This window comes from Triticum aestivum, chromosome 3A, assembly GCF_018294505.1.
Source record: "Triticum aestivum cultivar Chinese Spring chromosome 3A, IWGSC CS RefSeq v2.1, whole genome shotgun sequence".
NCBI lineage: Eukaryota > Viridiplantae > Streptophyta > Magnoliopsida > Poales > Poaceae > Triticum > Triticum aestivum.
The window spans coordinates 147,930,206-148,002,294 of record NC_057800.1 but is presented as its reverse complement, the minus strand read 5'-3'; the positions used below and the strand labels follow the sequence as shown (position 1 = coordinate 148,002,294).

Below are 72,089 nucleotides of genomic sequence, written 5' to 3'. Positions count from 1 at the left end.
CACAGCGACGACGAGGAGCCCAAGCCGCCGAACAACAACGGACAGAAGGGCTTTCCCCCATAAGTGCAGACGGTGAACATGATATACGCAACCCACATTCCCAAGCGGGAGCAGAAGCGTGTGCTACGGGACGTATACGCCATGGAGCCAGTCGCCCCAAAGTTCAACCCATGGTCCTCCTGCCCGATCACTTTTGATCGAAGGGACCATCCCACTAGCATCCATCATGGTGGCTTCACCGCATTGGTTCTCGACCCAATCATCGACAGATTTCATCTCACAAGAGTCCTCATGGACGGCGGCAGTAGCCTGAACCTGCTTTATCAGGATACAGTGTGGAAAATGGGCATAGATCCCTCAAGGATTAAGCCCACAAGAACGACCTTTAAAGGCGTTATACTAGGTGTAGAAGCCAACTGTACAGGCTCAGTAACACTTGACGTGGTCTTCGGATCCCCGGACAATTTCCGAAGCGAAGAGTTAATCTTCGATATAGTCCCGTTTCGCAGTGGCTATCACGCCCTGCTCGGACGAACCGCATTCGCAAAGTTCAATGCGGTGCCGCACTATGCATATCTCAAGCTCAAGATGCCAGGCCCTCGAGGAGTAATTACGGTCAACGGAAACACCGAACGCTCCCTCCGTACGGAGGAGCATACGACGGCTCTCGCAGCGGAGGTACAAAGTAGCCTTCTCAGGCAATTCTCCAGTCCGGCCATTAAAAAGCCAGACACTGCCAAGCGCGCCCGGAGTAACCTACAGCAGGACCGCCTGGCACACTCTAAGCAAGCGTAGCAATGTGGCCCCAACCCCAGCTTTCGCGACATAGCGAAACCAGTACCTCGCGTACATAACTACGCCCTTGAAATACCATGGGCACAGGGGAAGGGGCACAATAACAACACGCCCAAAATACGGCTTAAAACGTACTAGGGGCTGCCGGATTCTTTTTTTAATTTTTTCTTATTTTCAGGACTCCATACTTCGGACGACCTGTTCGGCAAGTCGACTGCCGCACAAACGATGCAAGATCCAGGGAGGCAGACAAGCCATGCCGCATTATGGAACTCCCAGGTGGTCTCTGTTACGAGCGGTATACCCGTTTTAAATACAATTCCGTGGCCTGCCCCTGGTCAGGACATGTTAAATAGTCCAATATCTTTTTGCTTATCGCACTACTTGTATCGTTCGGCTTTGATAAATAGCCTCTCTATAAACAATGCATAGCTTTTTGTCTATTTTTTTGCATTATCCTCTTTTCATATATATGTTTATTAAATGACATGATCGCACCCGTACACCATGGTACGGCAAACACGCCAGGGGCTTCAGTACCCCTCATTATGGTGTGAGAAGTCCGTACACTTTCACAAGTGCGGCACCCCGAACGTATATCACTATATGCATCGGCTCTGAATCATGATTTGGGTCAATAGTTGGGTTTGCCCGGCTCCTATGTTTTGGTGCCTTACGTTCCGCTCTATCGGCTAAGGTAGCACTAGGAGAACCACTGCGATTGTGCCCCGGTTCAGCTGGGTTAAGCACCTCAGTGGAGAAAGCTAAAACTGACTGTCATGATGTGGCGAGAGACCGGTCGCTGTTCGAGAGGTTTTTCGAGTCCCTAAAGGCTTATGCCGCTTCGAGCGAGGAGCTGGCTTTGTCCGGCCAAGGCGTGGATAGCGCCCCGAACTCGGTCTTCCGAACTAGGGGCTTCGCCGAAATTTAAAATTATAGAGTTCTATGGCTAAGTGAGAGTGTTCAAGCATTATAGTCCGATTGTCTGGTTCGTTGTGCTGAGCGCCTCCCTCGAAGGACCCAACTATGGGAAAAAGAGTGCTCATGTTTATCCCAAACACCCAAGCACTAGTGGCATGGGGGCAGAAGCCGACGACTGGCCATCTCTCAATTTTTTGATAAACGGCCGCACAGAAAGTAATATTTTAAATTCAACAAGCATTGCTTAGCGCATATGAACAAGTTTTCGGCGCACAGGATAAACACGAGCGAGTTCATTCAAAAATTACATCCTTGGTACATTCATCCGCCACAAGGCGGGCACCCGCAAGAACATCCTTATAGTAGTTCTCGGGCTTGCGATGCTCCTTCCTCGACGGCGGCACGTCCCTCACAAGCTTTTCACCGTCTAGCTTACCCCAGTGCACCTTTGCACGGGCAAGGGCCCTACGGGCACCTTCGATGCAGACGGAGCGCTTGATGACCTCGAGCCTTGGACATGCCTCCACCAGCCGCCACACCAGCCCGAAGTAGCTCCCACGTAGGGCCTCTCCGAGCCACAACCGAACTATGAAGCCCTTCATGGCATGTTCGGCCGCCTTGTGGAGCTCGACCAGCTGTTTCAGCTGGTCGCTCAAGGGCACAGGGTGTCCGGCCTCAGCATACTGAGACCAGAACACCTTCTCCGTCCAGCTGCCCTCTTCAGCTCGGTAGAATGCGGCGGCGGCGGATACGCTGCGGGGAAGATCTGCGAATGCCCCTGGAGAGCTCCGGATTCGGGTAAGTAACAAGTAGTTTACTTTTATATTTCTGCTTTGCATAAAGAATGCCTTACCCGCTGCAATCTTCTTCATCTCCTCCAACTCTTGGAGGGCCTTTTGGGCTTCAGCCTTGGTAGACTTGGCAGTCTCCAGGGCCGCCGCGAGCTCGGATGCTTGAGTCTTTGACTCAAGCTCCAAACTCTCATGTTTTTTCATGAGAGCCTGAAGCTCTTGCTGCACCTCGCTGACCTGAGCCCCAAGTCTCTCTCGCTCGGTGCGCCCCGCGGCCTTTTTATTTTCGGCCTCAGATAGCGCCTGCTTGAGGGTCGCCACCTCAGTCGTGGCCCCTACAATAAGCAGTACACTCCTGTTATTTTTTGCAATCACGTCTTTTTATAGGCACCTTTTTCTATAAGGTATTTCTTACCTTCTTTCTCCTCGAGCTGCCGCTTGGCAAGGCCGAGCTCTTGCTCGGTCCGCCCGAGGTCCTGTTTCAGGACACCCACCTCCGCAGTCAGTGCGGCGATGGATAGCAGCGAAGCCTGCATACGCATATTGACTCTTTATTGTTAGACTCCTGCGAAATTTAATAAATCCTCTATTCGGCTTTTCTTTCTGAACGCCAAACAGAGCATCAGGGGCTACTGTCTATGCGGTTATATTTTTACATATTTTTTACTTACCTCGAAGCCTGTTAGGAGGCTAGTGTAAGCTTCACTCAGTCCGCTCTTGGCGGACTGAACCTTCTGGATCACCATACTCATAATAGTACGGTGCTCCTCGTCGATGGAGGCGCCGTCAAGCACCTCCAGCAGATTGTCCGGTACCTCCGGTTGGACGGAGGCCGCCGGCTCAGAAGGCTAGCTCCTCTTGGAAGGAGTTCGCCTACCGCGGTCCGGAACTGTTGAAGATTCCGGCGCGGTGTTCGGCACAAAGCCGGACTTGGAGCCCTCGAGGGTCTTGTCCCCTTTACTCCTGGGGTCCGGGAGGTCGCCTTGCAGCTCCTCCAGGACCACCTCCTCCTGCCCCGGAGCTCGTTGCGACGCCACTTCGGCGTCGTCCGCAGTGCGGGGGGAGACAGCGGGCGGAACTGAGTTCATGTCCGAAGAATCCAGGGAGCTGCACGATGACTCATTGAGTTCGGCCCGGGGCGGGCTGCATAATTATGTTCGACATTAGGGAAAGTTGTGCGACAAAGGAACGTCATGAGTTACTCTGATATCCGAATACTTACGATTTCGCCGGACGCTTGGCCCTATCTGGCCACTCCTCTTCGTCCTCTTCGGCGTTGGGGGAGTAGTTCGGAGGAGGGGTCTTCCTCTTCCTTGACCCTTCGACCTCCCCCGTTGGGGCGACCTTCCTTTTCTTTCCTCCCCCCGCTGGAGGGGGAGAGTTTTCTTCTTCCTCCTCCTTGTTCTCACGGGAGGAGAGCGTCTCGGACTCGTTGGATGACGAGTCCGACACCACCACATTACGGGCACTCTTTTGAGTCCCCGTGGCCTTCTTCTTCTTGGCCTTCTTCTCCGGCACCACATAAGGCGCCGGAACCAGCAGCTTCACTAGGAGAGTAGGGGCTGGGTCTTCGGGCAGGGGAGCCGGACAGTTAATCGATACGGGCTGCGCCCGCCAAGCCTGTCAAAGGTGAGGGAGTTTAGATCCCGCATAGAGTCAAACTATGAAAAAACTTAACATCCTGTAAAAGGTGAAAATAGCTTACCTCGCTAGAGCGACGCTGCGAGCTGTATCCGCGGTCCTCAGAAGCGGATGTGGGAGCCTCGGCGCCTTTGGTTAGCACCTTCCAGACGTCTTCATACGTCGTGTCGAAGAGCCTGTTAAGGGTTTGGTGCTACGCCGGGTCGAACTCCCACAGATTAAAGTCCCGTTGTTGACACGGGAGGATCCAGCGGACGAGCATAACCTGGACTACATTGACGAGCTTGACCGACTTGCTCACCAGGGACTGGATGCATGTCTGCAGTCCGGTCACCTCTTTTTTGTCGCCCCACGACAGGCCCGTCTCTTTCCAGGACATAAGCCGCGTGGGGGGTCCGGATCGGAACTCGGGGGCTGCGATCCATTTCGGATCGCGCGGCTTGGTGATGTAAAACCACCATGATTGCCACCCCTTCAGGGTCTCCACGAAGGAGCCCTCGAGCCATAGGACGTTGGCCATCTTTCCCGCCATGGCGCCTCCGCACTCCACCTGGCTGCCACGCACCACCTTGGGCTTGACGTTGAAGGTCTTGAGCCAGAGGCCGAAATGGGGGCGGGTGCGGAGGAAGGCCTCGCACACGACGATAAACGCCGAGATGTTGAGGATGAAGTTCGGGGCCAGATCGTGGAAATACAGGCCGTAGTAGAACATGAGCCCCCGGACAAATGGGTGGAGTGGAAAACCCAGTCCGCGGAGGAAGTGGGGAAGAAATACTACCCTCTCATGGGGCCTTGGGGTGGGGAGAAGCTGCCCCTCTTCAGGAAGCCGGTGCGCGATGTCCTTGGACAGGTATCCGGCCTTCCTTAGCTTCTTGATTTTTCCCTCCGTGACGGAGGAGACCATCCACTTGCCTCCCGCTCCAGACATTGCTGGAGAAGGTTGAGATGGGAAGTGCGGGCTTGGGCGCTAGAGCTCGGGTGCGCAGGAGGTGGATAGACAAAGGAGGAAGAAGGCATAGGTAAAAAGGTGGATCATTGTCCCCTTATATGGGCGGATGCGATTGTGCGTCCCCACCTGCCTGGTAAAACTCGCTTGCCTCCCAAGCACCGTGATAAGTGGCGCGGTTGGGTTACCCACGTCCGTATTGATGAGAATCCTGTAAAAGGGGGTACACGATCTCTGCTTTGACAAGACGTGCCAAGGAAACCGCCTCGCCAAACATGCTGAGGTGGAAAAGTGAAAACGATTCGAGTGAAGGACTTGACTATAGTGTGATGATGCACTGCGGAATACATCAGCAGATTTGATTTGTGTTAATATTATTCTATCTATGGCAATATGTGGAAGCTTATTTTGCAGAGCCAGACACCACTCTTGTTGTTTACAATCTTCTATGAAGGACTTGGAGGAGGAACCCGCCTTGCAATGCCGAAGACAATTTGCATGCCGGACTCGTCGTCATTGAAGCCTGGTTCAGGGGCTACTGAGGGAGTCCTGGATTAGGGGGTGTTCGGGTAGCCGGACTATACCTTCAGCCGGACTCCTGGACTATGAAGATACAAGATTGAAGACTTCGTCCCGTGTCCGGATGGGACTTTCCTTGGCGTGGAAGGCAAGCTTGGCGATGCGGATATTCAAGATCTCCTACCATTGTAACCGACTTTATGTAACCCTAACCCTATCCGGTGTCTATATAAACCGGAGGGTTGTAGTCCGTAGGCAATCAACTCCATACACAACAATCATACCATAGGCTAGCTTCTAGGGTTTAGCCTCCTTGATCTCGTGGTAGATCTACTCTTGTACTACCCATATCATCAATATTAATCAAGCAGGAGTAGGGTATTACCTCCATCGAGAGGGCCTGAACCTGGGTAAAAAACATCGTGTCCCTTGTCTCCTGTTACCATCCAACCTTGACGCACAGTTCGGGACCCCCTACCCGAGATCCGCCGGTTTTGACACCGACAGTGTTAGACACACGGTTACTATGGTTACTATGACTTTACCCTGAGCCATGTTACTAAAGACGGGTCGGCCCTAAGGGGTACCCACGCGAGCTTAATAGCGAGTGATGTGGAGTCGGGTTGACCTAGAAGGTGCCCGCGAGATACTTACGAGGCGTGGTCGGGCATTCTTAGCCCTTGCCGCAAGTACTCGAGACGGGGCGACGGGGTCACATCGATCGTGAGTCTCTTCTCGTTACCGTGTGCTCCCAATCCACTATGATTTGGATATTTGATCCAAGGGGCCTCTGGCCTGATAGCACTAACCATCACGTGGGCATTGTATGGGCGTTCTGAGTCGTATACATCAGCTGAAGCTTAATAGACGTTAGCGACTGAGCGGCGCGCGCCGGGTTGGCTGCGTAAGCTCCTGCCTTATTGAAGGAGGTAGCTAGGTCTGCTCATCGGCCGCGTTCACAACGTGCAGGAGTTCCCGGGGAGATGGCCCATGACCCCTGGGGGCATAGGTTTAGTCCGGTGTGCTGACCTCTCTATTAAGCCTAGGTCGGGTTACGGCGTATTGTTTGGCCGAGGCCGGGCATGACCTAGGAAAGTGTGTTCGGCCGGAGTTAATCGAGCGTGGTGGGTAAGTTGGTGCACCCCTGCAGGGAAGAAAACATCTATCGATAGCCTGTCCTATGGTAATGGACACTTGGAGTTGTATCCCGATCGATACAAATAGAACTGGATACTTGTGATGAGAAATGGATGGATATGAGACTTGGATATGAGATGATAACTGGATAGTATGGCTCTGGGATTTCTTTCTCGCAGGGAGTCGAGAAAGGATCTCTGGCCGAGGTTGATAACATTACTGTTACTTCACTTTATGCTACTCTACTCCCTACTGTTGCTGCAAGATGGTGGTTTCCAGAAGATGCTAGTCTTCGATAGGCTAGGCTTTCCCCCTTCTCTTCTGGCATTCTACAGTTTAGTCCACAGATACAACCCATTCCTTTGATACAGATGCATACTTAGTTTAGATCTGATGTAAGTCTTGCGAGTACTTTGGATGAGTACTCACGGTTGCTTTGCTACTTCTTTTCCCCCCATACCCGATTGTTGCGACCAGATGACGGATCCCAGGAGCCAGACGACGCCACTGATGACTACTACTACCCCGAGGGTGCCTACTACTACGTGACGGCCGCTGACGACTTGGAGTAGTTAGGAGGCTCCCAGGTAGGAGGCCTTGCCTTTTCGATCAATGTTGCTTTTGTGCTAGCCTTCTTAAGGAAAAACTTGTTTAACTTATGTCTGTACTCAGATATTGTTGCTTCAGCTGACTCTTGTGTATTCGAGCTTATGTATTTGAGCCCTCGAGGCCCCTGGCTTGTAATATAAAGTTTGTATTATTTTAATTTGTGTCTAGAGTTGTGTTGTGATATCTTGCTGTGAGTCCTTGATCTTGATCGTACACATTTGCGTGTATGATTAGTGTACGATTGAATCGAGGGCATCACAACACGTTCAGCTTGGTGACGTCCCACGAACTCACAATCCAGTAGGGCTCGGGGAAGAGTTTCATCAGCACGACGGCGTGGTGATGATGTTGATGAAGCTACCGCAGCAGGGCTTCGCCTAAACACCGCTACAGTATGACCGAGGTGGATTATGGTGTAGGGGGGCACGTGTGTGTCTAGAGGTGCCCCCCTGCCCCTATATATAAAGGAGCAAGGGGGAGGCTGGCCGGCCCTTGTTGGTGCACCAGGAGGAGGAATCCTCCTCCTAGTAGGAGTAGGATTCTACTCCTACTAGGAGGGGGAAAGGAAGGGGAAGAAACAGAAGGAAAGGGGGGCGCCGCCCCCTCTCCTAGTCCAATTCGGACCAGAGTTAGGGGGCGCACTGCCTGCCCTAGGATGGCCCCTCTCTCTTTCCCTTATGGCCCAACAAGGCCCATTAGCCCCCGGGGGGTTCCGGTAACCCCTCCGGTACTCCGGTAAAATCCCGATTTAACCCGGAACTCTTCCGATGTCCAAATGTAGGCTTTCAATATATCAATCTTTATGTCTTGATCATTTCGAGACTCTTCATCATGTCCGTGATCATATCCGGGACTCCGAACTACCTTCGGTACATCGAAACATATAAACTCATAAAACCGATCGTCACAGAACTTTAAGCGTGCGGACCCTACGGGTTCGAGAACTATGTAGACATGACCGAGACATGTCTCCGGTCAATAACCAACAGCGGAACCTGGATGCTCATATTGGTTCCTACATATTCTACGAAGATCTTTATCGGTCAAACCGCATAGCACTATGCGTTGTTCTCTTTGTCATCGGTATGTTACTTGCCCGAGATGCAATCATCGGTATCCCAATACCTAGTTCAATCTCGTTACCGGCAAGTCTCTTTACCCGTTCCTTAATGCACTATCCTGCAACTAACTCATTAGTTGTATTGCTTGCAAGGCTAATAGTGATGTGTATTACCGAGAGGGCCCAGAGATACCTCTCCGACAATCGGAGTGACAAATCCTAATCTTGATCTATGCCAAGTCAACAAGTACCATCGGAGACACTTGTAGAGCACCTTTATAATCACCCAGTTACGTTTTGACGTTTGATAGCACACACAGTGTTCCTCTGGTATTCAGGAGTTGCATAATCTCATAGTCATAATAACATGTATAAGTCATGAAGAAAGCAATAGTAGTAAACAAAAATGATCAAGTGCTAAGCTAACGGAATGGGTCAAGTCAATCACATCATTCTCCTAATGATGTGATCCCATTGATCAAATGACAGCTCATGTCTATGGTTTAGGAAACTTAACCATCTTTGATCAATGGGCTAGTCAAGTAGAGGCACACTAGTGACACTATGTTTGTCTATGTATTCACACATGTATTATGTTTCCGGTTAATACAATTCTAGCATGAATAATAAACGTTTATCATGAAATAAGGAAATAAATAATAACTTTATTATTGCCTCTAGGGAATATTTCCTTCAGTCTCCCACTTGCACTAGAGTTAATAATCTAGATTACATAGTAATGATTCTAACACCCATGGAGCCTTGGTGTTGATCATGTTTTGCTCGTGGAAGAGGCTTAGTCAACGGGTCTGCAACATTTAGATCCATATGTATCTTGCAAATCTCTATGTATCCCACCTGGACTTGATCCCGGATGGAGTTGAAGCGTCTCTTGATGTGCTTGGTTCTCTTGTGAAATCTGGATTCCTTTGCCAAGACAATTGCACCAGTATTGTCACAAAAGATTTTTATTAGACCTGATGCACTAGGTATGACACCTAGATCGGATATGAACTCCTTCATCCAGACTCCTTCATTCGCTGCTTCCGAAGCAGCAATGTACTCTGCTTCACATGTAGATCCCGCCACGACGCTCTGTTTAGAACTGCTCCAACTAACAGCTCCGCCGTTTAATATAAACACGTATCCAGTTTGCGATTTAGAACCATTTACGATGAGCTCTTTGTCACCTCCATAAACGAGAAACATATCCTTGGTCCTTTTCAGATACTTCAGGATGTTCTTGACTGCTGTCCAGTGATCCACTCCTGGATTACTTTGGTACCTCCTTGCTAGACTAATGGCAAGGCACACATCAGGTCTGGTACACAGCATTGCATACATGATAGAGCCTATGGCTGAAGCATAGGGAACACTTTTCATTTTCTCTCTATCTTCTGCAGTGGTCGGGCATTGAGTCTTACTCAACTTCACACCTTGTAATACATGCAAGAACCCTTTCTTAGCTTGATCCATTTTAAACTTCTCAAAAACTTTATCAAGGTATGTGCTTTGTGAAAGTCCAATTAAGCATCTTGATCTATCGCTATAGATCTTGATGCCCAATATATAAGCAGCTTCACCGAGGTCTTTCATTGAAAAACTCTTATTCAAGTATCCTTTTATGCTAACCAGAAATTCTATATCATTTCCAATCAACAATATGTCATCCACACATAATATTAGAAATGCTACAGAGCTCCCACTCACTTTCTTGTAAATACAGGCTTCTCCAAAAGTCTGTATAAAACCATATGCTTTGATCACACTATCAAAACATTTATTCCAACTCCGAGAGGCTTGCACCAGTCCATAAATGGATCGCTGGAGCTTGCACACTTTGTTAGCTCCCTTTGGATCGATAAAACCTTCAGGTTGCATCATATACAACTCTTCTTCCAGAAATCCATTCAAGAATGCAGTATTTACATCCATTTGCCAAATTTCATAATCATAAAACGCGACAATTGCTAACATGATTCAGACAGACTTAAGCATCGCTACGGGTGAGAAGGTCTCATCCCAGTCAACTCCTTGAACTTGTCGAAAACCTTTCGCAACAAGTCGAGCTTTGTAGACAGTAACATTACCATTAGCGTATGTCTTCTTCTTGAAGATCCATTTATTCTCGATGGCTTGCCAATCATCGGGCAAGTCAACCAAAGTCCACACTTTGTTCTCATCCATGGATCCCATCTCAGATATCACGGCCTCAAGCCATTTTGCGGAATCTGAGCTCATTATCGCTTCCTCATAGTTCGTAGGTTCGTCATGGTCAAGTAACATGACCTCCAGAACAGGATTACCGTACCACTCTGCTGCGGATCTTATTCTGGTTGACCTACGAGGTTCGGTAGTAACTTGATCTGAAGTTTCATGATCATCATCATTAGCTTCCTCACTAATTGGTGTAGATGTCACAAGAACCGGTTTCTGTGATGAACTACTTTCCAATAAGGGAGCAGGTACAATTACCTCATCAAGTTCTACTTTCCTCCCACTCACTTCTTTCGAGGGAAACTCCTTCTCTAGAAAGGATCCATTCTTAGCAACGAATGTCTTGCCTTCGGATCTGTGATAGAAGGTGTACCCAACAGTTTCCTTTGGGTATCCTATGAAGACACATTTCTCCGATTTGGGTTCGAGCTTATCAGGTTGAAGCTTTTTCACATAAGCATCACAGCCCCAAACTTTAAGAAACGACAACTTTGGTTTCTTGCCAAACCATAGTTCATAAGGCGTCATCTCAACGGATTTTGATGGTGCCCTATTTAACGTGAATGCAGCCGTCTCTAAAGCATAACCCCAAAACGATAGCGGTAAATTAGTAAGAGACATCATAGATCGCACCATATCTAGTAAAGTACGATTACGACGTTCGGACACACCATTACGCTGTGGTGTTCCGGGTGGCGTGAGTTGCGAAACTATTCCACATTGTTTCAAATGTAGGCCAAACTCGTAACTCAAATATTCTCCTCCATGATCAGATCGTAGAAACTTTATTTTCTTGTTACGATGATTTTCCACTTCACTCTGAAATTCTTTGAACTTTTCAAATGTTTCAGACTTATGTTTCATTAAGTAGATATACCCATATCTGCTTAAGTCATCTGTGAAGGTGAGAAAATAACGATATCCGCCACGAGCCTCAACATTCATCGGACCACATACATCTGTATGTATGATTTCCAACAAATCTGTTGCTCTCTCCATAGTACCGGAGAGCGGTGTTTTGGTCATCTTGCCCATAAGGCACGGTTCGCAAGTACCAAGTGATTCATAATCAAGTGGTTCCAAAAGTCCATCAGTATGGAGTTTCTTCATGCGCTTTACACCGATATGACCTAAACGGCAGTGCCACAAATAAGTTGCACTTTCATTATCAACTCTGCATCTTTTGGCTTCAACATTATGAATATGTGTATCACTACTATCGAGATTTAACAAAAATAGATCACTCTTCAAGGGTGCATGACCATAAAAGATATTGCTCATATAAATAGAACAACCATTATTCTCAGATTTAAATGAATAACTGTCTCGCATCAAACAAGATCCAGATATAATGTACATGCTTAATGCTGGCACCAAATAACAATTATTTAGGTCTAAAACTAATCCCAAAGGTAGATGTAGAGGTAGCGTGCCGACGGTGATCACATCGATTTTGGAACCATTTCCCACGCGCATCGTCACCTCGTCCTTAGCCAGTCTTTGCTTAATCCGTAGTCCCTGTTTCGAGTTACAAATATTAGCAACAGAACTAGTATCAAAATACTCCCTCCGTCCGAAAATACTTGTCATCAAAATAGATAAAAAGGGATGTATCTAGAACTAATATACGTCTAGATACATCCCCTTTTATTCATTTTGGTGACAAGTATTTCCGGACGGAGGGAGTACCTAGGTGCTACCGCGAGCTCTGGTAAGGTACACATCAATAACATGTATATCACATATACCTTTGTTCACCTTACCATCCTTCTTATCCGCCAAATACTTGGGGCAGTTCCGCTTCCAGTGACCAGTCTGTTTGCAATAGAAGCACTCAGTCTCAGGCTGAGGTCCAGACTTGGGTTTCTTCTCCTGAGAAGTAACTTGTTTGCCGTTCTTCTTGAAGTTCCCCTTCTTCTTCCCTTTACCCTTTTTCTTAAAATTGGTGTTTTTGTTAACCATCAACACTTGATGCTCCTTTTTGATTTCTAAGTCCGCAGCCTTTAGCATCGCGAAGAGCTCGGGAATTTTCTTATTCATCCCTTGCATATTATAGTTCATCATGAAGCTTTTGTAGCTTGGTGGCAGTGATTGAAGAACTCTATCAATGACACTATCAACTGGAAGATTAACTCCCAGTTGAGTCAAGTGATTATGATACCTAGACATTTTGAGTATATGCTCACTGATAGAACTATTCTCCTCCATCTTGCAGCTATAGAACTTATTGGAGATTTCATATCTCTCAATCCAGGCATTTTCTTGAAATATTAACTTCAACTCCTGGAACATCTCATATGCTCCATGATGTTCAAAACGTCGTTGAAGTCCCGGTTCTAAGCCGTAAAGCATGGCACACTGAACTATCGAGTAGTCATCAGCTTTGCTCTGCCAGACATTCATAACATTTGGTGTTGCTCCTGCAGCAGGTTTGGCACTTAGCGGTGCTTCCAGGACGTAATTCTTCTGTGCAGCAATGAGGATAATCCTCAAGTTACGGACCCAGTCCGTGTAATTGCTACCATCATATTTCAACTTTGCTTTCTCAAGGAACACATTAAAATTCAACGGAACAATAGCACGGGCCATCTATCTACAACAACATAGATAAGCAAAATACTATCAGGTACTAAGTTCATGATAAATTTAAGTTCAATTAATCATATTACTTAATAACTCCCACTTAGATAGACATCCCTCTAATCATCTAAGTGATCACGTGATCCATATCAACTAAACCATAACCGATCATCACGTGAAATGGAGTAGTTTTCAATGGTGAACATCACTATGTTGATCATATCTAGTATATGATTCATGTTCGACCTTTCGGTCTCAGTGTTCCGAGGCCATCTCTGCATATGCTAGGCTCGTCAAGTTTAACCCGAGTATTCTGCATGTGCAAAACTGGCTTGCATCCGTTGTAGATGGACCTAGAGCTTATCACACCCGATCATCACATGGTGTCTCGGCACGATGAACTTTGGCAATGGTGCATACTCAGGGAGAACACTTTTATCTTGAAATTTAGTGAGAGGTCATCTTATAATGCTATCGTCAAACAAAGCAGAATAAGATGCATAAAGGATAAACATCACATGCAATCAATATAAGTGATATGATATGGCCATCATCATCTTGTGCTTGTGATCTCCATCTCCGAAGCACCGTCATGATCACCATCGTCACCGGCACGACACCTTGATCTCCATCGTAGCATCGTTGTTGTATCACCAACTATTGCTTCTACGACTATCGCTACCGCTTAGTGATAAAGTAAAGCAATTATAGGGCAATTGCATTGCATACAATAAAGCGACAACCATATGGCTCCTGCCAGTTGCCGATAACTCCGTTACAAAACATGATCATCTCATACAATAAATATAGCATCATGTCTTGACCATATCCCATCACAACATGCCTTGCAAAAACAAGTTAGACGTCCTCTACTTTGTTGTTGCAAGTTTTACGTGGCTGCTACGGGCTTAAGCAAGAACCGTTCTTACCTACGCATTAAAACCACAATGATAGTTTGTCAAGTTGGTGCTGTTTTAACCTTCGCAAGGACCGGGCGTAGCCACACTTGGTTCAACTAAAGTTGGAGAAACTGACACCCGCCAACCACCTATGTGCAAAGCACGTCGGTAGAACCGTTCTTACCTACTGATACGTCTCCAACGTATCTATATTTTTTTATTGTTCGATGTTATATTATATCCTGTTTTGGACATTATTGGGCTTTATTATACACTTTTATATTATTTTTGGGACTATCCTATTAACCGGAGGCCCAACCCAGAATTGTTGTTTTTTTTGCCTATTTTAGGGTTTCGCAGAAAAATAATATCAAACGGAGTCCAAACAGAATGAAACCTTCATGCCCTCCACCCTCGTGGGGCCCACATTGCTCCATCGACATACTCCTTCCTCCTATATATACCTACGTACCCCCAAACTACCAGATACGGAGCTAAAACCCTAATTCCACCGCCGTAACTTTCTGTATCCACGAGATCCCATCTTGGGGCCTTTTCCACCATAGCCTCTCCGATGAAGTGTGAGTATTTTACTTTAGACCTACGGGTCCATAGTTATTAGCTAGATGGCTTCTTCTCTATTTTTGGATCTCAATACAAAGTTCTCCCCCTCTCTTGTGGAGATCTATTCGATGTAATCTTCTTTTGCGGTGTGTTTGTTGAGACCGATGAATTGTGGGTTTATGATCAAGTTTATCTATGAACAATTTTGAATCTTTTCTGAATTCTTTTATGTATGATTGGTTATCTTTGCAAGTCTCTTCGAATTATCAGTTTGGTTTGGCCTACTAGATTGATCTTTCTTGCAATGGGAGAAGTGCTTAGTTTTGGGTTCAATTTTGCGGTGTCCTTTCCCAGTGACAGTAGGGGCAGCAAGGCACGTATTGTATTGTTGCCATCGAGGATAACAAGATGGGGTTTATATCATATTGCATGAGTTTATCCCTCTACATCATGTCATCTTGCTTAAAGCGTTACTCTGTTCTCTTGAACTTAATACTCTAGATGCATGCTAGATAGCGGTCGATATGTGGAGTAATAGTAGTAGATGCAGGAAGGAGTCGGTCTACTTGTCTCGGACGTGATGCCTATATACATGATCATACCTAGATATTCTCATAACTATGCTCAATTCTGTCAATTGCTCAACAGTAATTTGTTCACCCACCATAATACTTATGCTCTCGAGAGAAGCCTCTAGTGAAACCTATGGCCCCCGGGTCTATTTTCCATCATATTAATCTTCCAATACTTAGTTATTTCCTTTGCTATTTATTTTACTTGCATCTTTATTTCTCTTTATCATAAAAATACCAAAAATGTTATCTTATCATATCTATCAGATCTCACACTCGTAGGTGACCGTGAAGGGATTGACAACCCCTTTATCGTGTTGGTTGCGAGGAGTTTATTTGTTTGTGTAGGTGTGAGGGACTCGTGCGTGGCCTCCTACTGGATTGATACCTTGGTTTTAAAAAACTGAGGGAAATACTTACGCTGCTCTACTGCATCACCCTTTCCTCTTCAAGGGAAAACCAACGCAGTGCTCAAGAGGTAGCAAGAAGAATTTCTGGCGCCGTTGCCGGGGAGTCTACGCAAAAGTCATCATACCAAGTACCCATCACAAATCCGTATCTCCCGCATTACATTATTTGCCATTTGCCTCCCATTTTCCTCTCCTCCACTTCACCCTTGCCGTTTTATTCGCCCTCTCTCTCTCCATCCTCTCTCTCTTTCTCTATCCGCCTCTTTTTGCTCGTTTCTTGTTTGCCTGTGTGTCGGTTTGCTTGCTTGTCACGATGGCTCAAGATAATACCAAATTGTGTGACTTTACCAATACCAACAGCAATGATTTTATTAGCACTCCGATTGCTCCTCTTACCGATGCTGAATCTTGTCATGAAAGATCTGTTTTCCGGCCTTCCTAGTGAAGATGTCGCTACCCATCTAAACAACTTCGTCGATTTGTGTGATATGCAAAAGAAGAAAGATTTGGACAATGATATTGTTAAATTGAAGCTATTTCCTTTTTCGCTTAGAGATCATGCTAAATCTTGGTTTTCGTCTTTGCCTAAAAATAGTATTGATTCATGGAATAAGTGCAAAGATGCTTTTATCTCTAAGTATTTTCCTCCCGCTAAGATCATCTCTCTTAGAGACGATATTATGAATTTTAAGGAACTTGATCATGAACATGTTGCACAAGCTTGGGAGAGGATGAAATTAATGATACGCAATTGCCCTACACATGGTTTGAATTTTTGGATGATTATACAAATTTTTATGCCGGATTGAATTTTGCTTCTAGAAATCTTTTAGATTCGGCCGCGGGAGGCACTTTTATGGAAATCACTTTAGGAGAAGCTACTACACTCCTAGATAATATTATGGTTAATTATTCTCAATGGCACACTGAAAGATCTACTAATAAGAAAGTGCATGCGATAGAAGAAATTAATGTTTTGAGTGGTAAGATGGATGAACTTATGAAATTATTTGCTAATAAAAGTGTTTCTTCTGATCCTAATGATATGCCTTTGTCTACTTTGATTGAGAATAATAATGAATCTTTGGATGTGAATTTTGTTGGTAGGAATAATTTTGGTAACAATGCGTATAGAGGAAACTTTAATCCTAGGCCGTATCCTAGTAATTCCTCTAATAATTATGGTAATTCCTACAACAATTCTTATGGAAATTTTTAATAATATACCCTTTGATTTTGAATCTAATATTAAAGAATTTATTTGGTCGCAAAAGAATTTCAATGCTTTGATTGAAGAAAAATTGCTTAAGATTGATGAGTTGGCTAGGAACGTTGATAGAATTTCTGTTGATGTTGATTCTTTGAAACTTAGATCTATTCCTCCTAAGCATGATATAAATGAGTCTCTCAAAGCCATGAGAATTTCCATTGATGAGTGCAAAGAAAGAACCGCTAGGATGCGTGCTAAGAAAGATTGCTTTATAAAAGCGTGTTCTTCTAGTTTCCATGATAATAAAGATGAAGATCTAAAAGTTATTGATGTGTCCCCTATTAAATCTTTGTTTTGCAATATGAATCTTGATAATTATGGGACTGAATATGATCCACCTTTACCTAGAAGGCGTTCCAAAAATTTGGAGTCTTTAGATCTTGATGCTAAAATTGTTAAAAGTGGGATTGAAGAAGTCAAAACTATAAATATTAATGAACCCACTATTTTGGATTTCAAGGAATTTAATTATGATAATTGATCTTTGATAGATTTTATTTCCTTGTTACAATCTGTGCTAAATTCTCCTCATGCTTATAGTGAAAATAAAGCCTTTACCAAACATATCGTTGACGCTTTGATGCAATCTTATGAAGAAAAACTTGAGTTGGAAGTTTCTATCCCTAGAAAACTTTATGATGAGTGGGAACCTACTATTAAAATTAAGTTAAATATCATGAATGCTATGCTTTGTGTGATTTGGGTGCTAGTGTTTCCACGATTCCAAAGACTTTGTGTGATTTGCTAGGTTTCCGTGATTTCGATGATTGCTCTTTAAACTTGCACCTTGCGGATTCCACTATTAAGAAACCTATGGGAAGAATTAATGATGTTCTTATTGTTGCAAATAGGAATTATGTGCCCGTGGATTTTATTGTTCTTGACATAGATTGCAATTCTTCGTGTCCTATTATTCTTGGTAGACCTTTCCTTAGTACGATTGGTGCAATTATTGATATGAAGGAAGGGAATATTAGATTCCAATTTCCGTTAAGGAAAGGCATGGAACACTTCCCTAGAAAGAAAATTAAATTACCTTATGAATCTATTATGAGAGCCACTTATGGATTGCCTTCCAAAGATGGCAATACCTAGATCTATCTTCGCTTTTATGCCTAGCTAGGGGCGTTAAACGATAACGCTTGTTGGGAGGCAACCCAATTTTATTTTTATTCCTTGCTTTTTGATCCTGTTTAGTAATAAATAATTTATCTAGCCTATGTTTTGGTTGTGTTTTTTGTGTTTAATTAGTGTTTGTGCCAAGTAGAACCGTTGGGAAGACTTGGGGAAAGTCTTTTTAATCTTGCTGTAAAAAACAGAAACTTTAGCGCTCACGAGAACTGCTGCCATTTTTATTTGGAAAGTGATATTTAGTTAATTCTTTTTGAATATGATTAATAGATAAATTCCTCACGTCCATAAGTTTATTTTAGAATTTTGGGGTTCCAGATCTTGCGTTAGCTACATATTACTACAGACTGTTCTGTTTTTGACAGATTCTGTTTTTCGTGCGTTGTTTGCTTATTTTGATGAATCTATGGTTAGTAAAATAGTTTATAAACCATAGAGAAGTTGGAATACAGTAGGTTTAACACCAATATAAATAAAGAATGAGTTCATTACAGTACCTTGAATTGGTGTTTTGTTTTCTTTCGCTAACGGAGCTCACGAGATTTTCTACTTTAAGTTTTGTGTTGTGAAGTTTTCAAGTTTTGGGTAAAGATTTGATGGATTATGGAACAAGGAGTGGCAAGAGCCTAAGCTTGGGGATTGCCGGTGTCAAAACTGGCGGATCTCGGGTAGGGGGTCCCGAACTGTGCGTCTAGGCGGATGGTAACAGGAGACAAGGGACACAATGTTTTTACCCAGGTTCGGGCCCTCTCGATGGAGGTAAAACCCTACTCCTGCTTGATTAATATTGATGATATGGGTAGTACAAGAGTAGATCTACCATGAGATCAAAGAGGCTAAACCCTAGAAGCTTGCCTATGGTATGATTGTTTTTCGTCCTATGGACTAAAACCCTCCAGTTTATATAGACACCGGAGAGGGCTAGGGTTACACAGAGTCGGTTACAATGGGAGGAGATCTACATATCCGTATTGCCAAGCTTGCCTTCCACACCAAGGAAAGTCCCATCCAGACACGGGACGAAGTCTTCAATCTTGTATCTTCATAGTCCGAGAGTCCAGGCAAAGGTTATAGTCCGGCTATCCGGACACCCCTAATCCAGGACTCCCTCAGTAGCCCCTGAACCAGGCTTCAATGACAACGAGTCTGGCGCGCAGATTGTCTTCGGCATTGCAAGGCGGGTTCCTCCTCCGCATATTTCATAGAAGATTTTGAACACAAGGATAGTGTCCGGCTCTGCAAAATAAGTTCCACATACTGCCATAGAGAGAATAGTATTTACACAAATCTAATCTGCTAACGTATTCCGTAGCGTGACATCATGCCACAGCCACGCCTATATTTGAACCGTTTTTACTGTCCCACCTCAGCGCGTTTTGCGAGGCGGTTTCCTTGGCACGTCTTGTCGAAGCAGAGATCGTGTCCCCTTATTCCGGGATTCTCATCAATACGGGCGTGGGTAACCCAACCGCGCCATTGATTACGGCGCTTGGGAGATAAGCGAGTTTTACCAGGCTGGTGGGGACACGCAGTTTCGTCCACCCATATAAGGGGATAAGGATCCACCTTTTCATCCATGCCTTCTTCCTCCTTTGCTCATCCATTTTCGCACACTCGAGCTCCAGTGCCCAAGTCCGCATTCCCCACCTCAACCTTCTCCAGCCATGTCCGGAGCGGGAGGCAAGTGGATGGTCTCCTCCATCACGGAGGGACACATCAAGAAGCTGAGGAACGCCGGATACTTGTCTGACAACATCGCGCACTGGCTCCCAGACGAGGGGCAGCTCATCCCCACCCCTAGGCCCCATGAGAGGGTGGTATTCCTTACCCATTTACTCCGCGGACTAGGCTTCCCTCTCCACCCATTTGTCCGGGGGCTCATGTTCTACTACGGCATGGACTTCCACGATCTAGCCCTGAACTTAATCCTCAACATCTCGGCATTCATCATCGTGTGTGAGGCCTTCCTCTGCATCCAGCCCCACTTTGGTTATGGCTGAAGACCTTCAATGTCAAGCCGAAGGTAGTGGGCGGCCGCCAGGCGGAGTGCGGAGGCGCCATGGTGGGCAAGATGCCCAATGCCCTATGGCTCGAGGGCTCCTTCGTGGAGACCATAAAGGGGTGGCAATCGGGGTGGTTCTACATCACCGAGCCGCGCGACCCTGCATGGGTCGCAGCCCCCGAGTTCCGATCCGGAATCCCTACGCGGCTCACCTCCTGGAAAGAGAAGGGCCTGCCGTGGGGTAAAAAAGGAGAGCTGACCGGACTCCAAACATGCGTCCAAAACCTGGTGAGCAAGAAGCTCAAACTTGTCAACGTAGTCCAGGTCATGCTTGTCCGCCGGATCCTCCCGTGCCAACAACGGGCTTTCAGCTTGTGGGAGTTCAATTCGGCCCAGCACTGAACTCTGAGCAGGCTTTTCGACACAACGTACGAAGATGCCTGGAAGGTGCTATTCAAGGGCGCCGAAGCTCCCGCATCCGCCACCAAGGATCGCGGATTCAGCGCGCAGCGTCAAGCCAATGTGGTAAGCTATTTTTACCTCTTACAGGATGTTTGTCTTTCATAGTTTGACTCTATGCGGGATCTAAGCCCCCATGCCTTTGACAGGACTGGCAGAGGACGGCCGAACAGATCAACTGTTCGGATCCTTTGCCCGAAGACCCAGTGGACGCCCGCTTGGCGGAACTGCTGGTTCCGGCACCTTACGTGGTGCCGGAGAAGAAGGCCAAGAAGAAGGCCACAGGAACCCAGAAGAGTTCCCGGCGCCCGGTGGAGTCGGACTCGTTGTCTGATGAGTCCGAGGCGCACTCCTCCCACGAAGACAAGGAGGAGGAAAGAGAGGTTTCTTCCCCAGCAGGGGGAGAAAAGAAAAGGAAGGCCTCCCCAACTGGGGAGGCCGGAGGGTCCAAGAAAGGGAGGACCCTCCCTACGGACTACTCCACCAACGCCGACGATGGCGAAGAGGAGTGGCCGCTCAGGGCCAAGCCCCTGGCAAAATCGTAAGTATTTGGATACCTGAGTGACTCATGGTGTTCCTTTATTGCACAGCTTCTCTTGACGCCGAATATAATTATGCAGTCCGCCCAAAGCCCAGCTCGACGTGTCATCGAGCGGCTCCCTGGATTCGTCGGATGTGAATAGTTTTTCACTTCCGACCGCTACCCCCCCCCCCCCCCCCGCCCTACGGATGACGCCGAGGTGTTGTCCCAAAAGGTTCCAAGCCAGGAGGAGGTGGTCCTGGAGGCACCGCAAGGCGACCTCCTGGACTCCAGGCGCAAAGGGGACAAAACCCCCAAGGGCTCCAAGTCCGGCCCTGGGCCGGACACCGCACCGGAACCTTCAATGGTTCCGGAGTCCGGCAGGCGTCCCCCTAGTAAGAAGGGCATGCCTACGACGCTGGTGACCTCCGTCCAACCGGGGGCACCGGATAATTTGCTGGAGGTGCTTAACGGCGCCTCCATCGACGAGGAGCACCGCACTATTATGAGTGCGGTGATCCAGAAGGTTCAGTCCGCCAAGAGCGGGCTGACTGAAGCCTGTGCCAGCCTGCTAACAGGCTTTGAGGTATGTGAAAAATATGTGAAAATACTACCACATAGACAATAGCCCCTGATGCTCTATTTGGCGTTCGGAAAGAAAAGCCGAGTAGAGGATCTAATAACATTCACAGGAGTCTAACATAATTAAGTCAATATGCGTATGCATGCTTCGCTGCTGGCCTCTGCCGCACTGACTGTGGAGGTGGATGCGCTGAAGCAGAGCCTCGAGCGGTCCGAGCAAGAGCTCGGCCTTGCCAAGAAGGAGCTCGAGGAAAAATAAGGTAAGTAATACCTTGCGGAGTATATTAAAAAAGGTGCAGTTGCAAAAAATGATAGGATCGCTATTGGTGTCCTAGGGGCCATGACTGAGGTGGCGACCCTTAAGCAAGCGCTTTCCGAGGCCGAAAAGAAGGCGGCCACAGAGCGCGCCGAGCGGGAGAAACATGAGGCGCGGGTTGGCGAGGTGCAGCAAGAGCTCCAGACTCTCGTGAAAAAACACGAGAGTCTGGAGCTTGACTCAAAGACGCGAGATTCCGAGCTCGTGACGGCCCTTGAAAGCGCCAAGTCTGCCAAGGCCGAAGCCCAGAAAGCCCTCCAGGAAGTTGAGGCGATGAAGAAGATAGCGGCGGGTAAGGCATTTTTTATGCAAAGCAAGCACGTGAAAGTGAATTACTTGTTACTTACCCGAGTCCGGAGCTCTCCAGGAGCATTCGCAGATTTGCCCCGTAGTGTGTCAGATGCCGCCGCTTTCTACCAGGCCGAGGAGGGCAGCTTGACGGAGAAGGTGTCCTGGTCTCAGTATGCTGAGGCCGGACACCCGGTGCCCTTGAGCGACCAGCTGAAGCAACTGGTCGAGCTGCACAAGGTGGCCGAACAGGCCATGAAGGGCCTTATAGTTCGGCTGTGGCCTGGAGAGGCCCTGCCTGGGAGCTACTTTGGGCTGGTGAGGCGGCTGGTGGATGCCTTTCCGTGGCTTGAAGTCGTCAAGCGCTCCGTCTGCATCGAAGGTGCCCGTAGGGCGCTTGCCCATGCTAAAGTGCACTGGGGCAAGATGGATGCGGAGAGGCTTGTGAAGGACGGGCCACCGCAGGGCAAGGGGCATCGACACCCCGAGATGTATTATGAGGGCGTCCTGAAGGGCGCCCGCCTTGTGGCAGACGAATGTTCCAAAGATGTAATTTTTGAGTGAACTTGCTCATTTTATCCTGTGCGCTGAAAACTTGTTCATATGCGCTATGCAACGCTTGTTTTAATTTAAAATATTACCTTCTATGCGGCCGTTTATCAAGTCTGACAGATGGCGAGTCGTCGGCTTCTTCCCCCATGCCACGAGTGCTGGGGTGTTCGGGATAAACCTGAGCACTCCTTTTCCCATTCTTGGGTCCTTCGAGGGAGGTGCTCAGCACAACGAACAAGGCAATCGGACTATAATGCGTCATCACTCTCACTTAGCCAGAGAATTCTATAATTTTAAATTTCGGGGAAGCCCCTAGTGTTCAGAAGACCGAGTTCGGGGAGCTATACACACCTAGGCCGGACAAAGCCGACTCCTCGCTCTAAGCGGCATAAGTCTTTAGGGACTCGAAACCTCTTGAACAGCGACCAGCTCTCGCCCTATCATGACAGTCAGTTTTAGCTTTCTCTACTGAGGTGCTTAGCCCAGCTCAACCGGGGCACAATCGCAGTAGTTCTCCCAACGCTACCTTAGCCGATATAGCGGAACATAAGGTACCAAAACATGGGAGCCGGGCAAACCCAACTATTGACCAAAGACATGATTCAGAGCTGATGCATATAATGCTATAAGTTCGGAGGGCCACACTTGTGAAAGTGTTCGGACTTCTCACGCCATATTATGGGGTGCTTGAGCCCCTGGCGTATTGACCGTACCAAAGTGTACGGGTGCTAAATGTCATAACTGAACATATATATTGAAAAAGAAATGAATAAAGAATGCAATAATAAGCTGAAGCTAAGCATTGTTTATTTTAAAAGGCTGCTGTAAAAGCAGAACGATACAAATAGTGCGGTAAGCAAGAGATGGGACTATTTGACATGTCCCCCTCCAGGGGCGAGCTGCGAGACGGTATGTAAGGCAGGTATTTTGCTTGTTATAGAGACCACCTAGGAATTTGACTTAGCTTTCTGCCTCCTTGGTTGTTGAATCGTGTGTTCGGCGATTGTTCTGCCAGACAGGCCTTCCGAAGAGTGGAGTCCTGAAAGTAGGAAATACTGACAAAATCGGGAGCCCCTAGTGCGGTTGAGCCGCATTTTTGGGCGTGCCGTGGTCGTGCCCCTCCCCCTGTGCCCATGGTATTTTCAGAGCGTAGTTATGTACGCGTAGTACTGATTTCGCAATTTCGCGAGGGCTGGGGTTGGGGCCATATTGCTACGCTTGCTCGGAACGTGCCAGGCGGTCTTGTTGTAGGTTACTCTGGGCGCGCTTGACGGTGGCCGGACGTTTAATAGCCGGACTGGGGAATTGCCTTGAGAAGCTGCTTTGTACTTCCGCTGCGAGGGCCGCCGTGTGCTCCTCCGTTCGGGGAGAGCGTTCGGTGTTTCCATTGACCGTAATGACTCCTTGAAGGCCTGGCATCTTGAGCTTGAGATATGCGTAGTGCGGCACCGCATTGAACTTTGCAAATGCGGTTCGTCCGAGCAGTGCATGATAGCCACTGCAGAACGGGACTATGTCGAAGATTAACTCCTCGCTTCGGAAATTATCCGGGGATCCGAAGACCACTTCAAGTGTAACTGAGCCTATACAGTTGGCCTCTACACCTGGTATGACGCCTTTAAAGGTCATTTTTGTGGGTTTAATCCTTGAGGGATCTATGCCCATTTCTGCACTATATCCTGATAAAGCAGGTTCAGGTTGCCGCCGCCGTCCATAAGGACTCTAATGAGGTGAAATCCGTCAATGATTGGGTCTAGAACCAATGCGGCGAATCCGCCATGGCGGATGCTAGTAGGGTGGTCCCTTCGATCAAAAGTGATCGGGCAGGAGGACCATGGGTTGAACTTTGGGGCGACTGGCTCCAACGCGTATATGTCCCTGAGTGCACTCTTCCGCTCCCTTTTGGGGTGTGGGTTGCGTATATCATGTTCACCGTCCGCACTTGTGGGGGGAAGCCCTTTTGTCCACTATCGTTCGGCAGCCGGGGCTCTTCGTCCTCGTTGCTGCGCAACCCCTTGTCTCTGTTTTCGACATTTAACTTGCCGGCCTGCTTGAACACCCAACAACCCCTGTTGGTGTGATTGGCTGGTTTTTCGGGGGTGCCGTGTATCTGGCACGAGCGATCGAGTATACGGTCCAAACCGGACGGGCCTGGAGTATTCCTTTTGAATGGCTTTTTCCGCTGACCGGGCTTAGAGCCTCTGAATCCGGCATTAACTGTCATATCTTCAGTGTTATCGCTGTTAATGCGGCGCTTGTGCTTGTTGCGACGTGACCTGCCATTGCTGTCCTTGGTATCCGAATTACCAGGGCTCTTGGTCATGTTATTGCTACGAGCCAGCGAGCTGTCTTCTCCCGCGCAAAAGCGGGTCATGAGTGTCGTGAGGGCTGCCATGGATTTCGGCTTTTCCTGTCCAAGGTGCCGGGCAAGCCACTTGTCACGGATGTTATGCTTGAAGGCTGCTAGGGCCTCTGCGTCCGAACAGTCGATGATTTGATTTTTCTTGGTTAGGAACCGTGTCCAGAATTGTCTGGCAGATTCTTCTGGCTGTTGAATTATGTGGCTCAGGTCATCGGTGTCTGGTGGTCGCACATAGTTGCCCTAGAAATTGTCGAGGAATGCGGCTTCCAGGTCCTCCCAACAACCAATTGATTCTATTGGCAGGCTGTTAAGCCAATGCCGAGCTGGTCCTTTAAGCTTGAGTAGGAGGTATTTGATGGCGTGTAGATCATCGCCACGGGCCATGTGGATATGAAGGAGATAGTCATCGATCCATACCGCAGGATCTGTTGTGCCATCGTATGATTCAATGTTTACGGGTTTGAAACCCTCTGGGATTTGATGATCCATTACTTCATCTGTGAAGCATAGTGGGTGTGTGGCGCCTCTGTACTGGACTATATCACGACGTAGCTCAAATGAGTTTTGTCTGATGTGTTCGGCCCGACCGGATTTAATGTATCCGACGTGACGGTTATCGTCTCGTGTCATGGGGCGCCCACGCCATCCGTAGATCGATCTTGTTTGCCTTGCCCTGCCCTCCAAGATATCTCGCAGGTCTAGCGCATTTCCCCGTGCCTTGGTATTTTTTGAGCGGCGCCGGGGTGCGGCTTGAGTGGAGGGCCGGGAGGCCTCTCTGTCGTGGCCGCGAGGTGGCCGGTCACCCGCATCATGGCGCTGGTGATGCAGGTTTAAGTGCTTCCTCCTCTAAACGGGGTAGCAACCTGCGCTTTGGGTAACTCTTGGAGGGGCGTTGGAGTTCGTATTCCTCGGCCGCAAGGACTTCTGTCCATCTGTCGGCTAGCAAGTATTGGTCAGCTCTAAGCTATTGCTGTTTTTTCTTAAGGCTACTCACCGTAGCCATAAGCCTGCGCTTAAAGTGCTCTTGTTCGACGGGATCCTCAGGCACAACAAATTCATCGTCGCCGAGGCTTGCCTCGTCTTCGGAGGGAGGCATGTAGTTATCATCCTCTTCCTCTCTGTCTGCCGCTCTCTCAGGGGGGCTGGCTTCTCCATCCTCCTGCACTGAATTTTGCTGGAGGGAGTTGTCTTCGGCACTGTCCGAGGTGTTATTATCTCCCGTGCCGATATCACCGTTTTTGCTTTGGCAGGACTTAGAGCGGCGCCGCTGACACTGGCGCTTGGGTTGCTTCTTGGAGGGGTCATCCCCCGTTGTTCCGTTGCCATTGCCTTCTTTGGGTGTATCCACCATATATATGTCATATGACGAGGTGGCTTTCCAGTGCCCTATAGGCGCTGGTTCATGTTCGTCTCCTACATCGTCGTCCATACCGTCGATGTCTTCGGAGTCGAAGTCGAGCATGTCGGTTAAATCATCGATAGTGGCTACGAAGTGGGTGGTGGGTGGGAGTCGAATTTCTTCGTCGTCCGCATCCCAATCCTGTTGGCCATAGTCCGGCCAGGGCTCTCCTGACAAAGAGAGAGACCTTAGTGAATTCAGAATGTCGCCGAAGGGCGAGTGCTGAAAGATATCCGCGGCGGTGAATTCCATGAGCGGCGCCCAATCGGATTCGATTGGCAGGGGCGCGGAAGGTTCGGAGTCTGGAAAAGAGTCCGGCACCTTGGAGTCACGGGCTTCGCAGAGGATGAGGCTGGTGTTCGGCTCGATCACCGTTGAGACTGCAGCCCCCGAGGCGGTGTCTAGCCACCCGTCCTTGATCGGCGCAGTTGGCTCCAAGCTAAGGGTCGGAGCTGATGCGGGCGCGGCCTCCAGGGCACTGTTCGGTGGCAAAGCTAGGTCGTACCCATCGTGACAGTGCGGCGTGCTCGGCTATGGCTCGAATCCGTTGAAGGTCAAGTCTCCACGGATGTCAGCCCTGTAGTTCAAACTTCCAATTCTGACCTGATGGCCAGGGGCGTAGCTTTCAATCTGCTCCAGATGGCCAAGCGAATTAGCCCGCAGTGCAAAGCCGCCGAACACGAAGATCTATCCGGGGAGAAAGGTCTCACCCTGGACCGCATCGTTGTTGATGATCGGAGGAGCTATCGGGCCTAAAAGTGACGACACAGAGAAACTCTCAATGAAAGCACCAATGTCGGTGTCAAAACTGGCGGATCTCGGGTAGGGGGTCCCGAACTGTGCGTCTAGGCAGATGGTAACAGGAGACAAGGGACACAATGTTTTTACCCAGGTTCGGGCCCTCTCGATGGAGGTAAAACCCTACTCCTGCTTAATTAATATTGATGATATGGGTAGTACAATAGTAGATCTACCACGAGATCAAAGAGGCTAAACCCTAGAAGCTAGCCTATGGTATGATTGTTTTTCGTCCTATGGACTAAAACCCTCCGGTTTATATAGACACAGGAGAGGGCTAGGGTTACACAGAGTCGGTTACAATGGGAGGAGATCTACATATCCATATTGCCAAGCTTGCCTTCCATGCCAAGGAAAGTCCCATCCGGACACGGGACGAAGTCTTCAATATTGTATCTTCATAGTCCGAGAGTCCGGCCAAAGGTTATAGTCCATCTATCCGGGCACCCCCTAATCCAGGACTCCCTCGGGGATGCCCATAGCACGCCCAAGATAATCTAAGGACACCTAAAATCCAAAGCTTGGGGATGCCCCGGAAGGCATCCCCTCTTTCGTCTACTTCTATCGGTAACTTTACTTGGAGCTATATTTTTATTTACCACATGATATGTGCTTTGCTTGGAGCGTCTTGTATTATTTGAGTATTTATTTGTTAGTTTTCCACAATCATCCTTGCTGCACACACCTTTTTTAGAGAGACACTCATGATTCGGAAATTGTTAGAATACTCTATGTGCTTCACTTATATCTTTTGAGTTATATAGTTTTTGCTCTAGTGCTTCACTTATATCTTTTAGAGCACGTTGGTGTATTTGTTTTATAGAAACCATTGTTCTCTCATGCTTCACTTAGATTATTTCGAGAGTCCTACAAAATAACATGGTGATTTGCTTTAATTATGTTAGGCATTCAAGATTAATAATAAAATTTTCTTATGAGTGTGTTGAATACTATGAGAAGTTTGAAACTTGATAATTGTTTTGAGATATGGAGATGGTGATATTAGTGTCATGCTAGTTGAGTAGTTGTGAATTTGAGAAATGCTTGTGTTGAAGTTTGTGGTTCCCGTAGCATGCACGTATGGTGAACCGTTATGTTAAGAAGTCGAAGCATGATGTATTTATTGATTTTCCTCCTTATGAGTGGCGGTCGGGGACGAGCAATTGTCTTTTCCTACCAATCTATCCCCCTAGGAGCATGCGCGTAGTACTTTTCTTCGATAACTAATAGATTTTTGCAATAAGTATGTGAGTTCTTTATGACTAATGTTGAGTCCATGGATTATACGCACTCTCACCCTTCCACCATTGCTAGCCTCTCTAATACCGCGCACCTTTCGCTGATATCATAAACCCACCATATACCTTCCTCAAAACAGCCACCATACCTAGCTATCATGGCATTTCCATAGCCATTCCGAGATATATTGCCATGCAACTTTTCCACCGTTCCGTTTACTATGACACGCTCCATCATTGTCATATTGCTTGCATGATCATGTAGTTGGCATTTTAGTTGTGGCAAAGCCACCGTTCATAATTCTTTCATATAAGTCACTCATGCATCATTGCTATCCCAGTACACCGCCGGAGGCATTCATATAGAGTCATACTTTGTTCTAGTATCGAGTTGTAATCATTGATTTGTAAATAAATAGAAGTGTGATGATCATTATTCATAGAGTATTGTCCCCAAAAAAGAGAAAGGACAAAAAAAGAAGGCCCAAAAAAAGAATAAAAAGGGGCAATACTACTATCCTTTTTTGCCACACTTGTGCTTCAAAGTAGCACCATGATCTTCATGATAGAGAGTCTCTTATGCTATCACTTTCATATACTAGTGGGAATTTTTCATTATAGAACTTGGCTTGTATATTCCAACGATGGGCTTCCTAAAAATGCCCTAGGTCTTCGTGAGCAAGCAAGTTGGATGCACACCCACTTAGTTTCTTTTTGAGCTTTCATATACTTATAGCTCTAGTGCATCCGTTGCATGGCAATTCCTACTCACTCACATTGATATCTATTGATGGGCATATCCATAGCCCGTTGATACGCCTAGTTGATGTGAGACTATCTTCTCCCTTTTTGTCTTCTCCACAACCACCATTCTATTCCACCTATAGTGCTATGTCCATGGCTCACGCTCATATATTGCATGAAGATTGAAAAAGTTTGAGAACACCAAAAGTATGAAACAATTGCTTGGCTTGTCATCGGGTTGTGCATGATTTGAATACATTGTGTGGTGAAGATGGAGCATAGCCAGACTATATGATTTTGTAGGAATAACTTTCTTTGGCCATGTTATTTTGAAGAGACATAATTGCTTAGTTAGTATGCTTGAAGTATTATTATTTCTATGTCAATATTAAACTCTTGTCTTGAATCTTTCGGATCTGAATATTCATACCACAATTAAGAGAATTACATTGAAATTATGCCAAGTAGCATTCCACATCAAAAATTCTGTTTTTAACATTTACCTACTCGAGGACGAGCAGGAATTAAGCTTGGGGATGCTTGATATGTCTCCAACGTATCTATAATTTTTTATTGTTCCATGCTACATTATATCCTGTTTTGGACATTATTGGGCTTTATTATACACTTTTATATTATTTTTGGGACTAACCTATTAACCGGAGGCCCAGCCCAGAATTGCTGTTTTTTTGCCTATTTTAGGGTTTCGCAGAAAAAGTCAAATGGAGTCCAAACGGAATGAAACCTTCGGGAACGTGATTTTCGGAACGAACATGATCCATAGGACTTGGACCCTACGTCAAGCAACCAACGAGGAAGGCATGAGGTAGGGGCGCGCCCCTACCCCCCAGGTGCGCCCTCCACCCTTGTGGGGCCCACGTTGCTCCACCGACGTACTCCTTCCTCCTATATATACCTACATACCCCCAAACTACCAGATACGGAGCCAAAACCCTAATTCCACCGCCGTAACTTTCTGTATCCACGAGATTAAATCTTGGGGCCTTTTCCAGAGCTCCGCCGGAGGGGGTATAGATCATGGAGGGCTTCTACATCAACACCATAGCCTCTCCGATGAAGTGTGAGTACTTTACTTCAGACCTACGGGTCCATAGTTATTAGCTAGATGGCTTCTTCCCTATTTTTGGATCTCAATACAAAGTTCTCCCCCTCTCTTGTGGAGATCTATTCGATGTAATCTTCTTTTGCGGTGTGTTTGTTGAGACCGATGAATTGTGGGTTTATGATCAAGTTTACCTATGAACAATATTTGAATCTTCTCTGAATTCTTTTATGTATGATTGGTTATCTTTGCAAGTCTCTTCGAATTATCAGTTTGGTTTGGCCTACTAGATTGATCTTTCTTGCAATGGGAGAAGTGCTTAGCTTTGGGTTCAATTTTGCGGTGTCCTTTCCCAGTGACAGTAGGGGCAGTAAGGCACGTATTGTATTGTTGCCATCGAGGATAACAAGATGGGGTTTATATCATATTGCATGAGTTTATCCCTCTACATCATGTCATCTTGCTTAAAGCGTTACTCTGTTCTCTTGAACTTAATACTCTAGATGCATGCTGGATAGCGGTCGATATGTGGAGTAATAGTAGTAGATGCAGGAAGGAGTCGGTCTACTTGTCTCGGACGTGATGCCTATATACATGATCATACCTAGATATTCTCATAACTATGCTCAATTCTGTCAATTGCTCAATAGTAATTTGTTCACCCACCATAATACTTATGCTCTCGAGAGAAGCCTCTAGTGAAACCTATGGCCCCTGGGTCTATTTTCCATCATATTAATCTTCCAATACTTAGTTATTTCTTTGCTATTTATTTTACTTGCATCTTTATTTCTCTTTATCATAAAAATACCAAAATATTATCTTATCATATCTATCAGATCTCATTCTCGTACGTGACCGTGAAGGGATTGACAATCCCTTTATTGCGTTGGTTGTGAGAAGTTTATTTTTTGTGTAGGTGCGAGGGACTCGTGCGTGGCCTCCTACTGGATTGATACCTTGGTTCTCAAAAACCGAGGCAAATACTTATGCTGCTCTACTGCATCACCCTTTCCTCTTCAAGGGAAAACCAACGCAATGCTCAAGAGGTAGCACCTACGCATCAAAACCACAACGATAGTTCGTCAAGTTAGTGTTGTTTTAACCTTCTCAAGGACCGGGCGTAGCCACACTCGGTTCAACTAAAGTTGGAGAAACTGACACCCGCCAGCCACCTATGTGCAAAGCACGTCGGTACAACCAGTTTCGCGTAAGCGTACGCATAATGTCGGTCCGGGCCGCTTCATCCAACAATACCGCCGAACCAAAGTATCACATGCTGGTAAGCAGTATGACTTGTATCGCCCACAACTCACTTGTGTTCTACTCATGCATATAACATCTACGCATAAAACCAGGCTCGGATGCCACTGTTGGGTAACGTAGTAATTTCGAAAAAATTCCTACGCACACGCAGGATCATGGTGATGCATAGCAACGAGAGGGGAGAGTGTCATCCACGTACCCTCGTAGACCGTTAAGCAGAAGCGTTATGACAACGCGGTTGATGTAGTCTTACGTCTTCACGATCGACCGATCTTCAGTACCGAACGTATGGCACCTCCGCGTTCAGCACACGTTCAACTCGGTGACGTCCCGCGAACTCACGATCCAGTAGAGCTCGGGGAAGAGTTTTGTCAGCACGATCGACCGATCTCCACTAGAGCTCGACGATGTTGATGAAGCTACCGCAGCAGGGCTTCGCCTAAACACCGCTATAGTATGATTGAGGTGGACTATGGTGGAGGGGGGCACCGCACACGGCTGGGAGAGATCTTTGTGATCAACTTGTGTGTCTAGAGGTGCCCCCTGCCCCTGTATATAAAGGAGCAATGGGGAGGCTGGCCGGCCCTTGTTGGTGCGCCAGGAGGAGGAATCCTCCTCCTAGTAGGAGTAGGATTCCTCCCTTTCCTACTCCTACTAGGAGGGGGAAAGGAAGGGGAAGAAAGAGAAGGAAAGGGGGGCGCCGCCCCCCTCTCCTAGTCCAATTCGGACCAGAGGGAGGGGCGCGTTGCCTGCCCTAGGCCGGCCCCTCTCTCTTTCCCTTATAGCCCAACAAGGCCCATTACCCCCCGCCCCCCGCGCCCCACTTTCGACCGATCTCCTCTGCCCGACCCCCCTGCGGTCAGGGTTCCGCCCGATGCCGCCACCATGCGCCACCTCCCGCCGCCGCCGGTAATGCTCCCCCCTCCACTGCTCCTCCCCCTCTCACCGCCCTGATATGTCGCCGCCCGCGCGCTCTTGCCGGTCGCCTACCCACTCCCCCCGTTGCCCCCAACTCCGCCGCCGCCCCACTCCCCCTGCTGCCCCAACTCCGCCGCCGCCCCCACTCCAGCCTAGTAGAACTGCTACATATGTGTGGCTGTATGACTACCTAGTAGAACTGCTATATATGTGTGGTTGTATGACTACCTAGTACTGCTTATCATATTAGCTACTGTATGAACCATATATGTGTGTGAGTATACATGTTGACTATATATGAGTACCTATAATGCTTTATGATATTTTATGACTACTGCATGACTATATATGAGTATTTGGTATTGTGGTATATGTGAAATTGCAGTTTATTGAGACGGGTACTGTTCTACATCAATAGGAAGCAGGAAAAAAATGTTGAAAGATACAGCAGCAGCGCGGGGACAGGAAAAATGCTACAACTACTTAATAGTAGCGTGTGACAGAACAACACTACTAATACAATTATTAGTAGTAGCGATGGGTTAGACCATGATAACCCACAAGCGTAGGGGATCTATCATAGCCTTTTCTATAAGTAAGAGTGTCGAACCCAACGAGGAGCAGAAGGAAATGATAAGCGGTTTTCAGCAAGGAATTCTCTGCAAGTACTAAAATTATCGGTAACAGATAAGCCCAATCCTTTTTGTAGCAAAGGACAAGCCTGGACAAATTCTTATATAAAGGAAAGCGCTCCCGAGGACACATGGGAATTATCGTCAAGCTAGTTTTCATCACGTTCATATGATTCGCGTTCGGTACTTTGATAATTTGATATGTGGGTGGACCGGTGCTTGGGTACTGCCCTTACTTGGACAAGCATCCCACTTATGATTAACCCCTATTGCAGGTATCCACAACTACAACATAAGTATTAAGGTAAACCTAACCATAGCATGAAACATATGGATCCAAATCAGCCCCTTATGAAGCAACGCATAAACTAGGGTTTAAGCTTCTGTCACTCTAGCAACCCATCATCTACTTATTACTTCCCAATGCCTCCCTCTAGGCCCAAACAATGGTGAAGTGTCATGTAGTCGACGTTCACATGACACCACAAGAGGAAAGACAACATACATCTCATCAAAATATCGAACGAATACCAAATTCACATGACTACTTATAGCAAGACTTCTCCCATGTCCTCAGGAACAAACGTAACTACTCACAAAGCATATTCATGTTCATAATCAGAGGAGTATTAATATGCATAATGGATCTGAACATATGATCTTCCACCAAGTAAACCAACTAGCATCAACTACAAGGAGTAATCAACACTACTAGCAACCCACAGGTACTAATCTAAGGTTTGGATACAAAGATTGGATACAAGAGATGAACTAGGGTTTTAGATGAGATGGTGCTGGTGAAGATGTTGATGGAGATTGGTCCCTTCCCGATGAGAGGATCGTTGGTGATGACGATGGTGATGATTTTCCCCTCCCGGAGGGAAGTTTCCCCGGCAAAACAGCTTCGCGGGAGCCCTAGATTGGTTCCGCCTCGTGGCGGCGGAATTTCGTCCCGTGAGCTTGCTTATGATTTTTTCCCGGACGAAAGACTCCATATAGCCAAAGATGGGCATCGGAGGGCCACCAGGGGGCCCACGAGGCAGGAGGGCGCGCCCAGGGGGGTAGGGCGCACCCCCCACCCTCGTGGACGGTGGGTGGCCCCCTCTGGTACTTCTTTCGCCCAATATTTTTTATATATTCTGAAAATAATTCCCGTGGAGTTTCAGGACTTTTGGATATGTGCAAAATAGGTCTCTAATATTTGCTTCTTTTCCAGCCCAGAATTCCAGCTGCCGGCATTCCCCCTCTTCATGTAAACCTTGTAAAATAAGAGAGAAAAGGCATAAGTATTGTGACATAATGTGTAATAGCAGCCTATAATGCAATAAATATCGATATAAAAGCATGATGCAAAATGGACGTATCAGACCACACTACTACTACCAGTTAACTGTAGCATCATAGTAGTAGCGCGGCCACCCGTGCTACTGATAGCATTAAAACCCATGCTACTACTAGGGTTTTCCCTAGTACTGTTAACTTTGTCAGACAATAGTTTTTAACTTTTATAGTGTAGTTAACCTGCTATAGTTCATTGTGTATTCAAATGTGACTGAATTAACTGAATCTTGTCAGAGTCTAGTTGTTAACTTTCACCATTTCAATATACTCACGAGGGTGTAGTTGTAACTTTCACTATATGAAATTGTGTTATTTGCGGGGAGGAGGGCTTGATTGTGGAGTGGTTGACTGGGTTGATGTGCCTTGGCCTGTCATACTACAAAGGTGGCTGACAAAGCTTTGGGAGATGTTACATGAGCAAAACCATGGTAGTGTGTGATTGACGGACAAGCTTATGAGAGAGATGGCCAAGCTTAAGAAGCAGAATGAATTCATGTATAGTGATCTAGTTACAGATGTTGGCAGGCTATTTGAATGGCAAGATGCAAAAGGATAAAAGATGGACTATGAGAAGTCAGCAAAGGATGCTAAAGATGTGAATAAAAAGAAGGAACAACTAGAGGAGCAGTTTAAGATGGAGGTGAAGATGGAGAAGCGAAGCTGACAAAGGAGAAAAGGCGCATCCTTTCTTCCCAGTCAGATATCAACAGGAACACCAGGAAGGCAATGAAGGAGATCAAGGAGGATAGGGATTTTCTACAGGAAGAGAAGGAGAAGCAAGATTTTCTGACTGTGACCTACTGAAGCTGGGCATGGTAGCAACGAGAAGCTGGAGAAGATCAAGTCCATCTGAGAGGAATGAATTAGAAGCTCTGGAGGTTAAATATATATTAGGCCCTTATATATAACATGCCATGGAAGTTGATGATGTTAGTCATGTATTTTATATATCTGCTGATCTTAGTTGTAATGCCTATCATAAACATGGTGGCCAGGTGTTAGACTGCTATCGTATGGGTTAAACCCAGGTTCACACTAGTTCACTGAATTCTATATTATGCTAGTGTTAAGATGAAATTATCCTTTCTAGCTTTAGTTTAGTTTATCTGATGATTTCCATTGTTTGCTAAACTGATTTTAATGGACTTCCTTTTACTGTTAGTAAAGTCCACCTATCTAACAGCCACCCCACACCCGGTGTGTCAATATAAACCACTCCACCTTCAACCAGTGCAGCTAGAACCCCTCCCCACTTACCCTATCCGCCATACCACCCCACTCCACACCTAGCTGCAATGGACCCTAGTCTAGAAGAAATCACTGATGAAGAGGACCAGGCACTGGCAGTGAGGGCCCAGGCTGGCGGCGCATAGGTAGCCGACGGTGAGGGCACCGGCTAGCAGGGTGCAAAGGGTTCTGACAGCCACATGCTACACCCTGGAGTATAGACGCTAGCTCTCAGACATGATATCAGAGTTCTACAATAAAGTAGAGTTTGACCAGTGCTTACTCAATGACCGCAGTCGTACGCATGATCAGATCATCTAGAGGGTGAGTAGGGAGGCAAGTATAGCTCCGCATCCAGCTACAAGGAGACACAACACCAATTTCCTTTACCCGTGAAGATGTCTGCATGAATCTTCTATTAACCTGTCTCTGAATTCATTTATTTCCAATGTTATTCAATTGTCTATGATGTACCAGAATATGTGATGTATCAGACTTTGTTCATTAGTATGGATTTGTTAGTCAATTATCTATCGTTAGTCAATTTATCTTGATGTGTCAGTGTTTTGACAAATCAGTTAGATCATTATGTTGGTAAATTATGGTCTAACATCATAATCCAAGTTTTTTCGCCTTGTCCATCTCCCATAGTTTAAACACCCTCCCACCCTATGTGTCCTGAGTGCCCTCTCCCCTGTATATAGACAAATATGTAACTGGGTAACGCCCACTACCTAACTTACTACAAAAGACTGTGGGAGCTCTCTCTCACAGTCCATTTCAGCTAAAAGAACACCACAATCAAATCTTATGTTCTTTGAAAAAGTACGCATCTTCTACTCTAACAGAAATCAAGCATCTTCTAGTCTAACAACATTATTCTAAAGCAAATAGCTAGACCCCAATCATAACATCATGATCGCAACATTGTCAATTCAAACATCTAACAACAAATACCAGAATCATCACATAGTGATCACCTGCAGTATCAACAACTAACAACCTACAACTCATAGTTTCAACAACAGTAAACAATGATAACAATTAAAAAGCAAACATTTTCTAGTCAAACGGCATGCCCATAAGCCTTGTTGGATGATACACCCTTTCTTTGCCCACAAGTCTCAATTTTCTGATAACAAAAATGTCCTCTCATGCTTTACTTCTCATCCTCTCTCCCATTTCCCTGTTTAGTGAAATTCCTCAACTGGTAGAAATCAACAAATTGTAGATGCAAGCAAATCGACATATATAACTAAAACATTCTCTCCCAAACCTGTAATTCAGACTACCTTTCGAATAATTCTTTGAATCAGCACACACTGATCGCTCTCAATGCACTCAATCGTCAATGTTCTAACCCTTAATTCCAAAATGATCACAAGCCCTAATTCCCACATGAACCCAACCAAAATCCCCAAATCCTATGTCTAAATCTAATTTCAAAATCGAAGGAGAGATAGGCAAAATAACTCACTCAACGCCTCAGATTGTTGTGATCGAACGATGGCTACCCGTCGTGTTCTAGACCACCCTATGGGCGAGTGCCACAGCCGCCGCATGCTCCGGCAGTGGTGACAAGGAATGGAAGATGGTGTTGTTGCAGCAATCGCCCTCGTCGCCGTCGTGGTGTTGTGCCTCCATCGCTGCCGTAGTCGTGGTTGGATGTTGTGCCTCCTCCGCCGCCGCCTCTGGGTGCTGCCGCCACCATGGAAGAGAGGAGGAGAGGAGAGCGACAGAGCTAACCCCGCACCTCCGACAGACATCACTGTCGCGAGTCTCGACTGAGCTGTTAACGGTCGCCACCACACCCGTACCACGTGGACGTTTTGCCACGTCAAAACTCGCTCAAAATGTTAGTCAATGTTTTTTTGCCACTGTCAATGATAGCACTCAGTGCATTCTGTCACGTTTTGAATTGTGGTAGTTTTTTGCTAATTAGAACACTTATGGTGGTAATGCTTGAGCTATCTAAAACATATTATAAAAGTGAACAGAGAGAGTATGTAATATCTCGCAAAATATATCAATAAAGTATGTAGTAATGCTTTTCTTACATCCCCAGAACTACACGGAACTGGACTCTCCGAACGTGACCCCAACGGCACATCTGATACGTGGACCAACCAGACGCGAGTATAGTCCTTTCGAGAAAAAGGAAGACAAACCAAACGGGGTTCTAGAAAGATCGGCGACGTGCGTTGGCTTCAACAAACACAGACTTGGCCCAATTGTACGCTACCGCAAGTGCTTCGTCCGCTTATCTGGTGAAGAGCAGGCGTAGGTAGGATGAGGAGGAGGCAGATAGCATGGGCCGCGTATCATCCATGAAACGATGGTGTTTGTAGTTTGTACGCGAACACTTCCCCTTTTCATGAAAAGAGGCCGGGTGTACATCTGTGGTCATTCATGGTGAGGATGGGAAAAGCCTACGACCATCTTTCTTTTCTTTGAATTTTCCTACGACCATCTTCATCGTGGAGGGTTGCTAAAAAATGGTATGTGGTTGTGATGTGGAGTGAACTGGGACCACTAGATGGTAGAGGAATAGGGCTTCAAGGCATCTCGAACAGGAACCTCTAAAATAGACACCGCATCTGTTCACGGACCAATATAGACAAGCGTCTAATACGGGAGCCGGTCATCCAAAACTAGCCGCAAACGTCCGGTCATATTTGATGCAAATTTAAACAAGCTGGACAACTTTCATTCAAACTTACATAATTTTTTACATAAAAACAGATGATTTTCATATAAAGCGGAGCACATTCATTACATTTTTTATATTTCAACTAAACTATAGCAGACTAATCTATTCTAACACAGTCTAAATGATCGTCGGCCACATCAACGCCCGTTTCCCACGACATGTCTTCCACATGTCTAGCAGCAAGTTCACCGGACGACGGTGAGCCGTGGAAAATGAAGCTTTAGCGCGAGGGGAAGAATAATGGCCTCCGCCTCCACAAAGGGGGCAAGCTCACCGGCTGTAAGGCCCGGCAAGACAGTGGGGCGGCCTCCCATGTTCTACTCTTCCTCGCTATCCGCGGTGGCCGTGGATATGTTGGCCTCATTGTCGTGGCGGCAGGGCATGACCGACGTAGAGATAGCGACGTCGTTGGTGCTATCGTCAAATTTCTCTGCCGCCTCGTCGATCTCCGCAAACATAGCGTCTTTCTCCGCCCGCAGCACTTGCAATCGCCATTGATCGCAACTGTGCGGTACGACAGGAATAGCGTCGTCTGCTCATCCACCTTCGCCACCATGCCTATGACGACGTTATCGTTCACTTGGTCCCAGGCGATTTACTCCTCCGCAAGCCGGTGCTCGTCAAGGAGCCGGAGGTTGTACCTTTGGTCAGCCTGCGACTACTGGAACGCCGCCTCCCGCGCTTCCACCACCATGACAGTGAAGTGTGCCTGCACCTCAACCATGGTGATGCCGGCATGGACCAGCAAGGGCGGTGGCACTGGCTCGTCGTCGCCCGCCTCTTCTATTGGCCCATCTGCGTTGCTAGCCTTCAAAGAGCTTGCCCGCAAGTCATTCTGTATCCGGCTGGCTCAGTGGGCCTGCCAGCTGGACGCAATGCCGAAGAGCTCCTACTTCTGTTCGTCGAAGAGGATGTCCCATAGGGCTTTGTAGCTCGATGCCATGGTGGGTATGGCCACGCTTAAATAACGGGCGAATGCTAGGCCAAGCGGCAGGGTGTTTAATGTCGCCTGGCAGGCGGACGAATATGTAGCGCTCACATGCGGGCGTTGAAGTAGGTTCCTCGGCAACCGTGCTTGGTTAATGGAGGGAGGCAGATGGACGGGTGTCATTTGAATGCAGAGAGAAGGCACGTGCATCAGGATGCGGCAGATGGGTGAGAGGTGGAATGGTGAAGTAGGCAAAGCGGTGTGGTGACATGATGGAGCAGCAGAGGTCCGATAAGGCCTTGGCGGGTGGCCGGAGTGGTACAGTGACGGTGAAGGCCAGGGAGGAAGCCAAAGTAGAACAAGGGGTGAGAATGAAGACGCGGGCTCCGGATGGGTTTTGGGTGGGCCAGGGATGTTGGGGTCCTACATGGCGGAGGTCCCGACGCCTGCAAAGCTCCCGCAAATTTGCGTCTAGGTTGCGGGGTTTCGGACAGCCATACCTAGGACGTATGTGGGACGATGTTGAATGGTGAACTGCGTTCGGATAGCACTTTTGGATGTTTACGGAGAATTTAAGAGTCGACTTTGAAGATGCCCTAACATAGCATTCAGATTGTTAACTGATAGCCTAGTTATTGTTTAGATATTGTTGATATCTCTAACTGATCTCAGCCCGATCTTGCTATTCTTATTGTGCAAGGCATGAGATGTTTGTAGGCTATATATAGCAACAATTCCTATCAATGAAATCAATTGCCCCAAACCTAGTCTCCTCCTGCCGTTCGTAGTCTAGGCTCCTTCATGGTATCAGATACCTAGATCCAATCCCCTCTCCCGTCGCCATGAGCTTGATCGGCTACAACTTTGCCTCCTCCTCGGACTCCGACGATGATGCCTTTGAATAGTTCGGTATCCCCATCGCAACTCAAACTCTCCCCACCCCTCAGCTGCAGGCTCTCCGCATCCATGACCATGTCCTTGTCACACTGGATTACGATAAGGAGAACTATGGCCTCTGGAGCCTTCAATTCCTCATCGCCCTCTCTAGTTTGGGCTCCGGGAACACATCGATGGCTCCCCCGCCCAGGGCACCTCCGACTGGGTGCTCAATGACTTCGCCATCGTCTCGTGGTACGACGCCACAGTCACGCCCTCCACTCTGGCGATCATGGAGCCGCGCAACCCCACCGCCGTCTCCCTCTGGTGTGCCATTCGTAGTGTCTTCCGCGACAATTGCGACACACGTGCCACCTACCTCCACAACGAGTTTCAAGGCTTCAATCAAGGTGACGTCTCCGTTGTCGAGTACACCTCCAAGATGAAGGAGATGGCGGACACGCTTGGCGACCTTGGCTCTTGCGTCCGAGATCGCGAACTTGTCCACAACGTTCTCCGCGGCCTCAACGAGTAGCTGCAGCACGCCGTCCCGCACATGACGCGTGGTCGCCTGCCGTCCTTCATCAAGCTCCACAACTTCTTGCTATTGGAGGAGCGGCGCCTCGGCCGTCGGGCTCGCATCGTCGCCCACAACGCGCTCCTCGCCCAGGCTCATCTCGCGTTCCAGGCCGCTGGCGTTCCCATGTCGGCCTACACCAACCCTGCTCCGCCTCCCTAGTTCAACCCGACGCCAGCGGGTTTCTACGATGCGGGTGCCTCCCACGCGGGCCCTTCAGCCACTCCCGGTCAGGGCAAGAAGAAAAAGAAGAAGGGCCCCGCTCCCGGTGCTCCGGCTCCGTTCACCCCTCCCGCCGTGGGTACACGTCCGCCTGCTCCGCACCCGCCCGCACCTGCCCTCGCTGGTACGTTCCAGGCCTGGGCGGGTCCCGGCATACTCGGGGCCGCTCCCGATGCACATCCGCCTACCCCAACCGCACCCCACGGTCTCGCTGTCCACGCTCCTCCGGCTACTCCTCCGACGCAGTGGGACCAGTCGGCCCTTATCGCCGTGCTGAACCAGATGGCACTTCAAGCGCAACCAGGACAAGGCGGCGAGTGGGTCCTCGACAACGGTGCTTCCTCTCACATGGGCTCTGGTTTCGGTATACAACTCTCTCCTCGTCCTCCCAATTTTCCTTCTCATATCATTGTCGGTGATGGCTCCTCTCTCCCTATCACCGGTACTGGATCCGTTCACTTTCGAACATCAATTCGCCCTCTCTCCCTTCTTAACATTCTTATTTCTCCTAAACTCATCAAAAATCTAGTGTTTATCTGTGCTTTCACACGTGATAATTTTGTTTCCATTGAATTTGACCCTTTTGGTTTTTCTATCAAGGATTTGGCAATGGGACGGGTTATTCACCGATGTAACTCCACCGGCGACCTCTACCCCTTCGTGCAGCCATCCCAATGTTTCCACTCCACCATCTCTGCAGCCTTGTGGCATCAACAGCTTGGACACCCCAGCATTGAAGCTTTGGCAAATGCCTCCAAATATTTCAAATTCAGTTGTAATAAAAGTTTACCCACGCACTGCGATGCATGTCATTTGGGAAAACACACTAGACTTCCGTTTTCTTCCTCTACCACCAAAACATTTGCTGCATTTGAGCTTTTTGTCATTGCGATTTATGGACCAATCATGTATTAAGCATCTCGGGTTTTCAATATTATATTGTTATCTTAGATGATTTTACACACTTTACTTGGATGTTTCCTATTCGTAATAAGTCTGAAGTTCATCATCTTCTTGTGGCGTCCTATGTGTTACGGCATATCTCTCTCAAGATAGTTTTGGTGATTGATGACAACATGTTTGCGGACTAATCTTGTGCTTTGAATAATTCACAGATTCTCCCCTGGCACGAGACGCTTTCTTCCCCTCGGAGTGTATTTCAAGATGGTGTAGCTCTTTCGCTTCTTTCTCGGTGGACTAGTTGCGTAGAGGGCACCGTACTATCAAGAGGGGGTCCGCTGGGGTTTTGCATGGGTGGAATCATCACGTACACATTAGCTTCTCACCCTCCAAGCTTTCCTTTCCATTGAAGAGATCTCTCCTTTCTCTTCCTTGTCCTGTCTGGGTCAAAGCGGTAGTACCGCGCACCCAGCGGTAGTACCGCTGAGAAGCCACAAGCGGCAGTACCGCTCCGCAGCGGTAGTATCGCCTGTGGCTCCTCAGCAGTAGTACCGCTGGGGGCCTGGCACCTCCGCCTTGTCCCCAGCTCCTTTGAGAGATTTCTTCTCTCTCTCATGCGCCCCAGCGGTAGTACCGCACTGCCTGCGGTACTACGGCCGAAGGGTCTCAAGCGGCAGTACCGCTCCACAGCGGTACTACCACCCTTGACCTCACTGCCGTAGTACCGCTGGGCAGTCTGGTTCCTACCGCCTCGATTCGAGAGGTCTTTTTCTCGTGTCGGGTTTTGCGGCACTAATCACGGTTGTAGTGGCGGTAGTACCGTTCCAGGAGCGGTAGTACCGCCCTACCACCGCGGTAGTACCGCATTTGGGTCCGTTCCCTACTAGTCTCCTCAGCGCGGCAGTACCGCTGGGTGGCGCGGCAGTACCGTTGTCCTGGCGGTAGTACCGCCCCCTCTCGGCGGTAGTACTGCCCTGTGCGGGGCTGGTTAGTGGGGGGGCAACGGGATTGTTGCCCCCACTATAAAAGGGAGTCCCCTTCTTCCTTCCCACCTACCTCTTACTCCCCCAAGCTCCATTTATTTCTCAAGCTCCATTAAATACTCCAAGCTTCATTTTCGCCCGATCTATCTCTCTAGCCAATCAAATTTGTTGATTTGCTCGGGAGTGGTTGAGAAGGCTTCGATCTACACTTCCACCTAGGAATTTTCGATTCCCCCACTCATCCCTAGCAGATCTTGTTACTCTTGGGTGTTTGAGCACCCTAGACGGTTGAGGTCACCTCGGAGCCATATTCCATTGTGGTGAAGCTTCATGGTCTTGTTGGGAGCCTCCGATTTAGTTGTGGAGATTGCCCCAACCTTGTTTGTAAAGGTTTGGTCGCCGCCTTCAAGGGCACCAATAGTGGAATCACGGCATCTCGCATTGTGTGAGGGCGTGAGGAGAATACGGTGGCCCTAGTGGCTTCTTGGGGAGCATTGTGCCTCCACACCGCTCCAACGGAGACATACTTCCCCTCAAAAGGAAGGAACTTCGGTAACACATCCTCATCTCCACCGGAACCACTCTTGGTTATCTCTTACCTTTACTTGTGCAAGCTCTCTAGTGTGTCTACCCTTGCTTGCTTGTATGCTTGTTGTTATTGCATCATATAGGTTGCTCACCTAGTTGCACATCTAGACAACCTATTTTGATGCAAAGTTTAATTTGGTAAAGAAAAGCTAAAAATTGGTAGTTGCCTATTCACCCCCCTCTAGTCAACCATATCGATCCTTTAAATTGGTATCAGAGCCTCGTCTCTTTATTAAGGACTTTACCGTCCAAAGAGTATGGTTGATACCGTAGACGGTGTGGAGGAACACTCCGGTGTGAATCTGATCTCGTCTACGGGAGATGGGGGAACTTCGGTCTCTCGTGAGGAGTTCAATGTGGCCTTGGATACATTGAAAACCTCCATGACGACCGAAGTTGAAAGCATGTTTACTAAATTTCTTAAGGGGCTTAAACTATCCACCGCACCGTTGAAAGTGGGTGATCCCGCCAACAAGGTGTCGGATGCTATCCCCGACAAGGGGGAAGCTAGTAGTGAAAAGGCTCCTTCTTCTAGTGGCAAGAATGGCACCGGCATCTTTGCCCATGTGGAACCACCACTTGTTTATGGTGGACCGGTTCCTTCCACTCATTTGAATCATGTCGGTCCTCCCCCTAAGATTGTGAAAAATGAGGATTTTGATTCTTGGGTTTACCGCTTTAAACATCATTTAAATCATGTGAACATTAACCTTTGGAGAATCATTGAAGAGGGTTTCTATCCACATGATCCAAGCAACTTCACTCCTCGAGAAGCCGCGGACAATCAATTCAATGAGAATGCTCTCTTCATCATTCAAGATGCAATTCCACCCGAAGACCTATCTCATCTTCGTCCCTTCGCCTTGGCCAAAGATGCATGGCATTGTGTCGTCTCTCTCTACCGGGGAAGCGCAAGCATTCAACGCTCCAACTATGAAGTGGTACAAGATGAGGCCGATGAGTTTGCAATGAAGGAAGATGAAGAACCTCGTGAGCTTTATCGGAGAGTAACCAAACTCGCGGTCTCACTACGAGATCACGGGAGCAAGGACACGGATGACAATTGGATCAAGCGCAAATTCCTCAAGGAAATGATGCCCTACCACAAGGCCATGTCCTCCTTCACTTGTCAAAGACCGGACTTCCACACTTTGACCTCAAGCGAAGTGTTGGATGAGTTTGTGGCCATGAACATTTTGGACAAGACCGCCGACAATGCGGTGCTCTGTTCTCAACGGGCAAAGAAGCCTAACCTTGCATTGAAGGCCAAGCTCACCGTGGAAGAAGAAGAAGAGGAAGAAGAGGAGAGCAACCCCGAAGATACGAAGTATGCATATCATGAACACATGGCACTTGCTTCACGACAATTTTGGAGCAAGAAAAACTCGAGGCCCAACTTTAGCAAAAACAACTCGAGTGGCACAAGGGTCAAGCAACGTGTAAGAACTTGCTACAATTGCGGCAACGTGAGTCATTTCGTTGTGGAATGCCCGTATGAGAAGAGGGAAGACAATGGTGGCAAACTCATCCGAAAGGACAAGGCCAATTCGTTCCCCAACAAGAACAACTTCACCAAGAAGACTCCTCCCAAGTCTTTGGTTGTGCAAGAAGAGTACAATGAGGATGATGACGATGATGAAGATGATGAGTCGGTTGCCATGGCCTCCGTTGCCATTGCAACAACGTCACGGGTGTCTATCTTCGACTCACCCAACGAGAGCATCACCGCCAAGTGCCTCATGGCTAAAGCCACCAACAAGGTAACCTCCAACATCAAAACTACCATCATTAATCATACTTCCCAAAGGGATAGCATTAATGAACTTGAGGGAGCTAATGTGGAGGCTAACGAGTTTGAGGCCTTTATGGGCAAACTCAAGGGAAAATCCAAGAAGCATTTTGTTTCTCTCCTGGAACAACTTGGTGAGGCCAATGACATGATCGAGGCTCACGAAGACACCATCTCTAAGATGGAAGGGCATAGTCGTGACTATGCTGATGAGATTTCGGATCTTTCCAATGCTCTTGAGGAAGAGCGTGGTCTTCGTTTGGCTCTTGAGGAGTCACACAATGTTGATCATGCTAAGTTAAAGAAAGATTATGATCATGCCCTCATTGTTTCTCATGTGCTAAATTCCGAGAAGGCCAAACTTAGGGTTGATCTTGATAGACTCAAAGAGGAGTTTGATATACTTGACAAGACCCACAAGGCCTTGAAGGGTATTCACGCTAGTCTCAAGGAGTCTCATGATCAACTCCAAGTGAAGCTAACTAAGGAGAAAGCAACTTTTCCTCATATGGTTTTAATTGATAATGCAAATGCTACTAACCCGTGTTGTGAGCATATACATCTTGTTGAGGAAAATGCTAAGTTGAAGGAGCAACTTGAGAGAGGTCTTGCGTATTGCATACAAGGCAAGAAGAACCTCAACGATCTCTTGATCAACCAAAAGGGAGGTGTGGCCAAGGAAGGGGTTGGGTACGTGCCCGACTCCAAGAACAAGAAGAAGAATGACAAGACCAAACGACCTCCTCCCCTCATGCAAACCTTTGTGAAGGAGGGAGAGAGTGCCCCCGAGGAGAAGAAGAAGAACAATGTCAAGAAGGGGAATATCACCCCTCCCAACAAAGCTGGCGATTTTAATCCTTCTTATGTGTTATGCCGTGCTAGTGATGGGCATGTTTATGCCAAATTTGTCGGTTCTCTTCATGAGTACATTGAATGGTCTATTTGGGTTCCTAAGACCCTTGTTACTAACATCAAAGGACCCATTACAAAATGGGTACCTAAAACCAAGCATTGATCTCTTGTAGGTGTTTGCTTCCGGTGGTGGATCATGGTTGCTCGATAGCGGAGCTACAAATCATATGACCGGAAGCAAGGACTTGGTGGTGGACGTGCACAAAGTTCCATCTATGCCCACCAATGTCGAGTGGGGTGACGCCTCATCCTCTAAGGTATTGGGACTTGGCAAGGTGGTCATCTCTCATGATCTCACGATCTAGAAGGTCATGCTTGTTGAGTCCCTTGCATACAATTTACTTTCCGTTCGTCAACTTGCAATCATGGGCTTTGCCACTTTCTTTGATATCGATACCGTGGCCCTCTTGTGGAGCAAGACTCTTAAAGTAGCTTTTGTTGGGCATGTCGAGAACGGTCTATATGTGATTAACTTTTCGGAGCGACCCACCAAGACCGCGACATGCCTAATGGCTAAAGTTGATGTGGGATGGCTTTGGCATCGCCGTTTAGCCCATGTCAATATGAGATCTTTGCAAAGTCTCCTAAAGGGGAACCATGTCAGTGGACTAACGAATGTTAGTTTTGTTAAAGATCGTGCTTGTAGTGCCTGTATCAAAGGAAAGCTACATGAGAAGGCTCACCCTTCCACGACTATCATTTATTCAAAGAGGCCCTTGGAGCTCCTTCATATGGATCTTTTTGGGCCCCCATCCTTCGATAGTCTTGGAGGTAGGAAGTATTGCTTGGTGATTGTGGATCACTACTCAAGGTACACGTGGGTGTATTTCTTCAAGAGGAAGAGCGAGACCCAACAAACCGTCATTGACTTTGCAAATGAAGCACAACGTCAACATAATGCAAAGATCTTGACAATAAGAAGTGACAATGGCACCGAGTTCAAGAACTACACCTTGGATGAATTTCTTAGTGATGAGGGAATCAAGCATCAATATTCCGCACCATACACCCCTCAACAAAATGGTGTTGCGGAGAGGAAGAACCGTACGTTGATGGATGCGGCAAGGACCATGATGGCGGAGTTCAAGTCTCCGTACAACTTTTGGGCCGAAGCCATCAACACCGCGTGTCATGCATCCAATTGGCTCTACCTCCGCAAGGGCTTGAACAAGACTCCATATGAGATACTCACCGGTAACAAGCCCAACCTCAAGTACTTCCGGGTATTCGGGTGTAAGTGTTTCATTCTCAAGAAAGGTGTTTGGTTGTCTAAGTTTGAGGCTAGAGCTTATGAGGGCATATTTGTTGGTTATGCTACAAACTCTCATGCTTACCGTGTCCTCAATAAATCCACGGGACTTATTGAGGAGACGTGTAACGTGGAGTTTGATGAGAATAACGGCTCCCAAGTGGAGCAAAGTGGCACTTGTGATGTAGGTGATGAAATTCCTCCTCAAGCCATAAGAAGAATGGGTGTTGGTTTCATCCTACCCATTGAGGAACCCCTTGTGGCCGAAGGAGAAGGACAATGCTCCACTCAAGTGGAGCCATCACCAACCCAAGGCCCACACGCTTCCGAAGAACAAAGTGAAGGCCCTCAACCTCATGAACAAGACCAAGGGCAAGATCATACTCAAGACGGTGTTGACACACCAAGTGATGCCCAAGGTCAAGTTCTATCCCCCGAGCAAGTTCAAGATCAAGAACAAGTTCATGACGGCGCTCAAGATGATCAAGTAACCGCTCCTCAACTCTCCACCGAGGAGGAATTAGAGCGTCGTGCCGCCAAGGTTGCTTCCAAGCTCTCCACCAAGGATCATCTCATGACAAATGTGCTTGGAAGCTTAAGAAAGGGGGTAAGCACTCGTAGACAATTAGCAAATTATTGTGAGCATCACGTGTTTGTCTCTTGTGTGGAACCCCACAAGGTCTATGAGGCGCTAGAAGATCCGGATTGGCTCAATGCCATGCACGAAGAACTCAACAACTTCGAGCGCAACAAAGTGTGGAGATTGGTGCCAAGGCCAACGGGGAACCACAATGTCATTGGAACCAAGTGGATATTCAAGAACAAGCAAGATGCACATGGGATTATCATTCGCAACAAGGCTCGTTTGGTAGCACAAGGCTACTCCCAAGTTGAGGGTATCGACTACGGTGAAACCTTTGCTCCCGTTGCTCGTCTTGAATCCATTCGCATGTTAATTGCATATGCTTCTCATCATAACTTTAAGTTACAACAAATGGATGTGAAGAGTGCTTTTCTTAACGGTCCCATTAATGAATTGGTTTACGTCAAGCAACCCCCCGGGTTTGAGGATCCCTACTTTCCCGATCATGTGTATCAACTCGACACTCTATGGCCTTAAACAAGCCCCACGTGCGTGGTATGACCACCTTACCGAGTTGTTACAAGAACGTGGTTTTGAAGTTGGGCTAATCGACCCCACTCTTTTTACTAAGAAGGTCAAAGGGGAGTTGTTTGTGTGCCAATTATATGTTGATGATATTATCTTTGGTTTTCCTAACAAAGCTTTCAATGAGGAATTTGCTGCTCTCATGACCTCAAAGTTCGAGATGTCCTCCATGGGAGAGTTGAAGTTCTTTCTAGGGTTCGAAGTGAAGCAAAGAAGAGAAGGAACCTTCATCAATCAATCCAAATACACTCAAGACATGCTCAAGAGATTCAAGCTAAATGACGTCAAGCCGGCCTCCACTCCAATGCCCACCAAGTGCCAACTTGACTTAGATCCCAATGGTAAAGTGGTGGATCAAAAGGTATATCGTTCCATGATTGGATCCTTGCTTTACCTTTGTGCATCTAGACCGGACATCATGTTGAGTGTGGGAATTTGTGCATGGTTTCAAGCCGCACCTAAGGAAAGTCACTTTGTGGCGGTCAAACGAATCTTTCGATATTTGGCTCATACCCCAAACTTTGGCTTATGGTACCCAAGAGGATCAAACTTCAAGCTTGTAGGGTACTCGGATTCCGATTGGGCGGGAGACAAAGTGGATAGGAAGTCCACTTCCGAAGGGTGCCAATTTCTTGGTTGCTCTTTGGTAAGTTGGTCTTCCAAAAAGCAAAGTTGTGTGTCTCTCTCGTCCACTGAGGCGGAGTATGTTGCCGCCGGTAGTTGTTGTGCACAACTTCTATGGATGAGGAAAACTTTAAAGGATTACGGTGTCACTTGTGACAAAGTGCCTCTTTGGTGTGACAATGAAAGTGCCATCAAGATTTCTCTCAACCCAGTGCAACACTTCAAGACGAAGCATATTGAGATTCGGTATCACTTCATCCGGGATCACATTAGGCGAGGAGAGATCGAGCTCAACTATGTCAACACTCATGACAACCTTGCAGATATTTTCACGAAGCCCTTGGATGAAGCAAGATTTCGCGAGTTAAGGCATGAGCTAAATATCATTGATTCGAGCAATGTGGCTTGAAACCGTGCACACCCTACCACGCTCAATGTGTTGTCTAGTTTAGGTGTAGGCATGGACATAGGGGGAGTGTTGTTCTCTCAATGAACTCTCCATCCCCCCATTATGCATAAATTGATCAAGTCTTTCACTTTAGCCATTGTTGATGGCACTTGTGCTTCAAAGACGAGTTTTGGTCATGGGCCCAAGGTTAAAATCTTCGTGGTGCCATACCTTTTGACTCAAACATAGGTGGCCTCGGCCACCGCCCTCTTTTGAAGAGGTGTGTCTTGGTCGTTTTCTGGTGTGTTTTTCTCTTGCCATTTTTGTCGGTTCGTCGAGCTAAAGCCGTGTCTGTCTAGTTGCCGTGGCATGCTGGGCGGTACTACCGCTGGTGGTGCACGGTACTACCGCTCCTAAGCGGTACTACCGCTCCTAAGCGGTACTACCGCCCCCCCTGCACGGTACTACCGCTGGGGGGACGAGAACAGGGGGTTAAGTCGGGGCAGGGGGAGGTTTCTTCTCCCCCATACCCATTCACTTCGCCCCTCTTTTCTCTTCCTCTCTCCAGCCTCCTCTCACCGTAGGAGGGCTCTGGCGGATCTCCGTCTCCGGGGCGTCCCTCTCCATTTCCTTTGGTGGAGTCGATCCCCACCTCGTCCTCTTGCCATGGATGCCGGTATTGCCCCCGTTCCTTCTTTCGTTTTGTCTCTTTTTCAGTTCTTATTTCTTAGGGGCAATGGTGGTTGCATCTCTAGATTTTTGGCTAAATCTAGGCTTGAGTTGGTTGGAGAAGGCAACTAGACTATCTCGATTAGAGTTTGGTAGGATTATTTTTGAATTTGGTAGGCCGGTAGTGTCGGATCTGACCGCGGTAGTAGGAACCCGATGTTTCCCTGCCTCGTGCTATAAGAAACTGTTGTTTCTCCGCCTCAAGCAGTACTACCGCTCTCTTTGGAGCGGTACTACCGCTTGACCTAGAGCGGTACTACCGCAGGCAGGTCATGGTACTACCGCTGAATGCCAATTTCCATCATTTTCCTACCTTACCTTGATCTTTTTGTTGAGTTTGTTGGCTTATGCTCGTTCTTTCTGGTTGTTTTGCGTGTTCTTGTGTTTGGCTCCAGGTGATGACCTTTCCGAGCAGCAAGGTCGCCGTATCAACCCCGGGCGTGGCACATCAAAACGCTACCGCACCTCAAAGCCAGCCGGTGGTTCCTCGAGCACCCAACCGCCTCCAGCAAGTGAATCTGCAAGTGTTCCTCCACCTCCTTAGCAATCGAAGTGAGCCGCCAACAGGCCAAAAGGGAAGACTGTGACTGAGATGACCAACAAGGAGTTTTGGGTGAAGCGTCGCCGCAACCCCTATGCGGTGGACCAAGAACCCACTTTGGTCAACCGCCCGTTCTGGAACCGTTTTCAGTTTGCCATCTACTTTGATGTGATCAAGGCCAAGAGGAATCTTTTTGTTGATGTTCGCTCCATTGACACTGATGCTATGGAGAAGGACCCGGAGTACTTTGGCGAAGCTCTTTAGATGTGCACTCAGCTGAACATTCTCAGGATCATGCAATTCAACAAGGATTTCGATGCGGATTTGGTGGCTCAATTCTATGCCACCGTCCATCTTGGGACGGATGTCGACAGGACTCTGACATGGATGACCAATGGCAAGCTGCTTTCTGTCAAGTGGAAGGCTTTCATGTAGTTACTTGATGTGGTGGATACCGGGCTTGAGACTCCTGTCGGTTTCCGCCCTCACCGCAATGCTACGTCCACCCACAAGCAAGCCCTTTGGCCCTACTGCACTGTGAAAGTTCACCCAGTAACCAAGAAGAAGACCTATGAGCTGTCTTCGTATCTGGACATTCTTCATCGCATATTCCATGAGACTCTCTTCCCTCGGATCGGGAATCTGGATATGGTCCACTCTTACCTCGTGGACATGCTCCTTTTCTGTCAGCATGAGAAGGAAGTAAGCACTGGAGAGAGCCTGGATATCTCTCATGTCATGTGGTCTGAACTTCTATCTGCCGTGTCTGAGCGCAAGTGTCCTATCTATGGTCAATTCATCATGAGGCTCATTGAGAGGGCCTGGGCACAGACTTATCCCAGAGTGCTGCTAGAGTCTAGAGACTTGGTTTCTCATGAGATCAAGCGTCTGAGGAAGAAGGACAACTAGACAACGCCTCACATAGGGGGTCCATCTACTACTGCTGCCACAGGGGGTCCGTCTGCTGCTGCTGCTGCCATGGGGACAGAGGATGAGGCTGCTACTGATGCTCATGAGGAGGACTTTGGCCCCTCTAGTGCAGAACCGCCGTGGGCATAGAAGCTTAAGCGAAAGATGAAGAAGCTTTTCTGCATGGAGTCTCATGGTCAGTACATGACTCATGTGGCGGAGAAGAATGCCAGGACGCACCACAAGGAGCTCATGCGTCAGATGGGAGCAACAGTTGCCAGTGGGTCTGAGGGTCAGATCACTGAAGAGGAGGACTGGATTCATCAGAATTGCCACTGGACCGTCTCCGATGCCGACCACGATGAAGATGCAGAGATGTGATGTTCGACATCTTCCTCCTCCCATCACCTGGAGTCGTAGTGTCACTCTATGCCCTTTTTGGTGTCTTGCTGCCAAAGGGGGAGAGAGTGTATGGATTTGCTTCTTGTGTCGTGCTTTGAGTCTTGTGGTTTCTTGAGTATTCTCTCGGTGTCCCTCTTTGTTTTGGTTTGGTATGAGACCTAAGTTCTAGACATATGGTGTGAGACATATGCTCCCTATCGCTACCTTATTACTTATGTCATTTCAGAGTACTATAGTTTATTGTGAGATGCATGCTTGCCCTATTTATTCACTTCTCTCATATATCTTGTGCTTAGTATTGTTGGACTATAAAATATAGGGGGAGTGTTGATCCGAATGTGTGTGTCGTGCCATCTCTTGGTGCACACATTCTGGGGGAGCCCGTCTATATTTTGTAGTTCTTAGCCTTCTTTGTCTTATTTCTTTTCCTTGCGCAAATCCCTAGTTGTCATCAGTCCACCAAAAAGGGGGAGATTGTTATGTCATATCTCTCTCAAGGTAGTTTTGGTGATTGATGACAACATGTTTGCGGACTAATCTTGTGCTTTGAATAATTCACAGATTCTCCCCTGACACAAGACGCTTTCTTCCCCTCGGAGTGTATTTCAAGACGGTGTAGCTCTTTCGCTTCTTTCTTGGTGGACTAGTTGCGTAGAGGGCACCGTACTATCAAGAGGGGGTCCGCTGGGGTTTTGCATGGGTGAAATCATCACGTACACATCAGCTTCTCACCCTCCAAGCTTTCCTTTCCATTGAAGAGATCTCTCCGTTCTCTTCCTTGTCCTGTCTGGGTCAAAGCGGTAGTACCGCGCACCCAGCGGTAGTACCGCTGAGAAGCCACAAGCGGCAGTACCGCTCCGCAGTGGTAGTACCGCCTATGGCTCCTCAGCAGTAGTATCGCTGGGGGCCTGGCACCTCCGCCTTGTCCCCAGCTCCTTTGAGAGATTTCTTCTCTCTCTCACGCGCCCCAGCGGTAGTACCGCACTGCCTGCGGTACTACGGCCGAAGGGTCTCAAGCGGCAGTACCGCTCCACAGCGGTACTACCGCCCTTGACCTCACTGCCGTAGTACCGCTGGGCAGTCTGGTTCCTACCGCCTCGATTCAAGAGGTCTTTTTCTCGTGTCGGGTTTTGCGGCACTAGTCACGGTTGTAGTGGCGGTAGTACCGTTCCAGGAGCGGTAGTACCGCCCTACCATCGCGGTAGTACCGCATTTGGGTCTGTTTCCTACTAGTCTCCTCAGCGCGGCAGTACCGCTGAGTGGCGCGGCAGTACCGTTGTCCTGGCGGTAGTACCGCCCCCTCTCGGCGGTAGTACCGCCCTGTGCGGGGCTGGTTGGTGGGGGGCAACGGGATTGTTGCCCCCACTATAAAAGGGAGTCCCCTTCTTCCTTCCCACCTACCTCTTACTCCCCCAAGCTCCATTTATTGCTCAAGCTCCATTAAATACTCCAAGCTTCATTTTCGCCCGATCTATCTCTCTAGCCAATCAAATTTGTTGATTTGCTCGGGAGTGGTTGAGAAGGCTCCGATCTACACTTCCACCTAGGGATTTTCGATTCCCCCACTCATCCCTAGCGGATCTTGTTACTCTTGGGTGTTTGAGCACCCTAGACGGTTGAGGTCACCTCGGAGCCATATTCCATTATGGTGAAGCTTCGTGGTCTTGTTGGGAGCCTCCGATTTAGTTGTGGAGATTGCCCCAACCTTGTTTGTAAAGGTTCGGTCGCCGCCTTCAAGGGCACCAATAGTGGAATCACGGCATCTCGCATTGTGTGAGGGCGTGAGGAGAATACGGTGGCCCTAGTGGCTTCTTGGGGAGCATTGTGCCTCCACACCGCTCCAACGGAGACATACTTCTCCTCAAAAGGAAGGAACTTCGGTAACACATCCTCGTCTCCACCGGATCCACTCTTGGTTATCTCTTACCTTTACTTGTGCAAGCTCTCTAGTGTGTCTACCCTTGCTTGCTTGTATGCTTGTTGTTATTGCATCATATAGGTTGCTCACCTAGTTGCACATCTAGACAACCTATTTTGATGCAAAGTTTAATTTGGTAAAGAAAAGCTAAAAATTGGTAGTTGCCTATTCACCCCCCCTCTAGTCAACCATATCGATCCTTTCGCTATGCTTATGTTTGCACGCAGTTTTCGTCCTCCATTAAAGCTTTTCAGATCGACAATGGACGAGAATTTGACAATACTGCAAATCGCGCCCTCTTTACCGCCAATGGCACTCTTCCTGGCCTCACTTGCCCATACACCTCCCAACAAAATGGCAAGGCCAAATGTATTCTTCGTACACTCAATGACGGTGTCCGCACTCTCCTTATACATGCGTCCATGCCTTACCCATGGTGGGCTGAGGCTCTCGCCACCTCCACCTACCTCCTCAATTGCCGCCCGTGCAAAGCCAACGTCATCACAACTCCCTATGAGCTTCTTCACGGTTGTGCCCCCGATTTTCGGTCTCTTCGAGTGTTTGGTTGTCCGTGCTATCCTAATCTAACCGCCACAACACCTCACAAACTCGCACCCATTCTACCCCTTGCATTTTTCTCGGCTATCTAGAAGGACGAAAAGGTTATCGATGTTATGATCCAATGTCTCGGCGCATTATTTTTTCATGGCATGTTACTTTTGTGGAAAAAGTGTTCCCTTTTAGCTCTCTGGACTTCAGCATCGCCCCGGCAACTCCTCCGTGCGACTGCAACGATGACCCTCCTCCGGTTTATGTCGATCACGCTGCGCCCCCTGCATGCCACAGTGACGGGCCATATAGCCTGTCGCTGCGCGGATTGTCCTTGGGTCATGGCTCCACCAGTGTTGAGCCGCGCAGCTCACCCGGCTCCTCTTCACCACCCTTGGCCAAGACCTCGTCAACAGGCTGCAGCCCACCGTCCGCTACGGGCTCTGCGGCTTCCTCGGCCCGTGGTTCCGCGTCCCTGACGCCCGACTCCGCGCCCTCCAGCTCGGCGCCTGATGCGTCGCCCCACCCCCCCCCCCCGCCACCACATGGTCACTCGCGCTCGACACAACATCTTCAAGACGAACCCTCATTATGGACATGTCGCCACCACGACAGTGTCACCCCTCCCCTCCTCTGTCCGGGAGGCTCTCCACGACTCCAACTGGTGCCAGGCGATGCAGGAGGAATTCGACGCCCTCTCGTCGAACACCACCTGGACGTTGGTCCCTCGGCCTCCCAACACCAACGTCGTCATCGGCAAATGGGTCTGCCGACACAAGACACGTGAGGACAGCTCCCTCGAGCGGTACAAGGCTCGCTGGATCATTCGTGGCTTTGCCCAATGTCCTGGTGTTGACTACGGCGAAACATTCTCGTCGGTCGACAAACCGGCAACGATTCGCACCGTGCTCACCTTCACATCATCACATAACTGGCCTGTGCACCAGTTGGACGTGAAGAATGCCTTCCTCAACGACATCCTCGCGCAAGCAGGTCTACTGCTACCAGCCGGCCGGTTTCGTCGATGCTCATCGCAACGATCACATTTGCAAGCTCGTCAAGTCCCTCTATGGCTTGAAGCAAGCGCCGCGGGTGTGGTTCAAGCACTTCGCCATCTTCATCGTCAGCATTGGCTTCATCGCCTCTCGCTCTGACGCTTCGTTGTTCATATTACGGCGAGGCGCCGACGTGGCGTACCTCCTGCTGTACGTTGAGGACATCGTCTTGACAGCCTCCTCCTCGACATTGCTCCGCGCTCTCATTGACAAGCTCATGGTTGAGTTCGCGATGAAGGACTTGGGGCCCTTGCACTACTTCCTCGGGGTCCGTGTGCACCGTACGCCTCGTGGCTTCTTCCTCGGCCAGGAGCAGTACGCCGAGGAGATCCTACAGCGCGCTGGCATGTTGCAGTGCAAAACAGCCACCACGCCTGTCGACACCCTTCCCAAGGTCGCCGCCGATGCTGGTGCCCCGGTTGCCGATCCCTCCGAGTACCGCAGCCTCGCCGGTGCTCTTCATTACTTGACCATGACGCGTCCTGATCTTGCATATGCCGTGCAACAAGTCTGCTTACACATGCACGATCCGCATGACAGTCATCTCGCCATCATCAAACGAATTCTTCGATACGTCCGGGGCACCACGAGCTCCGGTCTCCTGCTCCACAGCTCCTCTCCACTCGACATCGTTGCCTACTCGGATGCGGACTGGGCAGACTTCCCGGACACCCGGCGCTCTACCTCCGGCTACTGTGTCTACCTCGGTGGTGCTCTCGTGAGCTGGTCTTCCAAGTGTCAACCCACTGTCTCGCGCTCGAGCGCAGAGGCTGAGTATTGTGTCGTTGCCAATGCCGTTGCTGATTGTGTATGGCTGCGGCAACTGCTCGACAAGCTCGGTTCCCCTTCCTCCAAGGCCACGGTGGTCTTTTGTGACCATAGCTCAGCGGTGTACATGTCTACCAATCCAGTTCATCATCGACGAACGAAGCACATTGAGTTAGACATTCACTTCGTGCGCGAGAAGGTGGCTCTCGGCGACCTTCGGGTCGTCCATGTGCCTACTACTCAGCAGCTGGTTGATATCATGACCAAAGGACTACCTACGGCGTCGTTTCAGTCATTCCGATCCAGTCTATGCGTTTTTCCTAGCGCCAACGTATCGACTGCGGCGGGGTGTTAACAAATAGCCTAGTTATGTTTAGATATTGTTAATATCTCTAACTGATCTCGGCCTGATCTTGCTATTCTTATTGTGCAAGGCATGAGCTGTTTGTAGGCTATATATAGCAACGATTTCTATCAATGAAATCAGTTGCCCCAGACCGAGTCTTTTTTTTTGCAGACTAATTGGAGAGCTTTATTCATCGAATAGCATTCATGGATGAGTCAGCCAAAAGGCTTGTCACCAAGAAGCTTGGAGTTTCATCTATCCAGCTATCTGTTACATCAAGTGCACAAGCACGCTTCGCACAAAGATGCGCAGGCAGATTAGCTGATCTACTAACATGGCAAATATGAAAAGAATCAAAGTAGTTACTAAGCTCTCCTATCTCATCTAATAAGTAGGCCACAATAGAACGAGAATTGTGGCGAGAATTCCATAGTGTCACCAACTCCAAGCAGTCTACTTCCATTTTCACATGGGAGAAACCTTGGAGAGTAGCAAAACGAACACCATCACGTAAGGAGAGACCCTCCATGATCAGGGGATCCGTGATCCCGGAGTAAGGCTTGCACCACGCACCAAGCAGGGCCGATGATGACCGAGCAACACCCCTAGCCCCTCCTCGGTCTCGCTCAAGATTTAGCCCGCCATCAGTGTTGATTTTTACAAAGCCCTCGTCAGGCGGACGCCAACCAAATCCAGGAAGAATTTGCGCATCCTTGCGTGGAAGATGAAGGAGTGCAATGGCCTCCTTGGTAGCCCGCATCGTAGACACCGGATCCCTACCTTCTTCTCCATGCTTGATACAGTTCCTGGAATGCCAAATGAACCACATAATAGTTGTGATCCTTGCACGATCATCAGAAGAGAACCATGGAGCGCATGTAATATCACGTGCCCATGATTCAGAGTGTAGATTAGGTAGCCGCAGTCCAAACCACGCACAGGCCTCCTCCCAGAAACTGTGAACGTGCGGACAGTGTAAAAGTGCATGCTTCAGATCCTCGTCTGTTGCACCCAGACCGAGTCTCCTCCTGCCGTTGGTAGTCTAGACTCCTTCACAGATACAGGGTTCACGAAGAGGGATCACTATGCCTCCCGGCATAAAAAAAGAAACGGAGGGTTACCAAGTACTAACCCAAGACCCTTCTTTGTTATTTAATGTTGTTCAATACTATCAACAAAATGCAAACATGAAGTACTCCCTCCGTTCCATAATTTTTTGTTGTGCTTTAGTTCGAATCATGGAACGAAGGGAGTAGAATGAAACAAAAAGCAGGCTACATTCTAAATGGGCGTGCTACACTGGCACGTCATGGGGCAAATACGACGGTTCTGCCCCATACGCAAGCCTCGGCAAATACTCCACTCCACTTCCAGGCAGAATTGACAAATTTGACCTTGAAGTGAAAGTATTTCACAAACTAAATTATTTTTGAAAATATTTCACATCACTTTTTGTGCAGCTCCCAACAGTAAGGCGCTGCACTCTACTGTGCAACTCCTTACAGTTAGGCGCTGCACAGTGTAGTGCAGCTCCTTACAGCTAGGCGTTGCACAGTATGGCGCATGTGGGTTAGGCGCTGCACGATAAGAGTGTAACGCTTTGCTGTTGGGCGCTGCACATTAGAGGTCAGCTGGATGAAATACTTTCAAACATAGTTTAGTTTGTGAAATAGTTTCGTCCTGAAGTCAAATTTATGTTTTTTGCCCCACTTCCACTACACTAGGCAAAGCATAGCAGAGCAGAGCAGCAACGTATTCAGGTTGGGACGGACGCTCGGGAACAGAGCGCTTGTCCGTTTCCATGGCGCTCACTCCCCGTGCCCACAAATACCGCCACCCGCCATCCCTCTCCCAGTACGTGTCCTCACTTCTCTTCTCGCTCTTCTTCTTCTCCTCCTCCTCCCGCCGTGCCATTGCCGCCCGTGCCCTACCAATCCACCCACGCGGAAAGCGTTCGCTTCCTCCACCGCCGCACGCGCCGCTCGTCAGGCCGGCCGTCCGTTTTCCTCGGTTCCTCCCCTGCTCTCCGAAGAGTCCGTGCGGATAGAGAGTCCTTTTCCGCATTTGGAATCGGCACCAAAAGGGAAGCGGGAGATCCGGGTGCTTTTCTTGGCCGGCCGATCCTGCCGGTATATACGATCCGGTCCATTACCCCGCGCGAGGGCGCCCGAGAGAGCGGCGATCCGAGGGGGGCGGTGGTCTGGTCCGTGGATGGTCGTCGTCGTCGTCGTTTGGCCGGACCGTGTCGATGGAGTTCTGGCCCGAGTTCTTGGCGAGCAGCGGCGGGCATGAGTTCGTGGCGGGGGGCGTCGGCGGCATGGCCGGCGTGCTGGCGGGCCACCCACTGGACACGCTCCGCATCCGCCTGCAGCAGCCGCCGCGGCCCGTGAGCCCCGGGATCACCGCCGCGCGGGTGGTGCGCCCGCCCTCCGCCGTCGCGCTACTGCGCGGCATCCTCCGCGCCGAGGGCCCCTCCGCGCTCTACCGCGGCATGGCCGCGCCCCTCGCCTCCGTCGCCTTCCAGGTGAGCCAGACAGTTTTAGGAACGTAAAATGTTTCACGCAATTAGGCCGGCCGGCGTGTGGAGTCCATGAGATCGTGAGTTCTTTGGCCACGTCTTCCTTTTTCCAATTATAAAGTTTGCTTTAGGTATCGTTTTCGCGAAGAAAGTTTGTTCAAACAGATACACGACACGAAAATCTATGACACGACTAAGTAAATGAGTTAGCCATTGTAGGACGGCGTCACTTTACAAAAAAAAAAAAGATCATTGCTTGTCGCATTTGAACTTGTATCGTTGCGTCGCGCTCATTCCGGTGGTTCACATGGCGTGGCGGCCTTTCTGGTCTGTGAAGTTGTGGTCGACAATAAATGCTGTAACGTACGACGATGAACACGTTTCATGTTTGCTCGTGATTAGGCTTGCGTCGCAACGTACGATGCTGCATAACAATTTTTTTTTCGGGAAGATGCTGCCTAACATTGGCCATTTGGCCAATGACATTTGCAAGCCTGCACTTGAACACATAACAGTGCCTGTGCTGTATTTGCGGTAGAAAACTAGAAATCATGTCAGAAACTGAGTTCAAAATTTTATGTCGCAGAATGCAATGGTCTTCCAAGTCTACGCGATCCTCTCGCGGTCGCTGGATCGACGGATGTCCACCTCCGAGCCCCCCTCCTACACAAGCGTGGCACTCGCCGGCGTGGGCACGGGAGCGCTGCAGACGCTGATCCTGTCCCCCGTGGAGCTCGTCAAGATCAGGCTGCAGCTGGAGGCGGCGGGGCGGAAGCGCCAGGGGCCGGTGGACATGGCCCGGGACATCATGCGGAGGGAGGGCCTGCGCGGCATATACCGCGGGCTCACGGTCACCGCGCTCCGGGACGCGCCGTCGCACGGCGTCTACTTCTGGACGTACGAGTACGCGCGGGAGCGGCTGCACCCGGGCTGCCGGAGCACGGGGCAGGAGAGCCTCGCCACCATGCTCGTGTCCGGCGGCCTCGCGGGCGTCGCCAGCTGGGTCTGCTGCTACCCGCTGGACGTGGTGAAGTCGAGGCTGCAGGCGCAGACGCAGACGCACCCGCCCTCGCCGAGGTACCGCGGCGTCGTCGACTGCTTCCGGAAGAGCGTGAGGGAGGAGGGGCTCCCGGTGCTGTGGCGCGGCCTCGGCACGGCCGTGGCGCGGGCTTTCGTCGTCAACGGCGCCATCTTCTCGGCCTACGAGCTGGCCCTGCGCTTCTTGGTGCGCAACAACGGCCGCCAGACGCTGGTGATGGAGGAGATGAAGTGCCATGATCACTGATGCCAATGTGAATCCATCCGTTTGCAGCAATGGAGTTGCCCACAGCGGCATGCGCACGTCCGCGGGGTTGTACATAGGCTAGTAATCCATGGGACTGGGAATCCGTCATGGAGATCATACCATTTACAACAAAGGTGTGGTTTTCAGAGCGTAGTAGCAGTTAGTTGCTTCAGAATTCACAGAACTTGGCACTATAGATGTGCTTGTTGACGACGACGATCAATTCTCCAATGTCTGGGGAGATGCTATTACATGTATAGTAGTACAAGAAAATCAATCAATGAAGATCATGAGTCAATGACCAGGTGTGGGACCAATGAACTGCGATCAGAATTCTTGTCTGACGGGAGATAATGTCTGCATGCTTTGCTCACGTTGCATGGATGGCTCCAGAGTCGTGAATTCCCTTGTAAACACGAGCGCGACAGTGCAAGTGATGCATGGAAATGCAGATTTTTGCTGGTAGCTCTCAGTGGCAAGTTTTCACAGCAAGAGGGCAAAAACGGACTAGCTTTCTACGGAGCACTTGTGGACGATACAGAATTGCCATTTGTGTGGAATCCTGCGCCACTACTTGCGGTAGATTCCGTGCGTTTACCACAGCCAGACAGGTGTAGATTCCGATTCCAGATGGGTTCACGCTGATTTGAGTTTGAGGTCCCGGTCTCCCGGATCCCTGGGAGAGGAGAACCCCGGGTATAGAACGACGCAGTTAAGTAAAACACTCAAAAGTTGTGTGGAGAGGAAGAGACAGGGACAGAGAAGGAGAAAGGGGAATTCAGACTTTAGTATTTCGTTCACTGTTGAAACACCCGACACCACTGGGTCATATAGCGCGTGTGTGCCTCCTCCTGCTACGGCGACCTGCAAATTTGCTCCGGGATATATCCGCGGACAGAGGATCAGTTCGTGGACGCTGATTTCAAACACTCTTTTAACAAACCGAATGAAATTCATGCAAACACAACAGATATCATACTAACCGAACAAAACGTTTATATTTTAGACATATCTTTATTTTTACCTAATAATAAAGCAAATTGGGTTTCTTTCGTCCGTCATGACATTTTTCAGAAAAGTCTCTCTATTTCAGAGAATTTAACCTGGAGTCCTGTTTTAAGTTAAAACGAACCGTTATGTTCGTATTTTACAAAAGTCCCTGTCTTTTCTTGAAATCAACCCGCCGTCCGGATTTAAATCACACCCGAACCGTTATTTTACATTTTTTGAAAACCCCCATGATGTTTTAGATAATTCATCCGCGGATCATATTTAAGTCAAACAAATACTTTTTAAAATCATCCATATCTTTTAAACCGTAACTCCGATTTGAACATGTTATATATGAAATTTGATTAAAAAAATGTAGAATATGAATATGAGATTATTTTTACCTGTTAAGTATTTTTAAATATTATTTTGGAATATATTTGAGTCAAACCAAATGATTTTCTAAATTATCTGTATCTTTTAAACCATAACTTCGATTTTAACATATTATATATGAAATTTTATTAGAAAAATGTGTGGAATCTAAATATGATGTTAATTTTACCCGTTAAATATTTTTAAATATTGTTATGGAAGCAAACTTATAATTTATAGCGCAAGATTCGTTTTTTTCATACCGGCGGCGATCCGGATTACAAATAAACATCCCACTATCACGATATACGGAAAAGAAAATATCAATAACTACACATGCATACCTCTGAAAAATGTCGCAAGGGAAAACAACAGATTTCTCATTGCGAGAGTGAGAGAAAGCGAGTGAGAGAGACAGAGAGGGAGAGGGGGGAGAGAGGGAGAGAGAGACGCCTTAGGATTAACCATATTCAACACATATTTTTGTTGTTTTGTTTGAACACCGAGGCCATCGCCGGCGAGGGTGAGAAGGAGGATAATCGGCAACACAAATATGATGCCTCGCAAAAATAAAGGAGATGGACTTATTGTGGTCTTGAGTGATGATTGTTGAGTTAAGAGCGTGTGTTATGTTTTCTCTCCCGTTGCAACGCACAGGCTCTTTTGCTAGTTTTTAACTAAAAACGATACTGGACTAAGATAAAATTAGTCTATGGCCGGCGCCCGCGGATATCCATCCGACGATACGGATACGCTTGACTAGTCTATGGTCGGCCGCAACGGATCTCCATTGTCGTCCCCATGTCCAGCAGCCGTGAGCCCCAGAGGTATATGCTTCAACGCAAAGGGCGGCTCGCTTCCCCACCACTCATTGGAGTGAAGCTGTCGGCTGATGCTTCAGCCAGAGGGGAAGGGTGCGCTACGCTGCACGGATCAGAGTTGGTTTTTGGGTAGGGGATGACGGTGGCCTGCTAGAGGGAAAGACACCGGATGTGTACGCCGGCATCGCCTCGATGGTGACCTTCATGGGACCCAAGCGGCGGCGGCCTCCCGTGTTCTACTTGTCTTCGATGAAGGCAGCAGGCGTGGACGTGGTGGCCGCCGCCTCGTCTATGTTAGTGTGGCCAATATCTTTCTTTGTCGGCAAGGCGCGGTTACACGCGTGTTGACGTCGGCTTGCATGGTACGACACGACATCATCGACGGCAGCCACAATGCCTGTCCCCTTCCCCTTTGTGCTGGCGTGGAGCAACTCGTCACTCCTTGGTGAGCTGAACCACACGCCAGCTTGGAGCTTCAGCCTCCGCACGGGCTCGACGAGCCACCCAGCCGGCTTTTATGCCATGGAGAAAATTATTCAAGGAGGAAATGGGGAGCGGAGGTATGGTGTGGTTCTTGCCTGGCGTCTTGCGTCATTTAAATAGCGTACGGACGTGAGGAGCCAACCGGCGTTGTGTTTAACACCGAGCAACTCGCTAATGGACATGTGGTCGGAGTAGGTATTGAAGGAAATATGCCCTAGAGGCAATAATGAAGTTATTATTTATTTTCTTATATCATGATAAATGTTTATTATTCATGCTAGAATTGTATTAACCGGAAACATGATACATGTGTGAATACATAGACAAACAGAGTGTCACTAGTATGCCTCTACTTGACTAGCTCGTTAATCAAAGATGGTTATGTTTCCTAGACATAGACATGAGTTGTCATTTGATTAATGGGATCACATCATTAGGAGAATGATGTGATTGACTTGACCCATTCTGTTAGCTTAGCACTTGATCCTTTAGTATGGTGCTTTTGCTTTCTTCATGACTTATACATGTTCCTATGACTATGAGATGATGCAACTCCCATTTACCGAAGGAACACTTTGTGTGCTAACAAATGTAACACCGTAACTGGGTGATTATAAAGGTGCTCTACAGGTGTCTCCGAAGGTACTTGTTGGGTTGGCGTGTTTCGAGATTAGGATTTGTCACTCCGATTGTCGGAGAGGTATCTTTGGGCCCACTCGGTAATGCACATCACTATAAGCCTTGCAAGCATTGTAACTAATGAGTTAGTTGCGGGATGATGTATTACAGAACGAGTAAAGAGACTTGCCGGTAACGAGATTGAACTAGGTATTGAGATACTGACGATCGAATCTCGGGCAAGTAACATACCGATGACAAAGGGAACAACGTATGTTGTTATGCGGTTTGACCGGTAAAGATCTTCGTAGAATATGTAGGAGCCAATATGAGCATCCAGGTTCCGCTATTGGTTATTGACTGGAGACATGTCTCGGTCATGTCTACATAGTTCTCGAACCCGTAGGGTCCGCACACTTAAAGTTTCGGTGACTATTGTATTATGAGTTTTTGTGTTTTGATGTACCGAAGGTTGTTCAGAGTCCTGGATATGATCATGGACATAACGAGGAGTTTCAAAATGGTTGAGACATAAAGATCGATATATTGGACGACTATGTTCGGACACCGGAATAGTTTCGGCGAGTTTCGGACATATACCGGAGTACCGGGGAGTTACCGGAACCCCCCGGGGAGTTTAATGGGCCAAGATGGGCCTTAGTGGAGAAGAGGAGGGGCGGCTAGGGCAGGCCGCGTGCCCCCTCCCCCTCTAGTCCGAATTGGACAAGGAGGGGGGAGGCCCCTTTCCTTCCTCTCTCTCCTTCCCTTCCTGTCCCCTCCTACTCCAACTAGGAAAAGAGGGAGTCCTACTCCCGGTGGGAGTAGGACTCCTCTCTAGGGCGCCCTCCCCTGGCCGGTCACCTCCTCCCCCCTGGTCCTTTATATATGGGGGAAGGGGGCACCTCTAGACACAACAATTGATCTCTTGATCTCTTAGCCGTGTGCGGTGCCCCCTCCACCATATTCCACCTCGATTATATCATAGCGGTGCTTAGGCGAAGCCCTGCGTTGGTAACAACATCATCACCTTCACCATGCCGTCGTGCTGACAGAACTCTCCCGTGAAGCTCTGCTGGACCAGAGTTCGCGGGACGTCATCGAGCTGAACGTGTGCTGAACTCGGAGGTGCCGTACGTTCGGTACTTGGATCGGTCGGATCATGAAGACATACGACTACATCATCCGTGTTGTGCTAACGCTTCCGCTTTTGGTCTATGAGGGTATGTAGACAACACTCTCCCCTCTCGTTGCTATGCATCACCATGATCCTGCGTGTGCATAGGATTTTTTTTGAAATTACTATGTTCCCTAACAGTGGCATCCGATCCTGGTTTTATGCGTAGATGTTATATGCACGAGTAGAACACAAGTGAGTTGTGGGCGATACATGTCATACTGCTTACCAGCATGTCACACTTTGGTTCGGCGGTATTGTTGGATGAAGCGGCCCGGACCGACATTACGCGTACGCTTACGCGAGACTGGTTCTACCGACGTGCTTTGCACACAGGTGGCCGGCGGGTGTCAGTTTCTCCAACTTTAGTTGAATCGAGTGTGGCTACGCCCGGTCCTTGAGAAGGTTAAAACATCACTAACTTGACGAACTATCGTTGTGGTTTTGATGCGTAGGTAAGAACGGTTCTTGCTCAGCCCGTAGCAGCCACGTAAAACTTGCAACAACAAAGTAGAGGACATCTAACTTGTTTTTGCAGGGCATGTTGTGATGTGATATGGTCAAGGCATGATGCTAAATTTTATTGTATGAGATGATCATGTTTTGTAACCGAGTTATCGGCAACTGGCAGGAGCCATATGGTTGTCGCTTTATTGTATGCAATGCAATCGCCCTGTAATTGCTTTACTTTATCACTAAGCGGTAGCGATAGTCGTAGAAGCAATAGTTGGCGAGATGACAACCATGCTACGATGGATATCAAGGTGTCACGCCGGTGACGATGGTGATCATGACGGTGCTTTGGAGATGGAGATCACAAGCACAAGATGATGATGGCCATATCATATCATTTATATTGATTGCATATGATGTTTATCTTTTATGCATCTTATTTTGCTTAGATCGACGGTAGCATTATAAGATGATCTCTCACTAAATTTCAAGGTATAAGTGTTCTCCCTGAGTATGCACCATTGCAAAAGTTCTTCATGATGAGACACCACGTGATGATCGGGTGTGATAAGCTCTACGTTCAAATACAACGGGTGCAAAACAGTTGCACACGCAGAATACTCAGGTTAAACTTGACGAGCCTAACATATGCAGATATGGCCTCGGAACACCGAGACCGAAAGGTCGAGCTTGAATCATATAGTAGATATGATCAACATAGTGATGTTCACCATTGAAACTACTCCATCTCACGTGATGATCGGACATGGTTTAGTTGATATGGATCACGTGATCACTTAGAAGATTAGAGGGATGTCTATCTAAGTGGGAGTTCCTTAAATAATTTGATTAACTGAACTTTAATTTATCATGAACTTAGTACCTGATAGTATTTTGCATGTCTATGTTGTTGTAGATAGATGGCCCATGCTGTTGTTCCGTTGAATTTTAATGCGTTCCTTGAGAAAGCAAAGTTGAAAGATGATGGTAGCAATTACACGAACTGGGTCCGTAACTTGAGGATTATCCTCATTGCTGCACAGAAGAATTACATCCTGGAAGCACCGCTAGGTGCCAAACCTGCTCCAGGAGCAACACCAGATGTTATGAACGTCTGGCAGAACAAAGCTGATTACTACTCGATAGTTCAGTGTGCCATGCTTTACGGCTTAGAACCGAGACTTAAACGATGTTTTGAACGTCATGGAGCATATTAGATGTTTCGGGAGTTGAAGTTAATATTTCAAGAAAATGCCCGGATTGAGAGATATGAAGTCTCCAATAAGTTCTACAGCGACAAGATGGAGGAGAATAGTTCTGTCAATTTCATATACTCAGAATGTCTGGGTATAACAATCACTTGATTCAACTAGGAGTTAATCTTCCAGATGATAGTGTCATTGACAGAATTCTTCAATCACTGCCACCAAGCTACAAGAGCTTCGTGATGAACTATAATATGCAAGGGATGGATAAGACAATTCCCGAGCTCTTCGCAATGCTAAAGGCCGCGGAGGTAGAAATCAAGAAGGAGCATCAAGTGTTGATGGTCAACAAGACCACTAGTTTCAAGAAAAATGGCAAAGGGAAGAAGAAGGGGAACTTCAAGAAGAACATCAAACAAGTTGCTGCTCAAGAGAAGAAACCCAAGTCTGGACCTAAGCCTGAGACTGAGTGCTTCTACTGCAAGCAGACTGGTCACTGGAAGGGGAACTGCCCCAAGTATTTGGCGGATAAGAAGGATGGCAAGGTGAACAAAGGTATATGTGATATACATGTTATTGATGTGTACCTTACTAATGCTCGCAGTAGCACCTAGGTATTTGGTACTGGTTCTGTTGCTAATATTTGCAACTCGAAACAGGGGCTACAGATTAAGCGAAGATTGGCTAAGGATGAGGTGACGATGCGCGTGGGAAATGGTTCCAAAGTCGATGTGATCGCGGTCGGCACGCTACCTCTACATCTACCTTCGGGATTAGTTTTAGACCTAAATAATTGTTATTTGGTGCCAGCTTTGAGCATGAACATTATATCTGGATCTTCTTTGATGCGAGACGGTTATTCATTTAAATCAGAGAATAATGGTTGTTCTATTTATATAAGTAATATCTTTTATGGTCATGCACCCTTGAAGAGTGGTCTATTTACATTAAACTCGATAGTAGTGATACACATATTCATAATATTGAAGCCAAAAGATGCAGAGTTGATAATGATAGTGCAACTTATTTGTGGCACTGCCATTTAGATCATATTGGTATAAAGTGCATGAAGAAACTCCATAATGATGGACTTTTGGAATCACTTGATTATGGATCACTTGGTACTTGCGAACCATGCCTCATGGGCAAGATGACTAAAACACTGCTCTTCGGAACAATGGAGCGAGAAACAGATTTATTGGAGATCATACATACTGATGTATGTGGTCCGATGAATATTGAAGCTCGTGGCGGGTATCGTTATTTTCTCACCTTCACAGATGATTTAAGCAGATATGGGTATATCTACTTAATGAAACATAAGTCTGAAACATTTGAAAAGTTCAAATAATTTCAGAGTGAACTGGAAAATCATCGTAACAAGAAAATAAAGTTTCTACGATCTGATCGTGGAGGAGAATATTTGAGTTACGAGTTTGGTCTACATTTGAAACAATGCGGAATAGTTTCGCAACTCACGCCACCCGGAACACCACATCGTAATGGTGTGTCCGAACGTCGTAATCGTACTTTATTAGATATGGTGCGATCTATGATGTCTCTTACTGATTTACCGCTATCATTTTGGGCTTATGCTTTAGAGACGGCCACATTCATGTTAAATAGGGCACCATCTAAATCCGTTGAGACGATGCCTTATGAACTATGGTTTGGCAAGAAACCAAAGTTGTCGTTTCTTAAAGTTTGGGGCTGTGATGCTTATGTGAAAAAGCTTCAACCTGATAAGCTCGAACCCAAATCGGAGAAATGTGTCTTCATAGGATACCCAAAGGAAACTGTTGGGTACACCTTCTATCACAGATCTGAAGGCAAGACTTTTGTTGCTAAATTTGGATCCTTTCTAGAGAAGGAGTTTCTCCCGAAAGAAGTGAGTGGGAGGAAAGTAGAACTTGATGAGGTAACTATACCTGCTCCCTTATTGGAAAGTAGTTCATCACAGAAACCAGTTCCTGTGACACCTACACCGATTAGTGAGGAAGCTAATGATGATGATCATGAAACTTCAGATCAAGTTACTACCGAGCCTCGTAGGTCAACCAGAGTGAGATCCGCACCAGAGTGGTACGGTAATCCTGTTCTAGAAGTCATGTTACTAGACCATGACGAACCTACGAACTATGAGCAAGCGATGATGAGCCCAGATTCCGCAAAATGGCTTGAGGCCATGAAATCTGAGATGGGATCCATGTATGAGAACAAAGTGTGGACTTTGGTTGACTTGCCCGATGATTGGCAAGCCATCAAGAATAAATGGATCTTCAAGAAGAAGACAGATGCTGACGGTAGTGTTACTGTCTACAAAGCTCGACTTGTTGCAAAAGGTTTTCGACAAGTTCAAGGAGTTGACTACAATGAGACCTTCTCACCCGTAGCGATGCTTAAGTCCATCCGAATCATGTTAGCAATTGCCGCATTTTATGATTATGAAATTTGGCAAATGGATGTAAAGACTGCATTCCTGAATGGATTTCTGGAAGAAGAGTTGTATATGATGCAACCTAAAGGTTTTATCGATCCAAAGGGTGCTAACAAAGTGTGCAAGCTCCAGCGATCTATTTATGGACTGTTGCAAGCCTCTCAGAGTTGGAATAAACGCTTTGATAGTGTGATCAAAGCATATGGTTTTATACAGACTTTTGGAGAAGCCTGTATTTACAAGAAAGTGAGTGGGAGCTCTGTAGCATTTCTAATCTTATATGTGGATGACATATCGTTGATTGGAAATGAAATAGAATTTTTGGGTAGCATAAAAGGATACTCGAATAAGAGTTTTTCAATGAAAGACCTCGGTGAAGCTGCTTACATATTGGGCATCAAGATCTATAGAGATAGATCAAGACACTTAATTGGACTTTCACAAAGCACATACCTTGACAAAGTTTTGAAGAAGTTCAAAATGGATCAAGCAAAGAAAGGGTTCTTGCTTGTATTACAAGGTGTGAAATTGAGTAAGACTCAAATGCCCGACCACTGCAGAAGATAGATAGAAAATGAAAGATGTTCCCTATGCTTCAGCCATAGGCTCTATCATGCATGCAATGCTGTGTAGCAGACCTGATGTGTGCCTTGCTATAAGTTTAGCAGGGAGGTACCAAAGTAATCCAGGAGTGGATCACTGGACAGCGGTTAGGAACATCCTGAAATACCTGAAAAGGACTAAGGATATGTTTCTCATTTATGGAGGTGACAAAGATCTCATCGTAAATGGTTACGCTGATGCAAGCTTTGGCACTGATCCGGATGATTCTAAATCGCAAACCGGATACGTATTTATATTAAACGGTGGAGCTGTCAGTTGGAGCAGTTCTAAACAAAGCGTCGTGGCGGGATCTACATGTGAAGCGGAGTACATTGCTGCTTCGGAAGAAGAAAATGAAGGAGTCTAGATAAAGGAGTTCATATCCGATCTAGGTGTCATACCTAGTGCATTGGGACCAATGAAAATCTTTTGTGACAATACTGGTGCAATTGCCTTGGTAAAGGTCCAGATTTCACAAGAGAACCAAGCACATCAAGAGACGCTTCAACTCCATCCGGGATCAAGTCCAGGTGGGAGACATAGAGATTTGCAAGATACACACGGATCTGAATGTTACAGACCCATTGACTAAGCCTCTCTCACGAGCAAAACATGATCAACACCAAGACTCTATGGGTGTTAGAATCATTACTGTGTAATCTAGATTATTGACTCTAGTGCAAGTGGGAGACTGAAGGAAATATGCCCTAGAGGCAATAATGAAGTTATTATTTATTTCCTTATATCATGATAAATGTTTATTATTCATGCTAGAATTGTATTAACCGAAAACATGATACATGTGTGAATACATAGACAAACAGAGTGTCACTAGTATGCCTCTACTTGACTAGCTCGTTAATCAAAGATGGTTATGTTTCCTAGCCATAGACATGAGCTGTCATTTGATTAATGGGATCACATCATTAGGAGAATGATGTGATTGACTTGACCCATTCCATTAGCTTAGCACTTGATCGTTTAGTATGTTGGTTTTGCATTCTTCATGACTTATACATGTTCCTATGACTATGCGATTATGCAACTCCTGTTTACCGGAGGAACACTTTGTGTGCTACCAAACGTCACAAGGTAACTGGGTGATTATAAAGGTGCTCTACAGGTGTCTCCGAAGGTACTTGTTGGGTTGGCGTATTTCGAGATTAGGATTTGTCACTCCGGTTGTCGGAGAGGTATCTCTGGGCCCACTATGTAATGCACATCACTATAAGCCTTGCAAGCATTGCAACTAATGAGTTAGTTGCGGGATGATGTATTACAGAACAAGTAAAGAGACTTGCTGGTAACGAGATTGAACTACGTATTGAGATACCGACGATTGAATCTCGGGCAAATAACATACTGATGACAAAGGGAACAACGTATGTTGTTATGCGGTTTGACCGATAAAGATCTTCGTAGAATATGTAGGAGCCAATATGAGCATCCAGGTTCTGCTATTGGTTATTGACCGGAGACATGTCTCGGTCATTTCTACATAGTTCTTGAACCCGTAGGGTCCGCACGCTTAAAATTTCGGTGACTATTGTATTATGAGTTTTTGTGTTTTGATGTACCGAAGGTAGTTCGGAGTCCCGGATATGATCATGGACATAACGAGGAGTCTTGAAATGGTAGAGACATAAAGATCGATATATGGGACGACTATGTTCGGACACTGGAATAGTTTCGGCAAGTTTCAGACATATACCGGAGTACCGGGGAGTTACCGGAACCCCCCGGGGAGTTTAATGGGCCAAGATGGGCCTTAGTGGAGAAGAGGAGGGGCGGCTAGGGCAGGCCGCATGCCCCCTCCCCCTCTAGTCCGAATTGGACAAGGAGGGGGGCCCTTTCCTTCCTCTCTCTCCTTCCCTTCCTTTCCCCCTCCTACTCCAACTAGGAAAAGAGGGAGTCCTACTCCCGGTGGGAGTAGGACTCCTCCCTGGTGCGCCCTCCCCTGGCCGACCGCCTCCTCCCCTGGTCCTTTATATACGGGGGCAGGGGGCACCTCTAGACACAACAATTGATCTCTTGATCTCTTAGCCGTGTGCGGTGCCCTCCTCCACCATATTCCACCTCGATTATATCGTAGCGGTGCTTAGGCGAAGCCCTGCGTCGGTAACAACATCATCACCATCACCACGCCATCATGCTGACGGAACTCTCCCGTGAAGCTCTGGTGGATCGGAGTTCATGGGACATCATCGAGCTGAACGTGTGCTGAACT

At 47.7% G+C, this 72,089-nt stretch overlaps 1 protein-coding gene across 1 annotated transcript; it reads left to right on the top strand.

Annotated features, from left to right (window-relative positions):
- Positions 1-58,674: 58,674 nt before the first annotated feature.
- Positions 58,675-61,001, top strand: LOC123058156 (mitochondrial arginine transporter BAC2). Its single transcript, XM_044480973.1, has 2 exons — positions 58,675-59,424; positions 60,005-61,001. Exons 1-2 carry the CDS (start codon positions 59,149-59,151, stop codon positions 60,701-60,703), a joined length of 975 nt encoding a protein of 324 aa, XP_044336908.1. The 5' UTR covers positions 58,675-59,148; the 3' UTR covers positions 60,704-61,001.
- Positions 61,002-72,089: the final 11,088 nt, after the last annotated feature.

Bases quoted from the DNA above. Each gene is read 5' to 3' on its own strand.
- LOC123058156 (XM_044480973.1), top strand. From the start codon at position 59,149: ATGGAGTTCTGGCCCGAGTTCTTGGCGAGCAGCGGCGGGCATGAGTTC. The intron at 59,425-60,004 runs GTGAGCCAGACA...TTTATGTCGCAG, and splicing joins TCGCCTCCGTCGCCTTCCAG to AATGCAATGGTCTTCCAAGT.